Here is a 72089-nt window from a genome sequence, read left to right on the forward strand (position 1 = left end):
GTATGGTAGATCAGTGCCAGCAATCATCCCTCACGCAGGGAAGAGGCTATATGCTTGATGCCTTGTGGTTGCTTTCAGGTTACTGCACATTGTGACCTTCTGTGGGTCACAAAACTGAATGAGCGAGCCACGCAAACTTTGGCAATAGTAAAATATTTCTGGCTGTGCAACAAGTAAAAAAAGAAAAGGAGGAATTGCCGGGCGGTGGTGGCACATGCCTTTAATCCCAGCATTTGGGAGGCAGAGGCAGGCGGATCTCTGTGAGTTCAAGGCCAGCCTGGTCTACAAGAGCTTGTTCCAGGACAGACCCACCCAAAAAAGGGGGAGGGAACAATTTAAAAGGTTTCTGGCCATCCTTACCCACTATTCACTGTGTGACATCACTAAAGCCTTGCTTCTATACTTGCAAGACTTAACACTCTGCCTTGCCCTGCCATGATGCCACATGATGCTGTCTCAAGTGCTCTGAAACACGGTAACTTGGGCTCAAGACTACTATTCTGAAATACAGTGCTTTTACTGCGCATACGGTGGTTTCTGCTTTTCTAGAAACAAAATGGTTTAATTATGAAGAAGACTTTTAAGGTTGTCCTACCACCATTCTTCAGCGTTTAAGCATCAAGTTAGTATGTATTTGGCAAATGTGTTAGAATGCTTGGTTTAAAATTATTTCTTTTATATTTTGAGAATATAATATAATTACATCATTTCTCCCTTCCCTTCCTCCAAAGCCTACTAAATATGCCTTCTTGCTCTCTTTCAAGATAACTTCTTTTTCCCCCACTGTTGATGTATTCCTAAATATGTAAGTATAACCTGCTCAGTGTGCATGTACAACATAACTTGTATGTCCGTATTTTGATGGGTGACCATTTGGTATTGGATAACCAGTTAATGTGTCCTTCTCTGGGTAAGTCTATGGAAGAGGAGTCAGGACGATTTTTAAGAGTCAGAAGAACAAAGAATTTGCTTTGAGACTGTGTCTCTTAGAAATAGCAGAAGCTATGCCCATCAGTGAGCTAAATAAGGTTGACAGCAAGAGATATGATAAACTGGGGAACATTCTGGGGGTTTCAACCCTACACGATAAACCAAGGATTGCAGAGAGCAGACAAAATAATTTTTCCCAGGGAAAACCAAACTGCTTTTAAAATCTAGAAACCGTCTCATCAACTAAAAGTGCAGGTCTGGAGAGAGAAGAGTCAGGGCTAGCATCCCCCTCTATGGAAAGCAGAAGACCCCTGCTTTCCCGTGTCTGCTCACCTTGCTCACACTGAATGTTTCACGCTCCATCCATTTACCTGGGATTTTCCTTCCTATATAGTTTAGTTGGATTGAGATTTTTTTTTAATGTTAAATGAATTTTGGCTCAAGAAATTCTGAATGAATCTTTCTGTCATTTTCCCCTCCCCATTTATGTGAAACACTGTTTCCAGCATTGATAAATCTTCAAATCAAAATATTGATCACATCGGAAAAGTGTGGAAGATGAACTATACCTTGCAATATCAAGTATTCGCCTATTTAATTCTTAAAAAAAAACAAGCATACTCATCTCATTAGTATGAAAACTCATCTTTAATAAATGGTAAATTATATGTATATCGAATGATTTCTTTAAGATTAATTTTGTAATGGTTTGTTATTGGTAAATGTTTGATTGTATACATATTTCATATTTATATATTTCATGTTATTTCATATACATCTATACCTGGAGCTGAATAAAACTTCCTCGGGCAAAAGAGGGAAGTAAGTAGAAAACATTTCAGGAGCTCTGACACCCACAACTAAAAACTTTATTTGGAAAAATTATTTATAGGTTTATGTAATATCATCGCACAAGTAAAACAGGTTTGCTGATTATGAAAACTGTGGCTAAATGTACTTGAAAGAACAGAAAATAAACTTAAGAGTTTCTCTGACTCCTTCATATCTAGACATAGTTTCTAGACATAATATTCACCCTAACTGTACATCATGGAAACTGCAAACTCCCGTTCTGTTCACGTCTGAGGCCAGCTTCTGCAAAGAGCAGGGACATGGCTCAATTGTATAATCTTCACTGAGTTTATGTCGTCGTTCTATTTATGACTTCTTTCTCATTCTATATGGCCCGTGTCTAAAATAAGAAACATCGTATGCACTTGTCCCGTGTGAACTTTGATGATTCGTTGCTTTAATTAAGGAATTTTAAAGCATCGACGGGAGAGTAGCACAGACGATTCCAAGCAAAACATAATTACCGAGGAAGACGAGCCACAAATCTGACACGAGGCCTGCCTTGGAAAGCAATGATTACATCCCGTATCCCCTGGGAAGATGTTCTCTTTCCACTGAAATGGTCAAGAAGCCGGAGCATCCTTTGTTTCCTGGAGGGAGGTATATATTTGAAATCTGGCAAAACCCACCGAATGTCAGTGCATTATACATAGCAGGGGAACAATGAAGAAGAAGAAGAAGATACATGAACACAGGCACATGAATTTGGGGAGCTTACTTGCCTTGAGGGGAGCAATGCGTGGAATAACTGCGAGCACCCTTGGAAATATTGCTCCCGCGCCTCATTATGCCACCTACATTTCCATCCTGTCACATTCGATGATGTTTTCGCAAGCTGGTGATGCTAGGCCTGTCAGCCTGACCGTCTAATTTGGGAGGACTCTCGCCGCACCATTTCCAAAGCTCCCTGCAAGGCCACGGAGGGGTCCTTGGTCAATGTTCTCTCTACCTCCATTTGCTGAGACTATCCTAAGGTTTCCGTGGGAACAGCGCTATGCTCCTGATCAGGGGCATCCGCGCATTCATGATGTCATTCACTATTTAAAAACAACGGCAGTAGCAGCAACACCCAAAGCCCCAAGGTCTGAACGAGAAATCGCCTTTCACTCTGCTGGTAGAAGATTATGTAATTTATAGCGCATGCAGGCTCATGACCCCAGCTGGGATGTGTTGCAATCAGCTAACTCCGTTCTGCTAATGCTGTTGCTTTTCAGTGAGATTCTGACTGCCCATGTTTGAGCCCAGGGTGAGCAGGCCTTCTTAGTTAGAGAAAGTGTGTATTGTTCAGGAAGCAGAGAGTGACTGCCTAGCGCACATCTGCACATCTGGGTGCTTTCCAAGAAAAACACCTGGAACTCTGTGTCTTTCCAGAGAAAAGATTTCTCCCGGGGTCTGCTCACTGGTCCAGGACTGCACAAGGCTTGAATCTTTGGAACTCCTTCCTAGATTTTGCTTCAACCTTGGTTTGAGGGCAAAATCAGTGATAGCCAAGGGATGAAAAAAAAAAAAAGGCATTGAAGCTTCCAACAGGGCAGAAGACTAAAGCATGGTGATTTGTTCATGAAGACACAATCCGGTAGATGTCATAGCCTTACATGATGGGGATCCTTGATGTCCCAGACTACAGAGCGAACGACTTCCATAGAAAGGAAGAGGATGGAGCCTTCTACTTCTCTTGAAAACTGTTTTCTTTCAGAGTTCCCTGCCCTTCATCTTTCCAAACCTTTAGATGGCACAGTTGGACATCTTGTGTGTAGTGGATTTACAGCAGACTGTTTCGTCCACAGGGCTCATTTTCCTACCTCTCAAGCAGGTGTAATGTTTACCGTGCATAGATCTTCCATCTCGCATCTCTGTCGACAGCCTGATGGGATCACAGCAGGACAGTGAAAGAGGAAGATAAGAAATGACACGAGAGCCTCGGAAAAGCCCTCTGGCCACACTTCCAAATTATTCTGGGAAAGGCCCCTTCCTCTTCCTGTAGCTCTCAATGTTCATCCTTGTATTTGCGCCCCACACAAACATTCCGGTGTCTTTGCTGCCCCCCCTCCCCACTGGCTTCTTTTCCTAGACAGACAAGAATAATTATTTCTGTTTTCATTTTCCTCTTCATACGGCCTCTCTGTGAGCATCATTAGGTTTTACTATTACGTTCCAAGGACTATACATTTGATTTAGGTGAGTTTGCTAGGACTAGCAATAACCCTGCTTGATTGAAAAAGAACCTCTCATCCTCTCTCTCTCTCTCTCTCTCTCCCTCTCTCTCTCTCTCTCCCTCTCCCCGGATTTCTCCCTCTAGTTGAGCACAAAGAATCTGCAATCTGCTTTCAGTCATCACTGCTGACACATCAAAGAAATATGGCTTTAATTTTTTTCTAAGAAANAGGTGAGTTTGCTAGGACTAGCAATAACCCTGCTAGTTAAAGACAGAACCTCTCATTCTCTCTCTCTCTCTCTCTCTCTCTCTCTCTCTCTCTCTCTCTCTCTCTCTCTCTCTCTCTCTCTCTCCCTCTCCCCGGATTTCTCCCTCTAGTTGAGCACAAAGAATCTGCAATCTGCTTTCAGTCATCACTGCTGACACATCAAAGAAATATGGCTTTAATTTTTTTCTAAGAAAAAAAATGAATCATGTAGTGTTCGCCGTACAGACAGTACCCTCCTCTGTTAGATGGCTGTGCAGTCTGAAATCCTGGGTCCCGATTTCTATGCCAGCCCGGGTCAAAGCATTGGGATTGTGCAGTGCAGAGCGCCACCACACCAGGACATGACCTCATCCACTCTGAGAAACGGAGTGGGGTTGAGCCGGGTCACTGTTTGCGGGAACACGTTTCCGGCGAGAGCTGAGAAAATCTCAGGAAGGGACAACAGTTTCTCGTTCTGCACAACAGCCGTCTTTTATGAGAACACTTGAGTTGAAAATTCAAAACCAAGGATAAGCTTATTCTGGTCACAGGAAAAGCACTTAATAGAAAACAACTCCATCTTTTCATGAAGAAGCAACAAGACACATCAACCAAATTAAAAAAAAAAAAAAGGTTCATTCATAGTTCATTTTTGTGTCCGGAAGTGAAAATAAATGAATCCAATTCTAATTTTCTTTCTCCCCAAATGAAGAATTTCTGAGGGTGATGGGTTACAAGCAGGACATTTTCAGGTTGTTTCCCATAGCTCTACTGTTTTTCTAATGATGCCTCTGCCACTTTAAGAGCTTTAAAAGCCTTGTGAATCACCTATGTACCTGTCTCCAAAAGCTAATGTGGATCGCTGGCCCTAGAACCAGCACTGAGGATCCAGAATATCTCCCAAACAAAGCCACCCATTCTCCAGCCACTCGGAGGAGCCAGGGCCTTCTGTCACGTTGGGATGAAGCAGAGGAGGGAGCCAGGAAGCAGCGGCAGATGAATCATGAAGAATAGCACTTATGGATTCGGTAATTATGTTCTGCCCACTAAAGGTTCCTGTGAGCATCAATAGGACTCGACTCTTTCAGTTTCTCATGACTCATGCCTGTGATGCATCCCTGCTCGTTCTCCAGCCCACTGTGAAGGAGCTGTATCCCCAAGTGGAGGGAACAATTTCCCTTGCGTGTGTGTGTGTGTGTGTGTGTGTGTGTGTGTGTGTGCAGGTGGGTAAGCCAGCTGCGGGAGTCTGAGTTTGTTTCTGTGACAGCAAGATTCCTACAGGTTTATTTCGGCTGCCAAAGAAACGACTCTGCTGAATATGGATGATACTTCTCTTCAGCTATTGTCCTTGGAGGCATTTACATCAATGCACACTAGCTCGCATTCATCCAGCCCACACAGCACCCAAGCCATACTCTTAAATGAGGTCAGGTAGCTACGCTTTTGGAATCAACTCTGGGCAAAAAGCATTGTGGGTTGTTTGTGCATACTGTTCACGGAGGACGGCAGAGAACACACACACACACACACACACACACACACACAAAAAAAAAAGGAAATGTATATTACTAACCTAAGAAATAGATGAATCAGATGGCTTAATGAGAAAAATAAAATAAAAAGCATGCTAATGCAATCAATTAAAATGGGCAGTGAATACTTGCCACTGTATGAATCGACTATGTGACTTTAGCCACCTAAAGAGTCTCGTGAAAAGAAAAGGATATGAAAGAAGAAACGAAAGTAGCAATGTGAAAAACACTGCAGGTAAACTATTAGGGGCAGAGCCTAGAAGAGAGGCACAAAAAATGAATGCATTTCTAGTCTGATAGGATGGACATGAATTTATTGTATTTAAGGTAAATTGATGTCCCAGGGCTGCATAACCAAAACTGACGTTCTTTAAATCCACACAATGTTCACTTACATTCCACACCTATAACATAGGTTCCGGTTTCAGAAATCAGTAGTCTACACCCTGTCTTAGAGTTTAACAAAGAACTTCAGTGCCATGAGGGCCCAGAGAATGCCTCTGCGATATAGCTGCCTGCAGGACTTGGCTTCTGTTTTCTCCAAGTGTGTTTGAGTAAGAGCTTTTGTGTTTGTGTGTTGGGTTGTGTTTTGTCCTAGGACCACTGCTTTAGGAGTTTTCTGTGGGTCCCGGGCAGAGAAGCTGGTAGGACAGACTCACCCAAAAGCATGAAGCTGAGCCTTGTAGCCTTTGTCAGTTGTTAATAGCGCCAGGGAAATGCCATTCTCTATGCTCCTAAGATGTTTCCCATTTACCTCTAGTTCTTCAATCAACGTTTTCCTTTTGCATCTTTTCATGAGTCAGATTAACAGTGGCTTTTTTCATTTAAAAAATTGTTAATCAATTGCCTTATCAAACAAGCCCCTATAACTTTGACTATATTTTCATGTTCACTGACTTATTTATCAAAGGGAATTGGATAAATAAGTGAGGAATATTTGATGGCCTTTAGCAGCGGCTTATTCTGAGCAGCAGGGGCAGGAACACAAAGCAATATGCTTTAAAGAACTCCTGTCATACAAATACGGCAAAGGGCTGGCTGCTATTTGGATACGTCAGTTAGTGAAGAACCATTTTGTTAATCATAGCTTAACTAAAAAATTAGTGGATTCTTGCTTGTTACAGATAAGACAATATGTAGTCAATGATGGTTGACAGAGTTTGGATCTGGAAGCCACTAAAGACTCTGGCATTAAGACTTTGATCAGGTCCATGGCACTATTAGACATGATGGGTCCCTTAAGAGCTGCGGCATGATTGAAGGTGTTTCAGTAGCTGAAGTCATGGTCTTGTAAGGATTGTGAAATTCAGGTCTTTTCTCTTTCATGTGAACCTGGTCCCGAGGTGGACTTGCTCCCCTACAGACATAATGTTATGGTGTGCTGCCTTAACACAGACCCCAAAGCCTGCAGAGCTGACACACCTCAGACCACAACTACCTGAACTGTGAGGCACGAGTCCTAATTGGACTTAATAGCAAAAGCCCAGAGTCAGATATTAGCGGGTGAAAGCTGAACAATCAGAGAAGCAGAGCAGCCAGTTACTAGAAATTGTGCCTCTATGAATCTCAGTCCCCAAAAGAGGGCCAGTTCCTGTCTCCTCCCACCATATAGTTCTCTTTCTGCCCAGTCATATGGCTTCCTGTCTCTCTATAGAGACCTCTATGGTTAATTAGTGTCCTTTGGCCCCCCATCTGCCCTATAGCTAACTTCATGAATTTTCAAATCCTCAAGTGAAGTAGAAGGCTGGCTCTCGTGGACATACCCCTGTATTTCTCCGCCAACGTGTTCTGAAAGCCTCTCCCCCGACACTGCTGGGACCCGGCTCGGCTTCTCCTGTGGAGAAGTTGAGCGAGTTCATTCTCAACACAGCAGGCTGAGTGACTCCCACAGCATGCAATGACACATCTCATCACCCCTCTCTTCAATGGCTTCCTGTTGCCCTCTAGGTGACGTTAGCGTTGTTAGCCTGGCCTTCAGAGACCCCAGCTACCTCCTCTCCCCAGCTTCCAACCTTCTACAGAGGCGCACCGTCCTCGCCTCCCTAGACTCTTGTCTCTTTGGCCTCTGTCATTTGTTTATCACATGGGACTCAGTTTGTTATTTGCCAAGATTTTCTTTATGCCTTCCAGCTTTTCCAGAATAATTCTGAAGACAAAGCTGTTCTTCCAGGTTTCACAGGACGTCCTCAGTGAGCATTGCCCAGCCTTCCCTAGTACGTAAATGAAGTTCAAATCAGATTTTCAGTCAGGATGGTCTCTTTCTTCTGAGGACTTTTCACAGCTGGAGGTATTATATCATTCTGTGCTCAATGTCTGCCTCTCTCTGCCGGAGCAACAGTCATGAAAACGGGAAGTTCACACCTTTAAGGCAACACACACACACACACACACACACACACACACACACATACACACACACACACACATACAGTCATTCCTTAGTACAGTACCTGGCAAGGCAACTTATTTTTAAATGAAGAACTACTCCTAGCCATCCGTGATTGATTCATGTTTTTGAAAAGACTTCTTTGGCATAATTCTGTATCTCACACTATATTCCCCAGTAAGCTAGAACACATGATCAGGCAGCCATGATGTGAAAGCTTTTAAGTTCATGATCTGAGCTTGTGCTATGTGTGAGTGGAAACAGCCCTGGATGCCACTTACCAAAATAGTCTCTTTCTTTCTCGTGTGGCTTGTCGTCCATAGGAGGAAGGGTGTTTCAACCCTGCTGAGCGTTTGTGCTGCTAGAATCCCAGTTACCAGGGGAACACAGCATCGCTCTTTGTTAACGGTCCTGCCTTGACTCATATTTTCTACCTGGTAAATTAGCATGCCAACCCTTTTACCTTTATAAATAGGGCCCCAGCTGATCTGCGCTGACACCCTCCACGTTTAGAAGATTCCCTCTGATGAAGGAGGTGGCAAGATGGAGAAATGTAGGAAGAGCCCTCGCCAAAAATAATCTTCAGGGAGAGCAAGAAACAGAAGTCTAATCCTGTGCTCATGAGTCAAGTGCTCTTTGAATTCCACAAAGGGTTTTAAATGTGCACACTGACTTGCCAGGCTCCGAAGCTACATTCAGCCTGACCTCATTTCCCGTTCCCACCAGAAGCATCTGCATGTGCATTCGGTATCAGTTCCAAACACGGTTTATACTAGGTATTGATGAAGTTTCTTTGACCATGGACAATAGAAACCAGGGGATTACAGAAGACAAAGGGATGCATCAAACAGATTCTAAGATAGCAAAGACAACTCGAACAGGAAATCGGGAGAAAGGATGGAGAAATCCGTACTCCGATTTCATAGACCTTCAATCTAGAGTTCCGGAATGAAAGCACCTTATTTATGGCAGGTTGTAATTTCTTACGGTGGCTCTGATTGGACCATCTTTTGCTTAAGCGTCTGTGTCAGTGTCTCCATTGAGTTTTAACAACAAGAGCCAGCCAGCATTTGGAAAACAACATAGTGGAAGTTCACCCACCCACCCAGCCTGGAGCTCTACTCAAAGGTTCATTGCAAAGAGAAACCTATTATCAGGGGATACACACCAACACCTTGGATCTGCTATATTCATTGTTCAAATATTTTGATTTTAGAGTAGAATTCTACAATAACAATTTTAACTTGTCCAAATACTGAGATAGCTATAGGAATTTGAGCCATGCACATGAGCCCATATATTTGAGAGCAGATTGTTTATCTTAGACATAGACAGCTTAATATTTCGTTGGTTACCGGCTAGACAGGAGAACGCACATTTTCTACTGCACACGCTGCCTTCATGGCTTTCACTGCTTCTCTGCACGATCACGCACCCTCATTCTCCCCAACACCATTGGACAATGTCTTGATCTAAAGTCCAGGGTGACCCTGAATTTGTTATCTGTCTGCCCTTGGGATCCTGGGTACAGGAACATAGGGACATGTTACTACACACAAGGACAGGAAAGACTTGTTCTGGCTCCATTGGCATCCCCTGGCCCAACACAGCATCACATCCTCCCCGAGTCCTGCCTATTTTTTCTGCCTTCCTTTTGTCCTCTACAAAGCTTCTGCACTAGGGGTCACCCAGTGCAGTTAAAATCAAATCCACAGCGCAGAAGAAAGAGGAGAAGGCAGGGGAGGAACATGCCATCAGCCATGACATTAATATTATATGTTAATCTATTTAATATATAATACATGTCTCTCTAAAGTGCTGAGTGAGTAGTATGTCCTTTATATGGTGCTATATTAAATCGTCAAATTTCCTGTATAGTTTAAAGAACAGGACAACATTTTATAAGTTTGTAATGCATAACAAATCTAAAAGGAACTGCATTTTTAGGCATGGGGTAGACCTCATAAAAAGTTACCCCTCGAGATGAGTTAAAAGTAACAAGCTGAAATTTATTTGGCGAATATAAGAGATAAATATAGACTTCTAGAGCAATAACAAACAAAGCCATGTACCCGATTGTACCATCAGTTACATTTGCCTCTTTTCCTTTGTCTCATACCCCATTACCTGTGTCACTGTCTGCTGTGGCCCTTGATTGGCTGACCCATTCTCAGAGCTAGGTGCTGACTATCCATCCAGGCCCAGAGCCGGTTTTCCCATCTTGCCTGTGCTGCACGGTGACTCTTCTGAAACTAGAGCCTCTGCTTGGTCAACTCTAGTCTTCTCTGCTGATGTCAAGTTCAAGTCCTTTGCTTGTTTGTCATCCTTACCCAGACATGTTTTATGTTTTTTCTCTTAGCGTGACACACAGATCTACCAGTTGGCTTCCTTATTGTCCACCTCTGATTTGAGGTACCCATTCCTGGCTTCATTTGATACTGTTTGTGTTGTTAAACTCCTATTTGCCAAATGAGTTTCAGATTGCTATTCTAAACTCTCCTCAGGGGTTAGCTTTTTTATGAGGTCAACCCCATGCCTAAAAAGATGCAGTTCCTTTTGGATTTGTTATGAATTACAACCTTATAAAATATTATCCTGTTCTTTAATGTATACAGAAAATTTGGCAATTTAATATAACACAGTATAAAGGATATGATATTCAGCATTTTAAACAGATGTATATATAATATGAATGTCACGGCTGATGTTACTTAACACAACACAGATACAAAGAGTAAGACAGATAAGGCCGTCTGCCCTCACTGTGGTTAGCTATGGTTGGAGAAGACAGAGCACATCCTGGGAAAGGTGATAAATGTCAGCAGATGAGGTAAGAGAGAACACCAGACTACAGCAGAATTTGAAAACTAAGAGCTAGGGAAAGCAACCTGATAATTTCTCATGTCCCTCCGCTACCTTCTCCTCTTTCTCTACACACTGTGGATTTGATTTCAAGAGCACTGGGAAGTTTGTCTTTGACTGCTAGTGCAGGAAGTTTACAGAAAACAAAAGGAAGGCAGAGAAGAGGGCAGGACCCGAGGAGAAGGAGATGGTGTGTGAGCCCAGGGGATACCAAAGGAGCTGGAACAATTACTTCCTGTCCTTGAGCAGAACGTTCCCCACTGTGTTCAGAGCCACCATGTACAGATGTGTTGTTTTAGCCTTGAGCAATCCCACAGGTGAAACACACAACAGATGATGCTCCACACACATTGGGTTCGACCGGGCGTCACCTCTGATTGGTCTTTCACCAGTGTCTTTGTAATGGCTCAGCTGACCACTCTTTTCATTAGATATTTCTCCAACATCATGATGGGCGCTCGCACAATTTATTTTTTTTCTTATTATTTCCTGCCAAGGATTTGCAGCGAAGACAAAACAGAGCTACTAAATTGAACCTTGCTGACACTGTTTGCAATTTTCGGATGTGTCCTCAATGTGTCACAGTATTTTAAGAGTTTCTAATAAGAAAACCTCAAGGCAATGAAAGAAAGTTGAACTTTTTTTTTCCCTTCCCACAAGTGTATTTCTTTTTAGCCCAGTGTGAGTGCTTGTATATATCTGGGTACCATGGCGATGTTTCAAATGATTATTTATTCCCCAATGTATAGTTTTTGAGTAGGATGTGCCAATGATGAAAAACCTGCTAAGTCTCAAGGCTGTGCTTGGGTATATAACTCATTTTTCTTTTTATAACTTTAACTTGACTGCTTAAGAACAAGTTTTCACAAGTAACTTTTGAAAAGAAAATAATGAAATAGCTATAAGAAAGTGGCCACAGAAGCCAGCTAAGCAGGGCAAGCGGTGGTGCGTTCTTCACCCACTAGCTGCGGGGGGGGGGGGGGGTCTGGAATGTTCGGGCCAGGGTCGAACTCTCAAAAAATTCATCAAGACAAAGAAAATGAAATAATAAACGTACAAAACAATCAACAATAGGCATGAAACCATTTTTAAAACACTTAGATGCTTTAAATATATTTAAATATGCATTTGACCTTTTATTTAATGAATCACAATAGCTTTATTCTTTATTCAGAGCAATTCAAACAACTTTGTGGTTTTTTTTTTTAAAGGGTATTATTTGGGCTAGATGACTAATGGTCAGAATTTATTTTCTAAACATCAAAGTCAATTTCCAGTGCCAATGTCCAGAAGAATCTGTGTAAGAAATCTTTTGCAGAAAGGTCCACATCTGTAATACCAGTTGAAAAATATGCATTTTGAATCAGATGGATCAGTGACAAAGACAAGAAAAAGAAAGAAAGCTGTGTCCTAAATTATGAATACAGCCCAATCAAATCACAGTTTTGCAGGATTTTCATGGTGGAGAGGGTGTTGAAAACCAGGAAGTTCTGAAGTGAATTTCTGTGACAAGGAACGAAAGGACAATCCAGAAAGTGCCCTGTGCCCTGTGCCCTGTGCCCTGTGCTCTGACTCCCTGCCTAGATGAGACCACTTCTGAAGAAATGGTAGCATTCAGGCTCAGCCCTCCCATGACTAAGGAGGCTACAGCTCTTTGCTATGCCCTCCCGGTTTGTCTTATTTTTTTGCTTTACTCTTGGAGCTACACCACTAATTGAGCTGCAGAAAATCAAATAACATGCTTCTATGAAATTAAATAAATTCTAAGCAATTTACTAACACCCACAATTCACAATTCTACTAGGTCCATGCCATTATGGTAAGTGGGGCACAGGGGAACTTGCTCACACATAAGCACCATGGAGCTACTGAATGATAAAGCTACCAGTTCCTACAGAGTGAAGAAGAAACACTTGCCTGTTGCTTTATTTATGACCATGAGGTAGTGAACACAGCACCATAACAAGGTTTAAAGCTCAAATCGTGTTCTTAAAAAACTGTGGTACATAAAATTCTGATGATCATTTCTTGTTTTAGATCAGTAATCACTTAAGATTCAGAATTAGGTACAGTTTGTTAATTTGGAGAATGTGTGTGTGTGTGCGCGCGCGCGCACGCATGCACATATATGCTTACACACATTTGAATGTGTATAGAGGCTAGAAGTAGATGCTGAGTGTCTTCCTCAATTGCTCTCTTTCACTGAACCTGGAGCTCACTGATTTGGCGTGGCTGTCTGGCCAGCAAGTGCAGGCATCTCCCTTCCCCATTGCTGGGATTATACAAATACATGCCACACCTCGTTTTATACTTATGCCAAGGATCTCATCAGGTCATCGTGCTTGAAGGGTGTCACATCACTCACTGAGCCCCTCCCATGGCCTAGGAACGTAACATCTCAAGTGAAAGACTTTACAGTTATCTTGGTCTTGTTTGCGTTCCCAGTTCCATCAGTACAGGGCTTGGAACACATGATAGGAACTTGAGAATATCTATTGAGTGAATGAATAATATCTTATATGGAATAAATGATTGATTTACAATTAATTTTTTGTCCCAGACATGCTGGAAATTTTTATGAAGGTAAACTGTGTGGCCTGGACTATGTCCTAATGTTCCACGAAATAATCCTAGTTTCAAAGACACACTGACATAAGATAAAGCATTGCGAGAGCTTGTAAACAGCCAGCCTACAGATGACCTTACTGTATTTGTACAAGTGTTATAGCTGCCAAGTTGCAGCATTTCAATCTGAAGCGCCAGAAATACTTAATATAAAATTTTTAAAAATCAAACTTGGACTTTCAACTTTATTTTCTGGCAAACGTTCAGTTCCCTACCTTTGTGCTCAGACACATAAAATGATCGGAGATCGATTTTGTCTACAGACTTAGAAATATCTGTCGAACAAAATATAAATAACACTTTGCTTAGTTTTCATGGATATTTGCTATTTGATTGACTTCTATGTTCCAAATGCCATTCCAACCAAGAAATGCTCAAGCTAGTGAATCTTTATATGCTGCTGATCAGAAAATTATCAGTTTGATCCCAGCACAACCTATTAAATTACTCAGATTACTGTATTTTTTGGTTGCACAGAATAGCATCCGATCCCAGGCAGCTGTAAGGTTATTAACTTTCAAATAATAGGTTTTCTTGCAAACCCTTAAATGCTAATCGACAGGTGCCTATAGCAGTGCACGTCTAATCTCAGCTACAGAGGAGCATATTCAGAGAACCAAGCTTAATACATATATTCAGTGTTGTTACAAAATTCTTTTATTGGTTGTTGGTATTTTCTTCCATAATGTAAATCAGTGTTTGGATCATGTACCCAAGCAATCTGAAAAATCAGTATTGTTTATGCCACTCGGCCAAGCCTCCAGTTCATTTTGGATGATATTGCTCTAAATCAAATTCTCTGTAATAGTTGGCTTACGCTGTCAGATTGATATACCTAGAAAGAGGGACCCTCCATTGGGGAATTAACTTCCATCAGACTGGCCAGTGGGCATGTCTATTGGGGCATTTTCTTAACTGATAATTAACACAGGAAGTTCCAGTCCCCTGTGGGTGGTACCTCTACGCAGGTGGTCTTGGGTTGTGGAAGAATTCCGACCGAGCACTTAGCTGTGGGGTGTAACTAGTGAGGAATGTTCTGGTAAGGCCTCTGCTTCAGTTACTGCTTCAGTTACTGCTCCAGGTTCTTGCACTGAGCACTTGTCCAGACTTCTCTAGAAGAGGGAATCTAAGTTGTCCCCAAATACACCCTTTTATCCCCGAGGTGCTTTGGGGCACGGTGTTTATCACAGTCCCAGGAAGCAATCCACAGCAGCCTCACCATCTGTTCCATCCATGCGTCTCCACATTTCCTTCCCTCTACCAACTCTGCAGATTATAGCAGCCATGTAAGAGCGGACGGCCAAAAGCTTGTGATTATAAAACCCCAGAGAATGTGACTAAACCTTCCCAGATAAATAGCACAAGACAGCTGCTAAAACAATAGCCACAAAACTTAAGGACTAGTTGAAAACACAGTTTTGTCTTGCTCTGTGTGGCCAGGGCATCAGTGGCGATACTGTGCCAGTATGTACAGTGTAACTTGTATGTGTGCTTTCAGGGCCGGTCATTTGGTATTGGATAACAGATTGGTGTGCTCTTCCCTGTGGCTGACTATTTCTCTTCCTCTCAGCATTCCTTTCTTGCCTACAGTTCTTTGTGTAGAGTTGACACCCCGTGAACATTCCTCTCCACTTTGGCATGGCCATTGTTCTTGTTTAGCTCAGTTTTAGGCAGTCACGTTGGGTGAGTCTTTATGGGTGTAGCTTCTGACATTCCTAGGAGATGCTTCTCCCAGCAAACTCTGACCGTCTGGCTCTTACAACTATTTCTATCTCTGCTTCCCCAGTGTTCCTTGAGTCTTAGACACCAGAGTTGTGCTATAAATATATCCATTAGGACTCTACTCCACACCTCTGCATTTTGATTGGCTGTGATTTTCTGTAATGATCTCTGTCTGTTGCAAAAAGAAGTTCACTTGATGAGAAGTGAAGGCTATACATATCTGTGAGCAACGGGGGAAATATTTAGAGTGTAGTTAGGGATTATGCTGGTTTAGTAAATTAGTAGATTCTCTTCCAATAACCATGAGTTCATTAACACTGAAATTAGCTAGGTGTCTAGTCCAGGCATGATTTTCCTATTGTTGAGCAGTTTTTAAGACCAACTAGACAGCTGTTGGTTGCTGTCAAAGCATGCATGCTAGTCCAACACCCTAACTTACTGCCCATGTTGGTCATTGCTGTGGTTCACAGGCATCATAGTTCCAGCTCAGGGTCCTCTGGGCCCTGCATATGAAGTACACGGTGTTTTCAGCAATGGCAACTTACTTTGCACATCTGGGAGGCAGCCACGCCCGGTGTTGGGGGTTTGTTATAAGGTCTTTGTCAGCCCAGTTGAGAAAATTTCATTTAAAGTATATATGTATGTTTATACGCAGACTAATACATATAATAAGTTATTTTTAGAGAGATAGCTAATAGTATGATTTATTATGGCTTTTTCCTTATGTTTACCCTTCTTCATCTGTAGGTATTTTTACCTCCCTAACAAGAGGCCCCTGACATTTCCTTGACTTTTTCCTGCTGTTCCCCTCTCCCTGCTCCCCCACACAGCCCTTAACCACACTTGATGCATCTACCATCTCTGCTTTACAATAGTACTTTCTGCCTGCCTTTATTTCTTCTTGTTTTCTTTCCTGTAACTGGAAATGACTATGTGTTTATTTCTGTTTATGTATATAGCTTGGGAGGAAAAACTAAGCTAAGGAGATGCTAGGGAAAAAAACACCATAAGTTCTATTGAAATGAGAGTTTGTAAGCCTCAGCAGTTGTTTTAAATGAGATGCGTGATCATGAGGCTCACTCAGACACACCGGGTGGGAAGGCAGGAGCGTGCAGGTTTCAGGAGGCTTCTCGCCGCTGCTCTTTGTGGAGTTTGAGGATGTCCGAGCTCACAGAAAATGTCTCTGGCCAGTTCCCCACTGTGTCTGGGTGTGTTCCATGAGCTCAGCTGTGAGGAATGCCACTTGCTCTCAGTGCTCTAGGAGGCAGAACAAGAGCTGCCCACTCCTCCAAAGTTCACTCAGAGCCCACATATTTTCCTCTCTGAATAATGCATGAGCTTGATTCGCCCGTGCGCTGCTAATATAGCACAGAGGAAACTTCCAGCAGCTTCTGCCTTCTTGCCTGATGTCACTGAAAACCCTCGCCCCGTTCAAACAGGAAGCCCAGTCGATCTGATTTTGGCAGAGAAGTGTTATGGAAAGGCGGGTGTGAGAGAAGCCGGGAGGGGTGTGTGTGGGCATGCAAGCCGCACTCAGTTTGAAAATCTCACCTCAGGGGCTCCTGATAGAGAGAAAGGGAAGCCTGTCTCACTGAGCACCATAGTGAGCAATCGTTTTATTAAGGATAACCCTCCTACCTTGTCCCCTTTCATAATTTAGGATCCAAACAGATACCAGCTCTCAAGTCATATTCTTACAAGATAATGTAATAATAATAAATGTATGTTACTCCTGAGACCACAGTAAGAAACATTCTCTCACATTTCTGGAGGTCAAGTCCAAACAAAAGGTAAGGAAAAGGTATGGCAGAGCCATCCTCCTCCGAAAGATTGGGGGCATCTCCTCCTCCTTGCCTGTTTGAGCTGTTTGTGGCTGAATTCTATCTCCGTGTTCATGTGGCTTTCCTTCCTGAATGTCTTTCTGTTTCTTTTTTAATGTCATCAGTTCTTGAATTTATGGCCCTCTTGAGTCCAGCATGACTTCATCTTAACTAATCATACATATTTCTAAATAAGGCCACATTCTAAGACTTCAATGTGACCTAAATTTGGAGAAACATTATTCAAACCAGGACAACGTAAGAGAGTAGGAAATGACCCATAATTTACAGATGTCTAAGCTGGTTTCTAGATCTGAGAAGTATGCTTGATGCCTAAATATTCATGAGGAGAAAGCAGAAGCCTCTAAGGATCACCTTCATTCCCTCAGGTAGAGGACAAGGTTGTGGCTGCAAAGTTGTAGGCATCTGACAGAGGAGGCACCCTTCCGCATCTCCCTCCAGAACCCCTCGCTTCAACATCTTCCACTGACATTTTTCCTCAGAAGCTATATTTCCCAGAGGAGAAACCCCATCATTCACCATAGATTTTTACAGATTTGGTCCATCTTGAAATTTCATAAGGCCACGGTCTTAGGATCTGTAGGTCAGGCAGACAGAGTCAGACATTGGAGAATCATAAAATCTCATGAGTTGGAAGGAAACTGAAGGACAGATTAGGTACTACTACATGAACAAGGCACTTTAAGTTTAGTGGTTAGCTTCTCAACCCCATAAGCAAGAAAGACCCAGAACAAAATCCCAAATATTTGCCTAGTGAATTTCTGCAAGGTAGAGAAGTATAGTATTGGGCTTGAGAGATGGCTCAGTCAGTTAAGAGTTTTTGCTGTCCTTCTGGGGGACCAGGGGATCCCACACACTCTTCTTTTCTCTGTGGGAACAAACAAAAACAAAAAAAAACAAAAAAAAAAAAAAAAAAAAAAAGAGAAAAAGAGAGAGAGAGAGAGAGAGAGAGAGAGAGAGAGAGAGAGAGAGAGAGAGAGAGAGAAACACCATGGTGAAAAAAGAAGAGATCAAGAGATTTCATCCTTTTGTGTTGCAAGAAATCAGACCTAGTTCCTTGCACACGCTAGGCAAGGGCTCTACCACTGTCTTACACCTCGACCCAAACTCACCCATAAAAAATCCATTTCTGAGATAACTAACAAACATATTCTAATGATATAGGAAATTAATCCAAGACGAGGCCCTCTATTTTATAGTTTTACATCTCAACAGCGATGCATTAGGGAGATTGAATTTCCAGCACACAGGCTTTGGAAATACCGTCAAACCATGGCATCGCTGTTGTAAAATCTCGTCTCAAGCTCTCCAAGACGCCCCCAGTGAGCTCTTTTCATAGTCTCAGCTTGTGGGTAGCATCTAAGCTGTGGACTGGCGTTTGCTAGGTTTTGCCCTGCTTGGACTTGATGAGCCATCCGAGGGTGGAAGAATGTGAGGGGGCGGAATGTGATGGCACTGTCTTCTATTGTTCCCTAGCCCACGGTGGTCCTCTTACAGCCCGCAGTGTCCAGAGAAAAGTGGTGACAGCATCCTCTGTGTGACTCATCACAGAGTCACTGCTAAGAGCAAACCTCCCCCAGCGTTCTTTCTGTCTAGAACCTTTGTGGACTTGGCGTGAGCATGATGTTTCTATTAGTTAGGATGTTTTCAGTTGTGACTAATAAAGCATACAGGACAAAGTGGTTTTTAAAACAAGAATTCTATTCCTCTCCACAATAAGAATTCTTGAGTCCAGGCCATTTACAAGGCTGGTTAATTTAATTGCTTAATAAAGTCAAGGGCACAGGTATTATTTTCCTTCATTTTCTAAAGCTGCTATGTCTCCCCTGGGGTCTCAAGATGGATGGAGCCAAATCATGTATAAGATATGCAGACATGGAGACAGGGGTCATGGTTATGTGCACTTCCACGATTCCACAGGCTCAAAATAGTCTTGTGATCAGGTTGTCATGTTCTATGATCAAAATCTTGAGATTCTTAATAAGTTTTCAATGAATCTGTGCTTTGAACGTAAAGTTCAAAGAGACAAAGACAATTTAGCCAAGAGTATGTAGCCTCAACTCACAGGCAGTCCTGCCTAACCTCTTCAAAAACAAACAAACACAAAAGATAGGTTCTAAACTATCTGCTCCCCAGAATGCCAAGCCTCAGGTGTCACCTTTTGCTTCTAGCAAGGGTGAGGACAGAGAGGAAGGGTCAGAGCCACAGCTGAGTGTTCCTACATTCTTGGTTATAGCTTCCAGCTGTGGCTAAAATGCCCATCTCCCAACTAGACTTGGGAACCAAGATGGCAAGTTGAGAATAAGAAGGGTAGATTGTCAGAAAGGAAAACACCCTTGATCTACCACTGGGAGAAAGCTCTTTTCCTTTTAAGCTTTCTCTTGGTTGTACAAATTGCTTACTGACCCTCTGCAGAATTCTTGCTTGGGAAACGGACTTGGCAGCATTGCTTTTCTCTTGTGAGGGATCTTCCAGATACTCATAATGATTCCAATTCAGCAAACCCTGGAGTGAGAGGACACATCAATACCCACACCAGCGACTCCCTGGTGTCAAGACACAGTAGTCCCCTTGGGTCAAGGTAGTCTCTATCCCTTAGTGTAAGGCTGCTTGAAACCTGAGAGCTAAGTCAGGGATCTACAAGCAGGGAAAATGGGGGAGGATGGGGGAGGATGGGGGAGGACTGGAGAGATTGTTTCTAACACGCTGGTCTCTTTTTTCCCCGCTTTATCATTCTCTCATGGTCGACTAAGATACCTCAAGCCCATCCAAGTAACACACATGTATGAAAACAAAGTCTGCAGAGATCCTCAGGAATGATCTAAGCTGATGTACTTCTCTTGGCCTTGTACATTCCAAATGAAAGGCACAGTGAGCGTCAATATCCCAAGACATTAAAGAAACAGAGGTGAGACAGTAGTGTTATTTGAGCCCTAACAAATTAATCAAGCATATGGCTAAATAAATGTTTATAAAATGAATTCAGTGGTGGATAGTGAACTGTTATGCCCTGGAAATTTTTCAGGGCCACTTCTATTCCTCTTAAGACCTCCAGAACAGTCTCAAAATCGACCATGGCCACAGCTACTTATTTAATTTTTTATTTTAAGTTCAACTTTGCTCTGTTAGGGGTATAAAATGAACTAACCTATTAGAAAAGGTGTTATAACCATTACTACTCTCTATGTATTAATTCTTGTTTTTTATCTAGTATTTAGCACCTCATTATACCCCCTCAGTGTTGGTTTCTATAAATTATTTCCTAACTATTAGAAATATATTAAAACCTCCAAGTTTGGGGAACTGGATGACTTGGTCAGCTACCAGGATGAAACCAAATAGAAGCTGGTCTTGTTTTCCTTCTACACAACTGTTCCAGAAGATTATCTTGTCAACCATTGCCTAGCCGTGCAGGTAGACTCCCACAGAAGCGCTAGCACAACCAGCTGAGAATGTGAGGGAGGAAATCCAAGCCTGACTGTGCACTTGGGCTTTGGAGCAAACAGTTGCCAAGTTGGAAAGACTTCAGCAGACTGCATACCAACCGCTTCATATTCCATCCGCTACTTTAGCCTGGTACACATTCATCCATTCCACGGCTGCATGCCCAAATACACTATAGTCTAGAAAATTCCAACCCCATTCCCACTATCCAGAACCCAGAAGATTCTTCCTGCACAGAAGTTTTGCAAATGAAGGCTAGAATCTGAGGTTTACACTCTAAGGACTCTACCAGGATTGACACAGTTCCTGGGAAAAGAGAGCTCAGGTGCAGGAGATACACCATGGCAACCTAAGTGAGCATCCCTAGAGGGAGAGGAGGAAGGCGCCTGACACACGACAGCTTCTGCCTCACCACTTAGAGTCCTCACAGAACAGACAGCTGTTCTGTGATGCTGGAATTACAAGGCTTGCCACATTTTGATAACTTCTTCTGGGGCTCTTGGCTTTCTCCAGTGTTAGAACAATTGTCTGAGCTGCCAGGACTGGGCACAGAGAAAGACCATGCAACGAGAGCAGAGTGGGTGTTGGGCATAACTCAGTACCGGGAAACAAAGACAAGCTAGATCTCAGAGTACACTTGCTGCAGTAAAACCTGTGAGACCATAAAACAATGCATGGAGACACTTGCAAGCTACAAGCTGGTTTGTGCATTTAGATGCCCATTGACTATGTTAGGAGGAAACTCATCTAAAACCCTGGACTAGTGGCATAGATTTGTAAAGGCGCTTTATGAACTAGGCATTGATTTTCTTGCGATTTAGAGCAAACTTCTCATTGTGGATTCAAACTAAAACAAAAAATTTAAGTGGCTTTCTTGTCATTTTCAGTCTCCTGGCTGTCACTACAGTAAAACAAATCACATGCTCATACACAAACACACAAACACACACACATGCACACACAAATATGCACAGGGAACATATCTTCTTGGGCAGACCCAAGTACCTATAGTTGAGTGTGTTTGTTTCAGGGCTCTCAAGTTTAGTCTAGAGCTCTTTTGTTTATTTATGTGCCAACACCATATTCTGTTTGTTACTATGGCTCTTCAGCGTAATTTGAGGTGTGGTATAAAGACACCCTCAGCATTATTATTTTAGGCAGGGAAAAGCAAACTAGCCAAGAGACTGTTTTTATTAAGAATACTTATTAAATTTTACAAAATTTTTTTAAAAAAATAAGAGAGATACAAGCATGGTGTTATTTGAATAGGAATATATTTTGACAGGCTATTTCTCAGAAACATTGTACAACCCAGTCAGTCTTCCAAGACGTAAAATTGTATTATTCATAATTGGCACATAGTTTTGGCAAAGGGCCAGATGGTAAATATTTGGGGGTTTGGGACCATATGGTCTCTTTCAGCACTATTAAGGTTTCTCCACTGCAGTGGGAAAGCAGCCGTAGACAATTTGTAAAGTAGGCACTGGTGGATTCCAATAAACCCTTATTTACAAAGCGCTTAAGCTGGCCGGACTCAGCCTATGAATGCAGAGTTCGGTGCCCTCACTATCAGGGCTCACAGGAGAGTGTGAGAAGGCTGGTCTCAGTGAGTTCTGGGAAGCATTTAGTCTGGAAGACAGACACACCAGGGCTGAAGAAGAACAAAGTCTCTGCACCTATCTTTAGGAACCCAGGATGTTCTAGGCACCTCCCTCAGGAAGCTTCTCCTCTTTCTGTATGGGAGAAACCTTTCCAAAGGCATCCTATTACCATGTTCTTCATACTCCCTTTACTAAAGATAAGGGTACCACTGCGTATGCGCCATTTCCTGCATCCTTACCAATGCCATCTTGAAAAAACCTGAACCTCATTTGACCTAATTATATAAATGGCAAAGAATGTTCACTTTGGGTTTATACCTCAATGTCTGATTAAATACAGTTTTGACCAATGCACTGTATCTATCTTCAGTCCTAGGGACATATGGCGTGGGCTCAGGAGTGTGTGTATGTGTAACAGAAAACAATGCCATCTGTCCAAACAGTAGGCATGGTGCCAGATGCCAGTGTGACTAAGCCAGACACACAAGTGACTAAAGTCAACTCCAGCCTCCGTTTCCTCCCTCCCCCAAGAATCTATAAAAAGACTAAAGAGCTGTTGAACATCAGGGAGTGGGACATGATGTTAAATGCACATTCTCCAGCGACAGAACCAGCAGCTGCCGCAGCCGAGTGTCAGTAACAGTTGTCCACAATGGCCTTGCCCCAGTTCATCCCAGGACTTAGCAGAGGAAGCTTTCCGAACTTCCAGGATGTGGACACTGGGACAGGAAGTGAAACAAAGCGTACATTATAGCTGCATGGACGACAGCTGTGGGGATGAGGAAACTGCCATTGTCAGAGAGACGGAGATGAGAGAACTTAAGCCCATCAGCGGTGATTTCTTCTCCATTTTGGCTCTGATAGAAAGCTGAGGGAAATAAATGAGGTCTCAGAGAATTAGCTTTCAGTGTGTGTTGAGGAACACGAAAAGCTTCTAGAGACCCAAATTTCCTAACTAGTTTTCATGTTTTCACATACAGAAATGAGAGGAATTACTAAAATGGAAAGCATTTTTACATTGCATATTATTAGAGTAACTTTCAAACAGAAGGATGTAGCAGAATAACAAATACCCATAAGTCTAACAAGCAAGACCATTGACTAATAACATACCTGCCATTTTAAAAGAAATAAAATATTTAAAAAATGAAATATGACAGAGTTGAAGTCCCCCTCATTTTCCTTCCTCTTCTTCCAAAGGAAACGCCTTTAATTACTGAATTAGGTATGCCTTTTTCTAGCTCATATTTTAAAATAGTACTACAGAATCTCTCCATATACACACACACATATATATATGATGTCTCCATATATATATATATATACACAAATATATACTATAACTCTTACATGCAGAAGTAATATAGACAGTAAATTTAATATCTAGTTTTCTAGTTTTTGCAAAACTAGTGCTACATTATTTTTGGTATCTCTTGGTCTACATGAGTTAATTTAAATGTACTAATTTTTGGCAGCATTGTTCCTATGGTTGTACAATGTTGCTTTTCAAGTCTCTTTCTGTATCTTTAGGTCAGATGGCATGTTCTTCTATAAATCATGCTGTTTTGGTATTTGTCTTTCCATTGTCTAGCGCTGGTTTTATTTGCTTCACCCCGATGAGACAAGATTTACACGATTTTGTAACTATCTGTCCTTCTATTCAGGGCACACTCTTTATTTTCCCACCGTCCTTCGGAAGCACCAGCTCTTCCGCTTGAGTGTGGCCAAGTGGCCTAGAGCACTTGGTGGTGAGGCTTCAGCTGGGTTGAGGAGGAAGGCTGCTCTGTGGATTCGTCTGTCATCTAAACACGGGAGGGGATCTTGTGTTCTCTTAGACGTCTATGGTTTGGGGTGACCAGACATCAGAAAGAGCTTTCTGACTCAAGACCTATGTGAGATTCTAAGTGAATAAGTCGTTCCAAACTCACGTGCTATCGTCATGTGCTCCTACCTGTGGAACAGCAGAGCAGATCACAGCCAAGATGGATTGCAAACCTGGCCTTCCTCCACACACTAGAGCGCAGCAACAAAGAAAGGTCATAGACTCCAGGCTTGAGAACCATACTGAGCTGACCTACAGTCGGCACTCCTTATCACATAAGGCTGTTTGGATCTCTTTCCTAAAATCCATGAAGCACTTGCATCGTAAACCTCATACATTATTAAGAGTTTGTTTTCCTAAAAAAAAAAAAAATACTTGGCAAAGTAATATTGGAATTAAACCAATGCAGCTTTCTGCACTTTAAAATGGCACAGATCCAGCCTGAGATCAGGGAAAAAAAATAACTGCCCTCAGTATTTTAATTAACCACAGTAACAACCAATCAATTATTTTAGGAGAAATTTTATGGACAACCCACTGCTGAAGAGTTCTGCTAATCGAAACAGCCCAGTAACGGTAACAAATGACAAGGAACGTGGTAGGTCAGAGGCTCTGCTCTGGGTCTGCATTGTCTGTGGCCTTTGCTCATCCATTTCCCAATGCGGCTTCTTCAAGCTCTCAGAACTGTGGCTCTCAACAGAGGCTTCCAGAGGGCTGTGGTTGCTCAATGTCAGTCAAGACTGGAAACACAAAGCATCTCCAAGCTCATTCATGTGGCAGAGCCTAGAATCACCTCAACTCTTCCATCCACAGAACCCCTACTCAGAACTCTATCCGTCATTATGCAGCATTTAAGGTGAAGGGGGGAGATCCCAGTGGGTTATTGGAGGGTAACCTGCTGTAAATACTCACAACAACAGTTACGGGTGGCAACTCATGATCTTGTCATTCTCATGACCTTGCCAATACTGATCTTTCTTCTGACCAAGGAAGGAGTACTCCTGCTAAATAGTGAAAAACAAGAAGACAAATTGGCCTGCGTGCTACTTCAGATAAGATTTTGTTGCTAAGTCTATTCAGAAATATTTGATTTTAGAGTTCGGGAAATTTCCAAACTGCAGATCGTGTACTGAGCTCCCATCAGTGGGTGCTTCTGAGAGTTCTACTGTGTCGGGAGGAGCGAAAGGGTAAGCAGACATATCTCGGGGTACTGGGCTGCTAATAGAGCTGTTTCTACACATCATTTCACTCCCAAAGCACTTATGTGAGTCTTGTATTTGATTTTTTTTTTTTTTTGGCTGACGATGCCTTGGCTCAGAATAGTTGAGAGGGTCACAAAGAGTTCCACCATCAGGAGATCGCAGAGTCAGAACCGCTGGCCTCCTCTGGGTTCCCTGGGAGATCTGATTCCAGGTCTCTTTACACGTTAGCCCCGTCTGCTGTGGAAACGTAAGCTCTACCAAATCTTAGCAGGGTTGTTTCCTTGCCTGTGACTTGGGGACAATGCCCTGTTCTCTCCATTTAAAAGAACTTCAATGGGAAACAGACTGTATTATGCCATGTAAACAAAAGATATTGTTACTATGCTACACCTGCATCCGTTTGCTTCACACCCACATGGGCTTAGACGGTGCAGAGGACGTTCTGGTCCTCTATATTGTGAGCTCATCAGACTTTCTAGTAAGGTGACCAACTAGAGGGATCCTGTCCCTTCCTACTGAACTTCCTCATCTATAAACTGCTCCTGGTTTTTTGTTTTGTTTGTTTTTTTAATTTTTTTTCAGCTGACTTCTGATCACACTGCATTCTTAGATAAAACAAAATTTAAGGGACATTTCCCTCCAAGCACATTGGGATAAAAATCAATGAACATCTCTCTCTCTCTCTCTCTGCCTTTAGACTTCAGAATATACAATTCAGCTGGGAAAAGTACATCACATCCCATATTGTATCATACTTCTATGAGATACAGAAGCATATTTAGATGGGAAGTTATCTTTCCTTACATTATAGCCTTTTAAGGATTTTACCAAGAGTCAGTGATGCCAAAACCGTTTTCACTGGAAAACTCTTGAGAACTGTGCCTAGAAACATGTACCAAAGAGCACTACTGTGCTAGCAATTTAGTTAAAATGCATGCCACCCCCAGGTTACCACCGGTATACTTTATATTAAAACCAGTATATAGCCTCCAAGGACAAAAAGAACATAGCTCTGACTCTCAACACAGCACGACAAAGAGATGGCAGAACATGTGTACTTACTCCATATTAATTCCTTACATACATATCAAATGAAATACACACATGTATGACCAGATTTCGTGTCTAATACATGTGTGAGAGGGTAGTAGTGGATAATGAAAAGCAAATACAACCTAGATCCCAACTTCCAACAGAAGACAAATATGAAAATAAGTTGGTCTGTGGTGTATAAGAACATGATCACAGTTTTTCTTTGAAGGCCATGTTTCTTCAGTCAGCAATCGGTCTCTCGGCATCAACAGCTCCTGATACCACTTTACAGTTATTAACTAATTAGATAATATACTTGATTCATATTTACCGATTAATAATTTTTAGCTTTAAAGAGATTGGTCTGAGAAATAACCAAATTGCCCTTTAGATTGTAGTTAATTATACCAGGGTGATTTCTACATAGGACAGGTTAAATATACATTTTTTAAAAATTCAGCCTGCATTAATTGCACATACATAGTAAAAACTGGGAAGATATAAATGAGCAGACACACATATAATTTCAGTGTTGTTTTTGTTTATTTCTCATTTCTTTCCTAGCACCCTCACTTTCTAAGGCAGGTCTTTTTGTCTTTAGTCGTTGTCGCTTCTGGAAATTTCTGCATGGAGATAAACAGAAAGTCAGCCAATGCTCGGTGCTGTGGTTGGTTATTTTCCAATGGTCTTTGCAGAAGAACTGGATTTGTTGTGCTTTTTTGGTGGTGCCTAGAGTAGGGATCAGCCTCTAAGATCCTCCTGGCCAAGGACACCATTTAATATAAGAGAAAGCAAACTGGCAAAAACGGAAGGTTAGCTGGTTTCATGGCTGGGGCAAGGCATGTGCTGCCAATAAAGATGCAATCTCTAAAAGTGGGAGTGGGGATCTGGGGAGGGCTTAGTGGGTAGAGCCCTGGCTGCTCCTCCAGAGGTCTCTGGTTTAGCTCCTGGCACCCACGAGATGGCCTAAAACCATCTGTAACTCTAGTTCCCGGGGATCTGATTCCTCCTCTTGTTTCTTCGGGCACTGCATATGTGTGGTACATGGATACACACACAGGCAAAGCACCCATCCATAAATAAATAAATCATTAAAAAGAAAAGCCTGGAGGGAACTCAAGCCAGCAGAAACGTATTAAGCTGACAAACTCAAACTACATTAGAGATTTTGAAAACCTCCACGGTCTTCACCCTGGCTATCCAATGACTCACTGGCAGAGAGCGTGATGGGTTTTAAGACACTTGCCCTGGCAGTGTTCTCCCCTGGATTGCTATGTGCGCATACTGAGCCCTTGTAACTAACGTTCTTTATTTGGGCTTGGAGATTTCAAAATAGTAGTGTCCCTCCAGTGTGAGTGCTAAGTTTTGAATTAATGTGCAGACATTTCCTTTCGTGCTGTCCTTTGTAAGGTATTTTGGGACAATGTTTGAGATTAAATTTGGGTTCTGAAAATAAATGATTGGAACTTATCTGCGGGTTTCAGGGAGACCTGGGTAATTTCAACTTGGCTGTGATAGATGGCTGAAATGAAGGGTACACATTGGATGGGGGGAGGGGGCCAGAGGGAGAGGAATTATCCAAAGCATTAGGGAGTAGTCTAGGCTCCTTTTTTCCCCCCAGTAGAACTGTGTTTAATACAGAGACACAGTTGTCACTATTAATTTCTCTTTATGAGGCATTCCAGAGATACTGTACTGTAAAAATAATAACCAACATTGTTATTCTCAGGTATGTGAGCTGTAAAGCTGACATTTTAGCCCTCTGGCCATTTCTCAAGACATTACCTAATACATTACCTCATAACGATGACTAGAGAGGAACATTTTCAAAAGCACAGTCATAAAAAAGCTTTGATAAAGCCACCCCAGGTCTTGTGGCCAAACTTAGATGCTAAAACCACCAAAAATGAGTTAGGGATGGTGGCTGTCTCGGTTTGATCTCAGTGGGAGCATTTTTTTTTTTCCTTTCAAGAGTCTATTCTACAATGGGACAGAAAGGCTGGCTCTTAGCCTGTGAGTATCCATGACATGCAAGACTCTGTCTTCCTCTTCACACTTATGCTGGGGAAGAGTACAAATCAATACCAGTTTGCCTGTAAGAGTTCCTATCCCTTAGGAGGCACAGAGTTGGGACCCCCAGCACAGGAAGCAGTGACTTAATGCGACACCACTGTGACCAATGCATTGCTTGCAATTCTGCCAGAACCTGATAGAAAGCCTTAGGAGGGGCTAAGCGCCTGTGGCCAGCCGTGACTAGTTGTGGTCTCCTTTTCCGCTCTTACTCAGAGAGTCAAAACTCTGTCTTCCTCCTTCCCAAGGTTCCGCAGCAGCACCTCAGGTTGACTCAGTTTTCTGCTTCCTACTGCATATGTTACACATCTGTCCCTGCCATTTTCTATCCAGGTTTCTAGAAACATCATCCAAGATGGTAGGTTTTGACTCCGGTTGCGCAGTAGAATCACTTAAGGGGTTTTAAAAAGAGCGCTGGCAGACACATCTCACTGTCTGGCGCTTTTAATTCAAATAGCCCCAGCTTTGGTGTGTTCGAGCAAAGTACTCCCCAGCTAATTCTGATATGTGTGTAAGGTTAACAGCCCTGACATAGGAAGTTACAGCTTTTCTTAACAAATAATAAGTCACTAGTAATGTTCCCGAGTTGGGGAGTGTTTGAGAAAGATAAAGCTGGTGACATTTTGCAGAACGCAAGGTAAAAGAGAGAGGCCGCATGCAGGCTTAGCCCCCAGGGCTCCTCTTCCATCCATATTCAAAGGCTGATCATTCACGGTAGATGGAGGGTCATGGGAGGTCTAACGACTCCATTCACAATCACTGTTTAAACCCTATTCAATATTGCGTTTAAATGCCGTTTTAAATTGTCGTCGGTGGTAAATCGCAAAACTCACAGGCACTGGCAGGGAGGAGTGTCTATAACGGGCACTTATTTATAAACACAGTGAATTCTGATTAGCTCCCCCGCAGAATGAAGAGACCCGGAGACCACAAGACCTGTCTTCCGTGTTTGTTTTGCAGGTTGGAGATAGGAGAATATGGAGAGCGATTCCCATCACTCGCAGAGGACCAAGGGCTGCGAGAGTCACGGGAATCACAGCCTGCGAGGTTGCTTTGACAGGGAGCGGGGAAACTGGGGACCTGAAGGCACAGTGATGGCTTTCCACTGAAAAGCAGTCACACTGTAACTTGCTCTCTTCCATGCCAGGGGAGAAGTGAAGGAGGAAGACAGGATTCCAATTTGGCAAACAGATGCTAGGACTATGTAAGAATTCACTGAATCACTAACTTGTTCTCTGAAAAGGATTCTTAGCAACGTTGAAATTCAGTAACATGAAGTAATATAAAAGATGAAACGAGTGTCCACAATTTTATGCACTAAGCACGTCTATTTGAATCCCCAAACAGTCTCATCACCCCAAATGTATTCCCCCACCCTTCTTATACGCCCCATTGTGCTAAATGCAATAAACTGCATAAAGGAGAATAAAGCCTGACATGGTCTTGAGAGGCAAATATTTGATAGGTGGCTCAATCACTCATTGTATGACTGACAGATAAAGCAAATCATTGTCAAATTCTGGTTTCAAAATACCAACCCAAGAAGGGCAAATTTCTGCCTTCTGGTTACCAATTGCCTGGAAGTGAAAACCTTCAAGAGGTAGCATTAGAGATGGGCGTGAAGCGAGTTACACACTCTTAGCAGCAAGAACATCATGAGAGACGGGAAGACGGTAGGGAGAGAAAGAACACTAGAGGTGCTGTGTGCCTCCTCCAAGGAAGAATGGGTACGAAGTTAAAACGTTCAGCCTGTAGCAGAATGTCACAGAGAATGATGACTCGGCGTGGAATTCGGATCGTATTTGGCAAGCAATGTGCAGCTCCCGGATGTTTTTTTAAACAGTAAAGAACGTGAAAAGTGCACCATCTGATAGGTTGCATGGGAAGGAGGGACATTACCCTTTATGGCTATTTTAGCAATGCAGAGTCGACTGTCAAGTCAGAGTAGACACTTGAGAAAACTCCCAAGAAAGGTTCGCAGAAGGCAAGCTGGTGTGGCACGAAAGGGAGCCGGGCTTTAGGTACTTCACCTCTCCGCCTTCCACATCATTGTTGCTTCCTCCCAAAGTCACAGCTGAAGTATCAGGCCGGTGACATTAGTACTAACAGAGGCACGTTTGTAGATCCTAGCCTGGGATTTAGACCTCAACCTCCCGTGGCAGGTCCTCAAGGGGCTCTAATGCAGTCATGATGTCTCCTGCCAAGGCTCCGCCTGATGTCACAATTCTGGTAATAATGGTGACTCTTAAATTTAAGTAATCACAGCCCATTACCCTCTCTAACAGAAGAGGTGTGTTCAAAGAATTCTCTAGAACACAAAGCATAGAGATTTTTTTCTGTGATTTATATGATCTTCATTCAGTAAAATGCACAGATTGCCTACTGTGTGCTGGCTATGTGTCCTACTCATTCCTGAAGGTTTCCCTGTGTGGCGTGAGCATCAATTCGGTTTCATGATTTCTTTACCCTGTTGAAGACAGGGGCATCACACCTGGGCTTCCACTTCTGCCTCTCAAGCCCACGTGGCCCTGGCATACCATGCCCTTCATCTCAGTCACCAGCTTTCTCTGTCACTGACTTAGTCTAGACACACATTCCCACAGACAAAGCCTGTGTTGCTGTTCATTACTGCAAACACCTGCCTTAAAACAAACTTTCTGTTGTTCTTGGGGTTAAAATGTAGTATCGTTCACTAAAATGGGCACTGTCATTCAGGTTCAAAATTTTCCTTCTCAGTTGTTCACGGGAGGAAACTTCTAGTACAAAACAAAGGTGTGCCATCTTTTCTTTTGGTACCATACCAAATACCCAGTGTTACCTTACACCTTCTCAGGATGGCTTTCATGTGGGAAGTCTGCAGAGCGGTCTCATATGGATGAAAGACAAACCGTCATTTCAGCCTTCAGGATGCAATGACATCCGGTGAGCAACGTCACCTGGCCGTTTTCACACCAGTCTGTAAGGAGAGGTAGCCCTGGCCGCATCCTTCTCAAGAATCCTTCCTTAGGATGACATGTCCTCCATGCCCTTCCAAACTGAATATACATACTTGGATTGGATTGATGAGAACCAACAGGAACTCAGCTCCGGCAGACAGAGTCAGAGTGTGCGCACACAAGTGCATAGAGCCGTAATTCCCCTATGTGACTTCTCAGGCCAGGGAGGAGAGAGGAGGAAGAGGTGTGTACTACTGTGAAAGGCAAGCCCTTTGCTGCAGCTCCCTCAAGTTGCCAGAGCTTTAAATCAATTTTCAATACCTCCCTGAATGCCCATTGGGTGCTTCCCTTCTGTATGACACATGCTGGAATAAGCTAGAGAGGGTTGCTTTTATTAGGGCTATATTCTTATAACAGCTTTTTAAAGAGTCCATTAAGGCTGCTGCTTGGTTTTATTAAAGAATTTTCTCTTTGTGGGGGATGGAAAGGATGACGAGGAACTTGTTGATCTTTTTCTCTGTTAGCGAAGGGTCTATGGGAATCCTTGCAATTCAATTGCAAATGCATGGAGAGAACCAGAGTCATATTGGTGTAGGAGAACCTTCTGTATTTGTGTTGCTTTCATTGGTTATTAAAAAAACTGCTTTGGCCTAGTTGATAGGGTGGAACTCAGATAGGCGGGGAAGACAGATCAGAAATCTGGGAGGAAGAATGCAGAGACAAGCAGACACCATGGTTCTTCTGCCCTAGACGGATGCTGGTTAGACTCGTGCTAGTAAGCCACAGTCAAGTGGCGATACACATTAATGGAGATGGGTTAAACCAATATGTGAGAGTTAGCCAATAAGGGGCTGGAGATAATGGGCCAGTCAGGAAAACAAGCAGCCTTCTAGGCAGTTGGACCTTGGAGTCCAGCCTGCACCATTACATGAGCTAGCCTAAGGAAAACACATTTGGGCTTGGGGTCATAGCTCAGTGTATGGAACTTGCCTAGAGTGGGTAAAGTCTCCTGCTTCAAGAGAAAAATAAAAGAAAAGAAAGAGAGAAGGGGGAGAAGAAGAGGGAAAAATGATCTTTTTTTCTTTCTTTCGTAAATTTCTTTTTAGTGCAGGAGATTAATCTAGAATGCCAAACACACTAGCCAATCTTTCACCCCCTAAGCTAGAACCCCGGCATTCTTTTTATTCTAAGACAGAATCCGACTCTACTGGGCTGGTGTCTGGGCTGGCAGTAAACTTACTCTATAGCCTAAGCTGGCTAAGTTAACGATCCTCTTTCTTCAGGCTCCTTAGTAGCTGGAAGTTCGGACTAACCTGCGCCTCTAATTTGGTATCCAACAAGTTGATGTTTCCCGGGACAGTCCCAGAGAAGCACTTGAGTCAAATGTCTTCCTTGTATGTGATGAAGAATGAGAGCAGTTCCAACACTGGTGATTGTTAGGTTCACAGGCAACTCCTCTCAATCTCCTGCGTCCTGGGCCCAAAACTCCACCATGCTCCCCGTAGTTCACGCATGTGCGTCCTGCCCTTTTCCAGTTCTCTTTGTTTTTAGGAAGGCATTTCTGGTTTATATTCTCCACTTTAAGTACTAGATGGTGGGCGGAAAGGTGGTGCTGACAAACCTGAACAGTTAGTTGTCTGTGCTTAAATCTGCTCTACTTCCTGGACACGTAGCACTGACCTAGGTGCTGGCAGACTGGCTGTAGATGACCTTCTTTATGTCCAGACTTGCGAGGTTTTAACCTGGGACAGACGGCTGGGGTGCCTGTCTAATAAATCAACGAGGACCCAGCCTCCAGGTTTTCCCTGTATCCTCAGGCCCGGCCTGTTACAGGCCCCTTCTGGCTGGTACACACCATGCCCCCTACCCTGAACTCTTCCCACCCCCTACCCCCTACCCCCAACCCCCAGGAGCTGGGCTGCTCTTTCCTGTCTAATCCAACCGTTTTGGTTTCTCGCTCTCTTTGTACCTTTAGGCCTCCTGGCTGCTGCACCTGCTTCCCTTCTTGTTTCTGCTCTCCCCACGTGGCTCAGCTCACGATCAAGTACACTCTGGACTTTCCCAGAGGTCCCTGCCTCTACTTATGCTCTCACACATATTAATAATAAACCTTCTTCTCCACCTTATATAGGGACAGTCATGTTTCCTTTCTTTTCTTTTATTCCCTTTTTTCCATTAAGACTCTAGTTTTAAAACCATATACCATTCCATATTTGCTAAGGTAATTATCAACACTTCTCCCAGAGGCACACTTTCAGGAGTGTGGTAGAGATTTCTTTCCACTGGGGTTTATCTGAGCAATGTATGTAAGGTGGCTTTTGTTTGTTTTGTTTTGATTTCCTGTTTTACGGAAATACACGCATTTCTATCAATGTTACTGGGGAAGTCGTGGGTGGGCTCAGTAGTCACGATGTCATTGGGGGAAATGGAAGTTTCCTTTGCATCCTACGTCTCAACAATAAAAGAATTTTAAACGAACTCAAAAGGAAGCATGGGGACAATGTTGTTAGAGCCAGGGGGAGAAGCTACAGGGCAGCAGGCCGAAGGAGAGGGATGGAAGAGGAAAAAGGCTGAGCTTTTTGCAATGAAGATCAAGAAATGGTTGGCAAAGGGAAGGAGAGGTACCTCTCTGAGTAGCTCAAGAAAGTAAGACTCCAAAATGCTATGGGATGGAAGCTGTGGGAATGGCTGCATTGAGGGGGGCTTTGGAGACAGATAAACACATTATTTCCTTACAGGACTTTTAGTCCTAACATTTGCTTTGCTTAGTCAGTCCTCCAATAAATCCAATTTTCTAAGGGGGAAGGGAACAGTAAGTCAGCTCCATTGACTATTGAAGGGAGTACACAATGTTGGCCGTGGCTTAGGATGTCTCTCCACTCAAGTCTACTATTTTGACCTGGAAGGAGAAACTTTCCCTTAAGGGGTCTTAATAAAGGCCAAATAGCTCCACCTTTTCATATGGTAATTTAAAGATGGACTCCTTTCAAAGGTTCAGGATGGAAACAAGAGGTCAGGTCCAAAGTTTATAAAAGAAGGGTCCATCCTCAATGGCCTTTAAACAAACCCGCCTGGCTATCTTAATATTATATTCATTGTATTGAACCAATCCTTTTTCAGATTGAATTATCTGCTTTGTTCTTTCTTGTTAGGTTCAAAGTGGGTTCCCAGCAGGACATTGGTAATGTCCTGCTCAGAAGGACTCTGACCTGCCTGGTAAACAGAAGCCTAACCTCTGAATTCCTGGCTATTGCATAAGGTGGGGTCTGTTTACCAAGAAAATCGCTACTTCCCTTACCTGTCCCCAGGTGTAAACTATCTTCCTCAAAGGCCAACTCTTAACTCACAAGGATTTTCCTGCTGCCTACTGTTCTCTGCCCCCTTAGAGACAGCCTGGCAGTTTAATTCCCCAAAGGAACTACCTATAGTTCTAGTTCAATGGTTTCCTTGTGCCTTGCTCACACTTCCTACTGTCTACACATAAGCCCTGGGAACTCACTTGCATTTGTGATGATGCCCCTGTTGTTATTGTTCTAAACAATGTAACTCTGTTTCTGGGAAATGGAGATTCTCTCTTGCAGATTCTTAGTCTGGTTAATAAAAGAATTTAAAACTGGGCTCTGGAGGAAGATTGAGGAAAATTCTTACTGTAATTTAAAAGGAGAAAGTATGGCAGGCAAGCTGTAAATCTTGGGAGCTGTGCAAAAGAGAAGAGGGAGGGGAAAAGGCAAGTCTCGTGGAAGCAGCTGCATGGTGTGGATAGTTTCATAGGAGGAATGAGGACGCCTTGACCATCAGTACTTCAGCATTCTTGAGGGGTCATTCTTGGCCAGGTAATTGACAGGCCCAACTGGATTAACTCTTTAAGAGAAGAAGGAATCTAATTGGGTTCAGTTGGAGACTCTGTTGCTCTCTGTCTTTGCCTGTCTCTCTTCTTTCTCTTTCTCCAAACCCTGCCTACTCAGAGAGTTTCCAAACAAAACCCAGTTCTGCATTCTTGGTAGCCAATAAAGTGCCCTACCCTGAAGTTGTCAGTCTCCCAAGTCCAGACCTAAGCGTTCAACTTTTGACCATACTTGGGCACTAACCCAGTTTAAGGTGGACACATCATCATGGCTCACCTACAGTCTATAAAGCTCTCTTGCCCTGGTTCTGCAGGGGACTCAGTTGCTTTGTTCAATATCCCTGTTGATATGCTTTTTCAATTGTGTTTCTTGATCTGACTTATGATGTGTGAAGGCGGAGGGGGTTACAGAAAACCTATTACTAATCTTTTGAGTTGATCAGAGTGTCATGTCTCTCTATCCAGGGCTAGCGGTAGATTCCATTAGAGAGAGAGAGAGAGAGAGAGAGAGAGAGAGAGAGAGAGAGAATGCCAGGAAGAGGAGAAGTTTTTCCTTAATGGGCCTCAGCAGAGCTCTGATATCCATCCCTAGTGTGCTTCAAGACTATGGCAACCGTTCTAAATATGCTCCTATAGGACAGTAGCCTATATCCATGTGTGCGTTTGTGCAAACAGTATTTCATCTAAGTTGATGAGCAATTAACACATACTAACAGTATTTGTCAAGTACTAGCTAGACATATTCTTTAATGAGAGATCATTGCTCGTGGTTTGTCTTTATAAAACTTTAGTCGCTCTTTACTTATTAATCACCAGTTGGGGAAAACCTGTGCATTTTTAGTAAGCTGTCAAAGTTGTCAAGTTGGCACACAAACTTGAATTGTAAATCCTGAACCCTGCAGGCCCAAGTGCAGGGACTGTAGGACAGACACGCTTAGGTTCAAACCCTGGTCACTGCCCTTCACCAGCTCTCAGCCTGATGCCTGTATTTACAAAATTAGAGCAAAACGCATTGCTCGGGACTGTAGTTACGAAACATCTGTATTTGAAAAGTTTCTGGAACGTAAAAAAACATACCACAAATATGGTGGTCCTTTTTAGTTTATTATTGATTTTCTTGAGAATGTTTGCTGTCTGCCTTCCTCAGGTGCTCTCGTTCACAAGATTAATTATTCCTCTCAAATTTCATAAGGCACATTTGGCTTTCCTGGAAAAATAGGTATGTCCATCTGGAAAGTAAGTTTAACAAAATAAAACAATCTCTCTGGAATGACTAATAGCCCCTTGGGAGAAGCAAAGAACTTGGCTGACTGGGGATTTTTACGTAGGTCAAAGAAATTTTGTCTGGGTCTAAAACATCAGTACCCTGCCCCTTTATTAAAAAAAATGCCAGAAGAATATAATAATCCATTTAGAAGCTATATTTCCAAAAGTCTGTCTCTGACCTCTATCATAGTCAAGCCCACTGTAACCAGTTTGTACCCTGGGTGACCAACCTGGTTCTGAGATGTGACAGGCAACAAGACACTTCCATTGACTAACTCGATCTTCAAAAGTTTTCCTAAGATATATCTAAGCCAGTTTCAGAGAGTTTGCTTCATTGTGAAGAAACAGATCTAATCTCAAAAACAACATCATTCTTGCCTCTTTAATTGGAAATAAAGCAAAAATAAAGCATAAATTGGGTATAACTGTTCCCTATTTAAGTCAATTCACAATGAAGCAAGACTTTACAGATCTCAGCCCTCTTAGGAGTCTGTTTGGGACACACAGCTTCATATGAGGTTTGGTATGATCACAGTGACCAGAACCAAATTGAAAATAAGAATTTCTATTAAAAAATTAAACAAGCAAAAAAATATTCTCACTTATAGTGGAAATATGTACAGTTATAATAGTTCATCTTTTGAATTAAATACACACACACATTTATTGCAGCCTACAATGAAATCCAAAGCATGTTAACAGAAAATTAAAAGACACATGAAACAGTAAGTCTAGCTAATTATCAAAAGATATTTTGCATAATTAAAATAATTTTAAAGCACTCTTTCATTGTATTTTATGCATTAGTCTCTTATCGAGGATTATTTTAGCCATCGTCATTCATTCAAAATCAATTCCTTTCCTGTTGATGTAGCCCAGGCTAGCCTAGGGCTTGTGCTTCTCATGCTACAGCCCCCTGAGCACAGTGACCACAGGCGGGGGACCCACCCAGCTTTTTAATTTTCTTTTTATCTCCCCTAATGCTTCTAAGTACTTTCAATTATTTCATCAACAATTTAATGTCAAGTCGTCCTGAAATCATTTGACAGTTTTTCGTCAACTGTAGCCCATTTGTCTTCAAATGATTAACTACAATAAGATTTCCAGTGAAAGGTAGCATTCTTTCAATCAACAGAACTCTTATTTTTGACTTAAAATATTCTGTGTTTTCCATGACGTAATGAGTAGATGCCCATCGTTAGAATACAGGCAAAGGAGCTGTTGAAGGAGAGTAAGGTAGACTAAACCAGAGGTGAAGGAGAGTTTCATTCTGCAGGCCCCAGCAAAGCACAGCTGTGTCTGGGATCAACTTGGACACTTACTTCGCCTTTTCTCCAGGAGGTGGTGCCTGTCAGCCACTCCCAGCTGTTTTTAAGGCAGGCCTAGCTCCCCACTCCTTCTGGATCCTGATTCTTTGAGAGTCTTCCTCACTAAATGAGGTGAAGAAGAAGCATGTTTTTATATCCCCAAGAACTCTCACAAACCAGTCACACAAAGGTTTGGCCTGAAAGAATGGTTGGGTATACACAGCCATAAGCACTATAAGAGAATCATGAAATCAGAAAAATTTGCACAAGACTTTGACAGTCATCTGTCCTATGAGTTCTAAAGAGCCTGGAAGGTAAGTAGATTATTTTTAAGAAGACAGGAGACCCTTGGACATTGTGGCAGATTTCATGCGTGCATTTATCTTGGGAAGTGTATCTAATTTTCATTAGTCTCTCAAACATACTATATCTCCAAGTAACTATGACTACAGTCACTTTCTAGAGGATGAGGCCGAGTTATAGCATTGTTAAGGAATGTTCCTGTCCCTTCCTGATGCTCAACAGAACAGTTAGAGAGAAGCCTATTCTCCTGAGAGACGTTAACCACACAGAATTCAAACAGGATTTTTCTATTTTTAAGAAATAAAAGTATTGATCAGGTATTGTGCGAAGATTGTTTCAAAGTGGTTGTTTGGTTAAGTATTCCAAGCTCTCAGCATTATGATAATCATTTAGAAAATACTCATTTGACCAAATGTTTCTGACCTCACTGATTATGTTGGCATTCTCCAGACACAGCCTAAATAGCAGCACGCTCCCATCATCCAGATTCTGTAAATATTCTGGCATCTCCCCCACTGCCAATAAAATGATTAGACACAAGTATGCAGCCTAAAAGGGAGAAGAACAAGAAACATGTGTGGTGTTCTCCATATGAAACTACAGCTATTAAGAGGCTGATTGGTATCTGTGCCCTAAGCGTGCCCTCAGCAGTCAACCATGGACTCAGCAAAGGGAGGAGGAGGACCGGGGGGTGATTCAAGGAAAAGAATAATCACATTCTTTTCTTCTGAAACCCAAACAACCCAAGATTAAGCCAGTAAGAAAGTATATATAGAGAAGATAAAAACCAAATCTGTGTTCCCTGTGACGGGAAAGGGTTCCTGAAGATTCTGAGAAAGCTTACAAAGACACCTCACAAAGCAGTTGAATAATGAACGAGATAGCATCAACAGCCTAGATCCAAAGTGAACTTGAGCACCATAGGCTAGTAGCACATTATCCTAAGAGGGTCCACACCCTGCCCCTACTTTTGTGTGAGCCTCCCCTTTTCCCACCCAACGAGGGTCAGAAGTTAGTCTTGCAGAGGAAAGCAGTAGACTAAAAACTGACTTCCCCACGGTGGCTATCTGTAGGTGGAACCCAGGCATATGGGCTTTCACGCTGTCCAGGTTTCCTGCAATGAGGGACTCCAGTAGTCAGGGAGGTGTCTGGAATAAGACAGTTCTGTGTGGTAGGCAGATGGTGGGAAGTTTGAAGGTGATGATGTTGGAGCACAGAAGAGCACAGAAAACCTACCAAGGCTGAGACAGTAAGGCTTGACAATGGCCATTTGAAAGATGAGTTCCCAACTACAGCACCGCCGAGGAAGAAAATAGAGCCACAGTCATTAAGACTCCATGAAACGCTTACATTAGCCAAAGGAAAACAACAATAACCAAACAGTGTCTTCACAGTCTGCCCGGTAGCATTTCTGGTTCCAAGTTTACGTTTCATAAGATGGGTGTGTACACTGAGACACTTAGCACGAAAAGAGGTACTCAACCTAGTGAAGACACATCGTACTGAAGGTGATAAAAGCTGAGGCTGGAAGAGGGGGACAGCCAAGAAGACAAGACTGGATAGACAAGCCCTTAAAGATCACATAAAGGTCAACTTCAAGTTTTAGTGCTTGGTAACATGAGGAAGTGAACTGGCTTAGTGATCCCTTCCATATTTGGAGTGACTGGTGTCTACATTAGTCAATCTGAAAACAATCTAGCCTTATTCTTTCTCTGTGAAGGGCTGAAACACTCACCAGGTGAGCCTTCACATCACATTGAGCAACAGTCTCAATGCTTCCTCACAGGGGCAATGTGTGTATAGACTGTTCCCTTTCTCTCAGATCCCCGATGGCTTTGCTTCAGTGACCTACTTGCTAGAGAAGGCATTGAATTAGTAGCTGCCACATAAAATCTATACATGTTAACTCTCAAAGATGGCTGGGTAGGAATACCTTTCTTATGAGTAAATATATTGATTTGTTGTTCAGCAAAAGAGGTCTCCAATTTTCTGTGGTTTGCTATTTTATAAGCATACATACAAAACACACACACATATATATGCATATTTCTTTGTAGTATATATGTATATATATAAGGGTATAGATATATATCCTTCTTATGAGACATTTATACTAATTGTTGGATGGGTTCTAATTGCTTGCCACTTTACCATTGCTCTACACAGTGCTACTGAATGCTAAGCAGTAGATATGATTTAGTCCCTGCTTGCAGGCAATAGCAGAATTGATGGAGGTGGGTCTTGTATCTTATCTGTTGCTTTCATTGGTTAACTAATAAAGAAAACTGCTTGGCCTGATAGGACAGAAAATTAGGTAGGCGGAGTAGACAGAATAGAATGCTGGGAGAAAGAAGCTGAGTCAGGCAGTCTCCATGATTCTCCCACTCCAGACAGACGCAGGTTAAGATCTTTCCTGGTAAGCCAGCTTGTGGTACTACACAGAATATTAGAAATGGGTTAGATCAATATGTAAGAGCTAGCCAATAAGAGGCTGGAATTAATGGGCCAAGAAGTGTTTGAAAGAATACAGTTTCAGTGTAATTATTTCGGGTATAAAGCTAGCCATGTGGGCGGCCAGGTGCCAGGAACATAGCCTGCTGCTCCTATTACAACACAGAATAGCTTAGCTTATATTCCACTCAGGTTTGCTTATATGTGAAGATGCTATCTTGTCAGCATTTGGGTGTTTCTGCCAAATCACAAAGCAATTTCACTGCTTGACTATTGAGTTAGCAAGGGCATGTCCATCAGGTGCTCTTTCTCTTGCAAGCTTCCCATGGAAGGTATCTTAAAAACATTAAAAACAAAGAAGAAAAGAAAGGAAAAAAGTTGTTTGTTTTTTTATAAGTATGGATATTTTGCTTACATGTATATCTTTGTATACTTACATATTTGTATATGTTCATGCTATGCCAAGATAGGCAAGAAAAGAGAGTCAGATCCTCTTGAACTGGAGTCATAGACAGTTGTGAGCTACAATGTGGATACTAGGAATCAAACCCAGGTCCTTTGGAAGAGTAGTCAGTGCTCTAAACAGTTAAGGCCATCTTTCATGCCCCCAAATGGAACTTTTTAAAATTTCTTTTTAAATATGTCAATATATAGTTTGCGTTTGGAGTAATGGTATTTCAAAATGTGGCCTGAGAATAGCTAACCCTGCCCTGTATTCCTCAGTAAACCAAAGTGACAATTATTAGAAAATGGTCCCCATCTTCTGCGAGTGTGCCAGCCTTGTCTTGATTTCTCTTTTAATACTGTAATAAAACATCATGACTAAAGCAACTTACAAATGAAAGCATTTAATTGTGCTTGTGATTTCAGAGGGTTTGAGTCCATGATGGCAGAGCAAAGGCATAGTGGAAGGAGAGCCAGCGGCTCCCATCTTGATTGGCAGGTTGACAGACAGGGAATGTCTCAAGTCTTTGGAGACCTCAAAGCCTACTTCCAGTGACACACCTCCTCCAACAAAACAGTTCCACTTCCCGAGGACCAAGGTTTCAAACATGACCCCTTGGGGGACGTTCTCATTCACACCATCATAACCCTCTAGTATTTCCAGATGATCCTCTTGAGTCTGAAACTCAAATTTTGGTCACTCCCCCCAGTAACATCTTGCTCAACCCCATAGGCTCCAAGAGTCTCTAATCATCTCTTCCCCCAAAGCTTCTACCTTTACAGAGCCATTCTGGCACACATGAGAAAGCCAAGGTCAAGTTCCTGTATTCAGGTACTTGATGAAGGGGCTGTAATTCTGGGCTCATTTTGTTTTGTTTTGGAGGAAATTTGATCTCTGCACCTATAGTTGCTCTTGCCAGACATTAGCATTTCTTGAAAATGCTCCTGACAGGATATTGTAGCTTTGAAAACGGAGCAGAAAATTTCATACATTGGCAGTTTGAGGTTTTTATTTTCCTGTTGTAAAAAAAAAATCCCTCCTTCTAGATACTACACCGTGTTACCCTAAGTGCTGAACAGAGACAAAGTCTGACCATTGGAGACAGCAAGTGCTGATGTAATGCCATCCTACATCTTGGGGCCTTGACTAAGCCCAAGTGATGAGTTTCTTTCGGCCCTGAAAGCAGTAAAAGGAGTCATAATCTTAGGGATCTATTAATGAGACTCAATTAAGTAATGATGTAAGGAGTTTAGGGCAGTGTTTGGCACCCAGCACATACTCAACAAAGGGCATCTCTTAGGACTATCAGTTGTCACCCATGATAAATGCCTGCTATTCGTGGAAGGTGTGATACACTCCCTCTCGCGCAGGGAGCAGCTTCATCTGTCCTGGCCCCCTTGGGCAAGAGACTCTTAACCACAATTGGCAGGTGGGGTCCTCTCATCCAAGATATCTATCTATAATAATGGTTGGCATGCTTCTTAAGTGAGGACTCCGTGAAGATAACAAGTTATTAGGTGCAGATGACAGGGCCCACCCAGTGGAATGAAAATAACCGAGAGGTCACTATACAGTTAACTCCAACACGTTCAAGATACAAGCACGCGGGCATTCTTCTTGTCTCTTCTCATTAAAGAAATCACAGAACCCATTCTCCTTTTCCTGTGGCAATCGTTTTATGATCCATTCCGTTTTCCTTACGTTTTTAATTGTTTCACGGTTTTGCATAGTATATGACAAAATCTCATTAAGAACATTCACAGGGCCATCAAGATGGCTCAGTGGGTAAAGGCACTTGCTGCCTAGGCTGAGCTAGATCCATATGGTATGTAGAAGGACAACTGATTCCAGAAAGATGGCTTCTGACCTCCATACATAATCCATGAAATAATTTTAAAAGAAAATTTATTTAGCACATAATTATTCCAAAATAATTAAAAGTTAACATTTTAAAGTCCAAAGAATTTTATAAAAGAAAAAAAAGTTTCCCATCAGACTTTTTCATTATTCATTATTATCTCTCTTCTCAGACACACACACACACATTTAAATAGCTTGGTGTGTGATTTTACATATTCTCTATTCATATCAATGTATGTAAGTATGTATGTATGTGTATATATATATATTAAATGTATATGTTGATATGCATGCTTTCAAAAAATAAATTAAAATTAAAAATAATCTCATACTGAGCATGCTGTCCAATGGTTTCCTTTTTCTATTAGAAGATCTTGGGTATCTTTCACATTTAGATCTTCCTAATTGTTTTTTTAAAGTGTGTATATGCTGGCTTATGTGTCAGTGTATAGTGCATGCAGTGCCCATGCTGGCCAATAGAGAGCATCAGAGCTCCTGACACTGAAGAAACGTGCTCATGAGTCAACATGTGGGTGCTAGGAATTGAACTTGGGTCTTCTGTGGGATTGTCAGTGTTCTTAACTGCTGAACCAATTTCTTCAGCCCAATACTAAACAGTGTACAAGTTAGACTGACCCATAAACCTAGCAAGTACATATAAATTTCTATTATCTCTGTCCAGTATTATTAATAATTTTGAAACCTTTGCTTAGAAGTCCTAAAGTAATATATCAGATTCCTTTATTAATGAGACAATCTGTGAAATTTTGATATTTTGTTGGCTTGTGTTTACTTTCAATTGACCAGCATTCTTATGTTCTTTATCCAACTTCCTCAGAGAAAATAAGTCATTGACCTTCAAGAACATTTTGTTTATTAAGTTAAAACATTACTAATTTATATGACAGGTATGTTTTTCTATTGATATTGTTTTACTTTGTTGATTGCAGTTTCTATTGAACATAAATATTTGAATAAATTACTTGTGAAACTGATCCATATCTTCAGTTACTACTTATAGTTTTCTGACTTTGCTGAGATCTGTCATATTTAGTACAAGAATATTAGGAATTTTTTTGCCTTTAAAATATTCAACTCAGTCTGTTTATAACTTGTTAAAAATAAAAAATATTCATTAAAATTTATTCAAATAGCTGCACAATTGATCAAACAATATTGACTATATACTGTATCTCTCTTTAATGGTTGGAAAATCCTTTTAAGAACTTAAGGATTAAAATCTTCATGTATCAATAAAAATATGCATCTGGATGCTTTATTGTACCCATGGAAATTCTTGTACCATTATTCTAATCATTTCTCTTTTGAAATATTTTAATGTTTTTGATGCTACTTGGTAGATTTTGCTTTCTAAGATTGTCTTCAGTTTCTTTTAAATAAAATTTAAAAATAGTTTTTGTGAAAATTATTGAAAATATTTTATTGAGTTTGTGAAAACTTGCACATTATTTTAGATGAATTTACATCTATATAATGCTGAGTGCAATTTTTTTTAAAAGAATAAGTATGTGCTTTTCAGTTTACTTTACCTTCATGTGATTCAGTAAGATAAAAGTCTTACCTGTGGGTAGATCTTGTCCATTTCCTGATGACTTGTGAGTACTTTACTGTTCCACTATGCTTGAAAATGGGTGTTCGCAGTTAATCTTATCATTTGGGTTTGCAATAGTTTTAGATTATTATGCTGAAGTTTTAAACCATGACCCTGAGGAAATTCTCATCTTGTTCCTCTCATGTTTCCCCTTGCTTCTGTCTTATACAAACTCATCTGCTTCTGAAATGCATATGGACATACAGGTGTGTTCCATACAGATCTTTCACTGTGTCTGCATATTTGAGAGTTTTCATAGCAAGACGAAGAAAAACAAACAAACAAACAAAACATAGTTTCTGGTTCTATCAGTCCACACCTTGAATGTTTCCCTGTACCCATTGATGGTTGTATCGGTTCATAAGGTATTGTTTATCAAAGATTTCATTTGCCCAAGCACTTATTAATGCTGTAGCCTCTGTTATTAGATGCATTTTCTTATTTTGTGTAATCCTCTCTACCTCACTTTCTTTTCCTCAGAGAAGGGCTTAAGGGACTAAATGATCAGCGTTTATTTTAATTGCTGTATTAAAAGTTTTAGAAAGTAATCCATGTTTCTCTGAAATACTTTCGATTTGTTTCATAATTATATTATTTTCTGCTCTCATTTGTAAGCCCACACGACACAAGCTCCCCACATGGGGAGGACACCAAAGCCAGTCTTTAATTACTGCCTTGACATTTCACGCTATTTTCGATAACAACAAAATCTGTGAGGGTCTAGAGATAATTAAAAGTGTATCATTAGTGTTACCAGTTTATTGGTCAAATAAGTAATTATTTAAAATCTTCAAGATTATTAAAACTAACATCTGTTGGGACAATTTGGCAAAAGCCTCAAGTCCTGATGATTCTCCACTCATGTGCAGCTAATTTTATTACTTCTTTGCATCATTGCTCAAATAGAATGAAAAGGTTAGCGCTGGTTGGGGTTTTGATATGAGAGAATGTCCACACGTGCCTTGTTTAGGAGCTGACATTGGGTATTTTGTGCTAGCTGTTGGCAGCAGAGCAGGCTCTTGGCTTGTATACAGTTTGCAAACAGACCTACCTGACAGACTGCTTAAGGAAGCACATGCTTACGTGGACACGTGCTGCCATGTGACCCATCACTAGAAATGACTTCAGGGTTGGGAAAGACCCTCAGTTATCAGAGTGCCTACCCGGCATGCATGAGACCTCGCTTGTGATTCCAGCAGTGTTAAACTGGACAGGGTAGCATTCCTCTAAGCCCAGCATTCAGAATACACAGGTAGGAGAATAAGGAGTTCAAGGGCATCCTTGACTACACGAGTTCAAAGACACTCTTGGGTCCATGAAATCTTGTCTCAAAAATAAAATTATATACATAGCAAGATTATTTCAATAGGACAACTTTCTTGTTTATCTTTGTTGGTGTGTTTCTAAGTCATTTTTAAAACTCATAATGGGAATGTCTTTCCCAGGAGATAACAAGGCATATAAGGGACAAAAATAACTTCTTCCTTTTTCTTTTGTTCCTCTACTAGTCACTGCTTCTTACAGGGAGTTTACAGGTGACTGTGTTACCGACAACCCTTTTGGAATTTCCTTATTGCTTCCCCTAACTTAGCCCTTGTCAAGAAGATACCAGAACAGAATTCTAATAACGCCTCCCTTTTGTTTGCAAACTTCTCTGGGGATTTAAGAATATAGCAAGGAACATCTTTGGCTCCGGCAGTTGGTTCACCTCAATTCTGCTTATGAGAGAAAGGACTTGTGTTCTACATGTGGTACTGGCCTCACACATTAGAATAATGTCTAGCACAACGTAGATGCTCAGTGTTTATTAGCTAAGTAAAGGAGTGGCAGAGATCTCAAGGAAAGGACTTCGGAAGTATCAATAAACACTGTCAAATATGGGGTTCAATCTGCCCCCATTGCTATGTGCTCTCTTATAAACTGACCTGAGCCCTCTTGTGCTATTGGATGGTGAGATACACTGTTGTTCAGAAGAGAAGCCGGGACCCTGTCTTAACCCTGTAGATGAGAAAAGCAGGGTCCATGTCATTTTCAAAGTCATGTACTAGCTTCCTACTGCACACTTGGCCAAACTGAAGAAGACTCTGAGGTTAGAGCAGCAGCCTGGGAGACCTTTAGACCGGAGTCACTTGAAAAGAACACTCTCCAACCTGCAGGCTGTGCAGTGTGCACCAGGTTGCTCTGCTTTTGTGAGCTGTCATCCATACTGGGGTGGGTATGGGTAATGCAGCTGTCTGTAAGCCATTTCTACTCCTGTAAGTAACCCCTCATCCATACTCCTGTAAGTAACCCTCAATAAAATTCCTTGTCTCACCAAGTCAGATTTTGGTCGGTCATGGTTTCCCAGTCTGGGGTGAGTAGACGTGTGTGTTGCATTGCTCCAGGAAAAGTTTTTATCACATATCAGCTGGCCAGGAAGGTCCACATACTGGTGTAGGCACCATAGGTGAAGTAACTCTATGGGAGATGTTCAGTGCTCACTGATGACGCTAGCGTTTTGCTGACCTTCTTGACTTTGCTAGTGCAGAGTACAGGTATCTTCAGACAATAGTCTCCTGTGTCTTCGCAATCTTGCTACTGGCCAGCCAGTCTTAGCAAGGAATGCTATTTGTTCTCTTCATCCAGACACTTTAGAGTATTTCTTTTTGTTGGACCATCTTCAGTCAAGTCATGGAATAATCAAGCCGTCATCGTTCTTTATAAGGAGAAATCCCATCACGACCGTTAGGAAAGTGCCACACACGGGATTGCCAACAGTTCCAAGGGTAACCTGCTAGATTTGCTGGAAGGAGCACGAGCAAAAACTGGTTTTTTTTTTTTTGTGTGTGTGTGTGCGTGTGCATGTATGCATTGTTAGATGAACACAGGGAGGGCCTCCCACATGCTAGACAAGTCTCCTTAAACAGACCTATAGTCCCAAACATTACCATATTCTTTTCTATATTCCTTTTTTTAAAAACCTACAATGAGTTGATTTCAAAATAGCGTTGATCTTTCTCATAGTTTTCTTTATCTTATCATAGTTAAAGTAGAATTTTGAAACAAATACTTAACCATGATAGGCTACTTGGGAGATACATTGGGAGAGGCAGGGTCAGTTATGGAAGACTGATGATTACAGAGTTGTGGATGCCCTTGTCTTCCTTGGTGAAATGGCATTGTTTTGTCTTGTTTGTTTTGCTGTGTTTTGTTTCCCAGTGATTATGTGCCTCGCTCCCAGGGAAGTATTGTAATTGATCTTTGCCAGATAATGTGATCTTTGTCCAGGGAAGGATAGAAGATTCAGTTTAGACCAAGGGAAAGGAAGAGCAGGTTTTAGCAGGCTTTGGGGGAGCGTTCCCCTTCCTGATAAACAGAGAGAGCTTTATTAAGGCAGGCCCGTGTGTTCTCTTTCTTCCTGTTTGGAACATTATCCCAAGAGAATGTGGTGCTTGGAGCCCGCTGTGAGAGTGACAGGGTAACCGTAATTAGAAACCTTGAACTGAGTCTTCAGTTAGAGGAACATACTCCGGTACTGAGCCACACAGCTCCAGACATCTATGAGCATAAAATGCTTTATTATTCAAACAGCATGTGCTGTAGGTTCTGTTTCCTCTCTAAGTATATCTGGTCCAGATGTAGGTAACAAGGAAATGCTTGCTCATCTCTCAAACGATCTAATAAAATATTTCCTGTATTTCCTTTCAGTCATTTCACTATAGTACGAGCAAATATACCTAATATGTTTCATAAGCCTAAGAGCATACTGATGAAAACTTTTATATTCTGCTTTATGTAAATCATTACACTGAATCTTAGAATGTCATTGAATAATCTCTAAAAGCATGATATATGTGCCATGATTAATTTGCATAAGGGGAGACTTAATATTTGGAGCAGGATTTTTGTTGCCTCGAAGCTGGCCTACTGCTTTCAGAGCAAAGAAGAGGCAAAACTTGCTAAGAGGGCAACTTACTAAGGAAAATAAAAATCCACCCTTTCGTCAGAAGACAGGATTACTTGGAATGCAAGACATCACATTCTCAGAAGGTCTGTGATGTCTGTAAATATTGTTGTGGGTAACTTTAAGAAGAAGGACTGGAGCATAAAGTTTTGAGACTAGGCAATGGTTTCAAAAGTCATTTCCTCAGAAGGGAAATCAGTGCAGAACCCCCCTCCCCACCTCACCCACCACACCCCCTTTTCGAGTCATTTCAGCTGTGTTTACAGAGGACAAAGTGCTGGTTAGCAGCTGGGATCCTGCGGGGCCAATGAATTCTTTACCTTTGCCGTGGTTTTTACCTACTCAATAGCCCTTGAAATGTCTTAAAACCAAGGAAAACCCTCTGCTGTGTTTCCCCATCTACCCAGCAGTGCAGAGAAAGCCAGAGAGGAAAGCCATCCACTTCATGAGATGTGCGTGTTTGGGCATCACAAGTTTGGCCAATCTGTCTTTGACCGTGGCATCAAAAAGTATACCCTGCTGCCTTCTCCATGGTAAAAGTGTGTCTTGTTTGCATATTTATCCATGCTTACAGAGAGATGGTAATTCTTGGGTGGTTTCATCTACTGGGCTCAACTATGCTAACGTATTAATCCACACAATAATTCTAAGGAGGCACATCTTAGATAATCCTCATGTTATACACTAAGAAATGGAGACACAGCTGGTAAGAAATAAAAGTAAGCTTCTAGTTCTAGAACTCATATTCTTGACCATCAGAACACAAATCACCAAACATTCTTAGTTTGGTATGCTCTTAGTGATTCATAAATAGTTCTTCACACTTTCAAGGCCAAAGACTTTCATTTATTAAGTTTTTAAAACCAGAGAGGTTAGTTATTTGGTAGAACAATTAGCCATTTAAAAAATAATAGACATATTGTATTAAGCATGGTTTTCTAGAGGAACAGTACAAATATAATATTGTGTGTGTGCCTGTGTATGTATATACACACACATACAAACACATATATGCATACACACATACAACACATGTGTATACACACACACAGTATTGACTTCCTTACACGATATGGCCTGGGAGTTCAACAATGACTATTGTTGTACACTGGAAAAGCTTAGAAGTTGGTACCTTCCAAGCAAAACCAGTGCAGTTATGAAAAAAGTTCTAGTGCAGTTCACTAGCTCTGGACTTACAAGTCAGTTCTGGAACCTTTAGTAGGTAGAGCCTGTTGGAAAGAAGTTAGGCCACTGAAGCAAACCCTTAAAGACAATGCTGGACAGTGACCATATAATCTTTCTTTCTCTTTTTTCTCTATTTCTCTTCCTCCTCCTTGTCTTCTTCCTTGACCTCTTCCTCCTCTCTTAGCCAACACAAATTGGGTAAGCATTTGTGATGCACTTCTCACCAAAATACATTGTATATGCTACCACACGTCAAAATAAAGGGAACATATTGCCAGAAACTGAAACCTCAGATATCGTGAGCCAAAATAAAAATTTTTCTCCCGACAAGGTAGTGTCCTAGTTTACTTTCTGCTGCTGTGATGAGATCCGAACCAACTCAGAGGAAGAAAGGGCTTATTTTATCTTTGGGCTCTCAAGTCACAGACCATCACTGAGGAAACTTGGAGCAGAAATACAAGGTGGGAACCTTGGAGAAGGAACTGAAACAGAGACTGTGGGGGAGTGCTGCTAACTGATTTGTTCTTCATGGCTTGCTCATCTTGCTTTCTCACACAACACAGGACCACATGCCTAGAGGTGGCACCACCCAGAGTGGACTGGGTCCTCTCACATCTATCATTTATCATGGGAATACCCCATAGACTCGCCTACTGCCAATCTTATGAAGGCATTTTCTCAGTTGACATTCCCTTCCCAGATGACTATAGCCTGTGTCAAGTTGCTTATGAGATTGAAAATGGGTAGTAGAGGATGCATATTTTAGTTCATTCATAAGTAGTCACAAATTCATGAATGGCTCAGAATGACCTGGTCAGCACCAAGTAACACATCCTGGACTCAGGTTGTGTACACAATCTGTGTTCCCTAATTCTTTTTTATTATCATGTGTCACTTATTTTCATAATAGTAGATGCCAAAAATTCAGTTTTATAATAATAATAATCTTTCTGTCAGTAAAAAAATATGTAGCATGATCTAGTGCTTCCATTTCAATCACTTCCTCCAGTTCTCACAGTGCTGATGTCTGTCAGCTAATTCCATGTTCCTCTCTAAGATCTAAATGCTCCGCAGAGCTAACACAAGCTCTCTGCATCCCTTCAGGGGCACTCCAGCCCAGTGTGGGGGCTCAAGCTATGGGCAGGATCACCTGTGGGCTTCAGAACCCAGGAGAAAACGGAGCTGTGACTGTCTCGTCCTGATGAAAGATTCTATTCAAGTTGTCAGATAAGTTACAGTGTAAAGCTTTGTTTGTTACTGCGTGGCTAGACTAGAACCCACAGCACGGCGTACGTGAGACAGGAATTCTATCCCTGAACTATGTTCCCGGCTCTCCAAAATTTGCATGGAATCGTGGGATTTGTTTACTTGGCTTAGCACTCACATGAGCAAAGTGATGGAAATCAGAGAGGGTGAAAAGGCCTTATCCATTTTGGGTTTCCATAGATGAGAAACATGGACTTGGGCTGTTCGGTTTCTAAAATCCTTTCTAAATTTTTTAAAATTAATTAATTTATTTACTTATTCTTCTCTCATATGGTACATCCCAACTGAAGGTCTCCCTCCTTTCTCTCCCCCCTACCCCACCCTCTCTCCACTAGATTCACACCTCCTCCATTTCCCGTCAGAGAAGAACAGGTCTAACAGGGATATCAACCAAACATGGTATAACAAGTTGCAATAGGATTAGATACATACCCGCATATCAGGACTGAAAAAGGCAACCTAGTAGAAGGAAAAAGGTCCCCCCAAAGAGGCAAAAGAGTCAGAGAAAGCCCTTGCTCCCACTGTTAGGAGTCCCACAAGAACAACAAGTTACACAGCTATAACATGCATGCAGAAGACCTAGCACAGGCCCATGCAGGATCCCTGGTTGTCACTCCTGTCTCTGCGAGCCCCTTTGAGCCCTCGTTAATTGATCAGTACATTTCAACACTCAGATCTTCTCACATGCCGGTATAACACTGCTTTTCCTCTAATGTGTAAAATGAGGACTGTAGAGTCTGCCATCCTAAACTGCAGAAGGCGTAAGCAGCTTTCACTTGGAAAGCATCTCTTTGTCCCCACTGTGAAGGGGGTGAGCAAAGACTCCTAATCTAGAAGTATGAACTAACATTAGGACCACCAGCAGGCTGTGATAACGGCTGTAAGAATTCTAAGGCAAAGAGTTGTAAAGGATTCTTGGCTTACAGTTTGTAATTCTTCCCATCCACAGTAATTTTAAAACTGGATCCATTATCAAGCACTCATCGCCCTAGCTCTGTTCAGCTCATTTCCTGTTCGTGATGATGAAGGTGGACATGTTTTTTAATCTTTCAAATTTGTGTATCCTTCACAGTTTATTGTTTGACAGTCTCCTACATGGATACAGCGTGTTTTGACTGAATCCACCCCCACTTTCTTCCCAACACCAGTCCAGCCCTTTTCCCTCTCCACTTTGTGTGCTCGTTTTTAAACTCACAGTCCACTTACTTTTGCCGGTATGTGCATGCGCAGAGGGGCATCCGCTGGAGCATGGCCAGCTTACCTGAAACCACCTCGAAGGAAAACTGATTCTCGCCCCCGTACCAGCCATTAGTTGACAATAGTTCAGCAGTTAGGGCTGGGTTTTCATGAGTCCCTCCCCGAACACACTAGGGTGTGGGATGGCTTGACCCCATGCAGTTCTTGTGCCTCTTGTTCCTGTATGCGACTTCCCTGTGCCATCTGGAAAACCGTTTCCCGGCAGTCCCCACTCTCCCTGGCTCTTTCAGTCTTTGGCCTGCTTTGTGATGGCCTCTGAGTCTTGTAGGAAGCAGGGTGAAATACAGACGTCCCAGCTATGACTGAACGTTCACCAGTCTCTTAATCTCTGCACGTTGATCCAGCTGTGACTCTCTCTGCTAGTCACTATCTACACAAAAGATTTCTGTGACGAGGGCTGAGTGCTGAACTGGTTGCTAGCGGTTCACGTTGTTGAAATAATAGGAGCGGCAGGCCCGGCCGCCCGCATGGCTAGGTTATGCCCCGAAATAATTACACGGAAACTGTATTCTTTCAAACACTGTCTGGCCCGGCTAGGTCCAGTTTCTTATTCTGTCTCCGTTCTAGGAATAGTTTTGACGGTAAACAGAAGGGTGTCAGAATATTACAAACTCACCGTGATAGCTCACGTCAAGTTCAAGCCCACTAAAAGCTAGATTCCTCGTTATCCGCCTAAACCCTGAAAATGAAAAGGGTGACTTCGCTTGTCGACTGTGGAGATTCCCTTGCAAAGAGCACACAACTCAGAGAGTAACTTTGGGGAAGGTGTTTTCATCCGGTTCAGTGAGTTATTGAAAAGAGAGTTGGAGATGTCGTTCATTGTATCACAGTCTCCTCTTTACCATAGCAAAATTTCCTGGCTGGGTGTAAAGAGATGCTTTTCCCAGGTAAAATGTTTCTTCCTAAACGGTTTCTCCCTTTGTCGATGGCTCTTTGTTCAAAAGCCAACTGCTTCCCATTTCACATGCTAATTAGGACTTATTCATTATATTTTTTTCCTTCATTATTCACTTGGTTTCGTGTACTTTGTTCATTAAGTTTAAAGTCACCAAATTGTGGGTAAATTCAAAGGAGTGGAGGATGCGGTTTGGATGACACATTGTAAGAAACATGCCCAGGGAGCTTTGTACTAAAAGCCGTCTACCAAGTCCTGAATAGGGCTTACAGAAAACCAGGATGAGACCAATGCCCGGGGACAGTGACAGCAGCAGCGGGCTTTCCACCTCCCAGCTCTGAGGTGATAAAGGAAAGCAGTCTTGACTGAGATCCAGAAAGAGCAGTTATGTATAAAGGGCCATCTGGCAGCAGCTGCGGCTCTCAGCTGTGGCTCTGCCAATGAAGAGACCTCCCAGCGAGGAAAACAGATGTAACCAACACCCCAGTTCTGTTCTCTTCCTACCTTCTCATCCTGCGTAATGGCAAACCAAACAGGAAGACAGAGGAAAGGGGAGGCGATGCTTGAGAGCAGCCACTATCTAGGCAGCAGACTAGGGTAGTGAGGATTTCTGGGTGTAGGAACCGGAACTCACCAGCAAGCTCAGCAATGCTTAGAGCCACAATTCAGGTGTTCAGTGTCTGCCAAAGACCCAAAGGTTAAAGGTTGGATCCTCAGAGTGGTGTTGTGACATCTTTCCCCGGAGAAGGTGGTGGAACATTGGGAAGATGCCCTCAGGGTTTGCGGGGCACAGGGCGGGGACTGCTTCCTGTTCCTCTCTTTTGCTCACTCAGCCTGTTGACAGGGGCTTTGCCCGGCTCCGTGCTCCTCCGCCACCAGAAACTCTAAAACAATGGGCCAACCAGTCACAGAATGGAAGCTCACAGAATGGAAGCTCGGAAGCGAGGCAAAGCCGAATAACATGATCAGTAATAGTAATAAGTGATCCACGAAAAAGAATCTGTAGGTTGGAGGGATACAATATGGCATTGACTGCCCCTGAAGTCTACTTCACAGAGAGTATTCAAGATTTTCAGTCATCTAATACTATAAACTCTAACACATAAAAATGCAGCCCTGAGTGCATACCATTTCACAAGATGAAATAAAATTTGCACCATATTTTTGTCATCACACATGAGCTAAAAATAGAAATCATCTACATATTTTGTCCCTCTCATACTGTGCACAAATTAAGTTGAAATTTTGATGTGAAATACAACTTGGATATCAGCACCGTATTTTCTACTTGGTTTGTGTGGAATTTTGGGTGGACTTTTGTTCATTTGTAAAGCAAACAAACCAGAGGGAAATTTTAATAAGAGTGTTGATCAAGGAGTCAAAGGCCAATAGAAATAGGAAGCATTCTGTAAGTACTAAAATTGTTGTCCTTATCTGAGGGCCACTTCTTTGTAATGAGGCTTAAAAAAAAAGAAGGGAAAAAGGAAGGGAGGGAAGGAGAGAGAAAAGAAAAAAAGAAAAAAGTCTTCATGTTCTAAATGCTATCTTCCAAATTTTTAAAAGGAGTCTCCTAATGTTTTGCCCGCTAAATCTCACTAATCTGAGAGCGTTTTATCTGAGTCTCTTTGTTTCTGTAATAACTATGTTTCATTTTACATGGCTGGGTAACAGGTGCATCATGTTCTGCATCAGCATCCACGGTGTATAGATACGAATTAGTGATAGGTTTGGTCCACTCCTAAGTGCACACTCAACAAGAAAGAGCGGAAAGGAAAGGAGAGCTGGAAGAAAAAGAATGTTTCTTACTTAGAGGAATCTAAATGACCAGCATGAACTGGTTGTCTTCAGCATGGCACGGCAGTCTCTCATGACGCTGAACTATTTCCCAGCCTCAATTGTTGTAGCCGGTTTCTCTCTATGTACATTTTCAATGGATTTTGCCACTTTGACTGGCTTGTATTCTCTGGCTTATTTCGATTTAAAGATTTATCAGTGAGTTAAATAATGCGCTTTGCTCAATTTGAGAAAGAAAAGTACTGTTGTTCTCTCATTCAATCGGTTTGCAAATTAAATCAGATTTTTAATGCTGTTTAATAGCAGCTAAGTCTACTGAGCATTGACTTTAATTAATTTTCTTTCTCTGGCTCTGCAAAGCAATCAACAACTAAACCAACTCCAGTTGCCTTTGGGGTGTTGGCTGAGTGAAAAACAATTTCTTTCGTGGCAGACCTCAAATTTGGGTTCCTGTAATAGCGTAAGCCCATTCCTTGTTCTTGGGAGTGATGAATCTGTGTAGATGTCCTTTGTGGCCACCAAGCTTTCCGTCATGAATGCATCAAGTGACTGAAACTCTTGACCTTCAGCTGAGGCACTCGAGAAACTTGTCACTCCTATCTCCTAACTAAACAGCACTTTTAATTTTCTAATGGGCTCCAACTCCTTCCCGGGAAGGTTCAGTTTCTGAGAGGGGCTTACACGGCTTTCCGATAAAGTAACAGCTTTGTTGGACATGCCACTGGATACTGGCACATTAGCCTTCAGCCAGATTGTTTTACAACCCAGAAGAAGCGTGTATGGGAATAAACGAAGGAGGTGACTCCAAGGGTCATGGGAATTATTTTGGCAAAAAAAAAAGCAGCGCGAGATATGTCTAAGGAAAATATTTAGTCCTGTGATTTGGAACTAGGACGTCATTTAGCACTTTAGGAAACACGTGTTCCCCAAAGCAAGCAGAGTTGGCCAATCGTGTTGATGTGTCTGGGCTTCCTGTCTCTTCATTGTTGTCGCTGATGCCCACTAGGCTCCCAGGAGATGAGAGAGCCACGAAAGCACCAGGAAAACTGGAGTGTAGCCTGCTGTGTTCTCACTGTGGCATCAGCAGGCATCCTTCAGTCAAGGTCTTTGCTTCTTCAACAATGTGGTGACAATAAGCAAAAGGGAGTTGCTATGGACAGTCCATGACTTTGGACAGTACAAAGTGAGCGTGAACGCCTACTGCTGCCTGGTTTTGAATAATCTGCAAGGAAAAGCCTAGCAGCTGGTGGCATACAAAGTCCCGGCTGCACACAGTGGGTGCTGCAGACACACCGGAGCTGTCACTGTTTCTTTCTTCACTCTTTCTCACACTGTCCTCTCAGAAATAGACGAAAGTAAATCACATCTTAAGTGACACCCACAGGGAAGAGTCCCTGCTTCTTCCAATGACCAGCACGGAACTCTTACATCTTTCCTATTGAGTTTTCACCAATGTCTTATTTTCTGCCTGTCGAAGAGGACAGATCGCTGCTTCCTGGACGCTATCAATGCTGAATGGGTGGGGGTAGGTGGACAAATGACAAGAAAGAAAAGCCACCAGCTTGTGTTAGATCCTGGTTGGGGTTAGTTCCAACCATCAGAGTGAGCCTGGGCAAGGCTCTGGGGATTTAGCTCCTGGATCTTACCGGTTTCACCTCTATCCTGTTGTGATTCCTATGAGCACCAGTAAATTCCTTCCTAGAGCAAATTCTAGTGGGCGGCCCCTGGTCTGGTGCCTGGCAGACCACAGGGATGCCAGGCAACTTCGTTCCATCTCCCACTACCCCATGCATTCTCATCTCTCCTTGTTTAGTGTTAAGAAGAATACTGATATTAAAGAACATTTTCTGTGATAGCAACTTTGATGTGAGCTCTTTACCAAGAAACACCATACATGGTTTATCCAGGGACCAGAACGGACAAAGAAAATTGAGAATAGTGCCAGTGATACTTTCCTTCTCCTACTCATTGGGTGGAGAGTGTCTCTCTCTGGGATAGGTGGAGGTGCCTGTGTTGTTAAAATCTAGTTCCTAACTGCACTGTGGCAGATGCTGGGTCTCTGTTCAAAATGATTTTTTATATTCTTCTGGGAGAAACAAAACACGCAAACAAGAAAAGTGGTTCGATTTTAGAATTTATCTGAACCTGGTGCTGACCCACTCAGACTAGGGCACCATGTTACTTCATGCTTCCTGCACTGACTGTTTCCACCATCAAAGAAACTCAGCTTTCTTAATGTTATAGTGTGTGTGCGCGCATGCGCATGCACGCGTGTGTCTGCATGTGTGTATGTTTGCACGTGTATGTGTCTGTATGTGTGTATGTGGTGTATGTGCATGTGTGTGCATATGCGTGTGTGTGTGCATGTGTATGCATGTGTGTGTGCACCCATGTGTGTGTATGTGTTGAAGACAAAGTAGGAATGGCCTTTCCTTTTATTGAGTTGAATCATTTTCAGCAATTTGAGACACCAAACTATTTCTCCAGTGAGGTTTTGCTGACTGGTCTAAATTGTATTATTCATCTCTTGCACCTTAAAGGTGACTGTCCCTGGAAGAGGAAACATAAAACCTGGCTGGATAACATCTCCAGTACAAAGAACAGCCTGAGCTAGGCTTTAACAAGACACACAAAGCAGTGAAGGTATACTTGCAAGAAGAATTGGGAGGGAGTGTTTAGAACTCCCAAAAATGATTTCGAAGATACTAATCCCTTACCAATGCCCAGAGCCCCTCCTAAAAGTCTGAGGTACAGCCTGGGCATGCAGAGTCATAAAAGCACCATGGGAAAGTCTGTGAAGGCAGATTAAAGTGTAGATTCTACAGTGGCAAGCCAGTTGCTTCTAAAATACAAACATCCATGCATGTCTCCCAGACTAGAGAAAACCAGGAGAGACTGGGGATAAGCTCCTAAAACACAAACATTCATGTCTCCCTCGTTAGAGAATCCAATGTCTCTGCTCTAGACAACGCCAGAGAGACTGAAGCCAAGATGGGGAAATTGTCCTCCTTACAGTGTCCCAAGGGAAGGAGCTAGAAGTTTCCACTGTCCTTATAAAACACACATAGAAGTATGCAGACCTTTTAAAGGGATACTAGCCCACTCAAGTATATGGCTCTTGCTGGTCTTGCTCTCCTGTTCCATTCTCTCTGCCTTGCTAGAAACCCTTCGATTACACTCCTAAAGCTAGCCACCAAGGTCTATTCCTTTATTTGGCTACTTCCTCCCAAGGCTGACTACAAAGTCCAGCAGTCAGAAGCCCCCTTTGGCTCACCTAATTAACAAGTCCAATTAAAATTAAACACCTCATCGTAACATGGGATTTCCCCCTTCACCTTTATAAACTGCCATTTGTCTATGTGCCATGTCTGTCTTCCTTCTGTCCAGTGGCAGTCAATTGTCCCTCCGTGACAAATATCCCTTGCCTCTTTCCCTTCTCCCCTCGCCCTTCTCCCTTGACCCCTATCTCCTTTACCACGGCATCCTCGCCCTTTCTAACCCAGACCTCCCCTTTCGCTCCTCTTAAGAATTACACCTGCAAGGATATTTGCTGCTTTTTGGCCGGAGTCAGAAAGCAGCCACTTTAGTTTTTTCTTCCCCACTTAATAAGGAATCTCTATGTGAAACAGGTGTTTGAGTGTGGTTTATGCATAATCTGGGGTCTGGGAGGAAGCCCCCACTTTTCGGGGGATCTCCGTCGCCCATAGCTATGTATGTGGTGGTTCTACTGACTACAGCGACACTTTCTCCTTTGGTCTCATTTTTCCCCCCATCTTTAACAATGTGCTTTCTCCTGTTAGTAAAAGACAGCTGACCAAGTTTTAGTCATCATGGTACAAGAGCAAAGCAGCATCCTTTAAAGCACAGCAGTTTGCTTCCATGGCAAACTTTTAACCAAGTGAATCTCAGCTGCGGGTGTTCGTGTTCTCATCAATCATCAGTATTTGACAATTATCTCCAGTTATTTTCCTTGGAACAATGCACTTGGGTTAAATGTGGGACAGTGGAGCTCGCTGGGACTCTAGTGAGCCAAGGCCCGGGATGCTGCTCAACATCCCAAAGTGCACAAGGCAACCCCATGACTACTGAAGATCATTCCAAGAGGCCAGCAGTGATGATGCTGAGGACCTCTGCCAAGCTTAGGGACAAACCATTTGTGTGCTCAAAATGGCCAAAACTGAAAGAAGGAAAGCGTACCCTATACTCTGAGAGGCCAGATACTTATTTGAAAATCAATATTTTATCATTAGGAATTGTGGAATGGACATGTATAAGTTCAGTTTGTTGTTGTACCACAGTGTTCTATACATTCTAACCTTCAACTTAAGCCAAAGAGGTTTGAAAACTGAAGTTCCTTCACTCATCCCCGATCTGTTGTTTTATAACCAGGGTGTGAATCTTATACCCAGCACCAGAGGCTCAGGTTTTTATTTTTGTTGTTGTTGTTGCTGTTTTTTTGTTTTGTTTTTTAAAGCAAAACTATAAATTTTCACAAATATAAACACAATTCTTTTTTGTCCATGCTGGGGTTGAACCTGGAGTCTTAGAACGCTAAACAACCACTGAGCTACTTCCCCAGCTCTGGGTATTTTGAGACAAGGTATTACTATGTAGCACAGTTTGGTCTTGAACTTGTGACTCTGCCTCAGACTCCTCTGAGTGTCTGGATTAGCCCACACTCCCCATATCCAGCTGGAAACAGAATTTCAGTGAGTTTCTTCTTGTATTGTTCCTAGACATTTTAAAGACTTAATTTCCAACAAATGTTTAAGAAGGAACCGCTAGACACTGACTGCTCCATAGTGGGCTGCAGTGGGAGTCTTCTGTTTAGAATGTGAACTCTGCACCCCCCCCCACACACACTATTCCCAGTCCAATCCTTCGCCCAGGCCTTTTCCAGTGTTTAATGCCTTGTAGATGAAGACAGCATAACATAATGCTGTAGTCTAGGAGCTGACAATACAGCTTTCTTTGATGAGTGAGGAAAGAATGTTCCGGAAACTTAGCTTCTAGTCCAAGAACATTTTCAGAGGTGAATATGCCCCTGAACGAGCTCTTTGCCATCTCTCTCGGCTACTAATTATGTCTAAATGAAGAAATCAAAAGGGGAGACGTCATAAATCATCCAATATTTGTGTCATGAAACTGACTCCAAGAGCTCTGTGCAGAAAGACGGAGTGGAGAGGAGGGTAGCTGAACCTAGGAGCTTCGGATGAGAGCTTGCATGGGGGTGCTACACTTCCGGATTGATTCTTACACCTTGTCTACTTGTCCATGAGCATGGTGGATATACGAATGTCCTAAGAGGGCAAGCCTCCGTGAAGACAGAGCTTTCTTAAACAGTGTTAAAAATAGAACACCCAAAGCCTTTTTCAGCTCCATTGCAGCTAAATTCCAGTTTAATTCTAAGAGAGTAACAGTTCATAGATAATGAATGAAGTTGTCTGAACTCTGGAAGAAAAATCAATGCGGTCCTGTCTGTGAAGCAATTCTTCTTAATGCCCGTGTCTTTTTATAATGACACTATATATAATTCAGAAAGTTTTTCTATTTTTTAATATCAAGACAAAATGTAATATCTACCCTGGGTTTATTATCGGGTTTAAAAAATAGAAGGTAACTCAAGAGGCATGTAGAACCTTCCTGTGAAAAGGTGCATGGTGAGGACTTTGTCTTTCATTCGCTCTTCCATCTGGCCAGTGTTTGTCCTCAGCAGCCTTCCGTAGGGCAGTCTCACAAAATATTTCTGACTACAAAGAGATTCTGTGTCCTGATGGAGAGGTCAGGGTCTTGGTATCTTGTTGACTGTAAACAGCAACAGTCTGGAACTCCACCTGCATGTCTTTCTTCAGAACTACAGTTTCCTTTGAAACCATCGCAATGGAAAAACCCTGCAATGGAGGCTGCCACTAAAATGTGCAAGAGATGGAGGGTGCTTGATCTATACTTGCCCTTCCTTTTTTTGTTTTCTGAAAGAAAAAATAAAACAAAATTCCACTGGGTCAACACTTAATTACCTTTATAACTAGAAACACTGAACCATTGTAACTGCTTAAAAACACTCAATATAAAATTATCTGTGTGCAGATATTGGGCATAATTGAGATGTAAATTAGCATAATGATAGATTCATTCTGTCGCTGTCACAGCACATGGGTAATATGTTTTAAAGTTTTACTTTCCAAAGTACTAACCAACTTGTTTTCTTTACAAAGAATAATTAATTCTTTGAGAATTTCATACAATGTGTTTTCGTCATATTCACCACCGGTCCCTAACTCCTCTCAGACACACCCTCTTACTCCTTATCCCTTCGGCTTCATGTTCTCGCGTTTATAAAATGTTCTCGCGTTTATAAAATGACTCAGCAACCTCAATTTGCACTGCCCATGTACTCCCAGGTGTGTGGGCCATCCAGTGGAGTATGGTCAACCTACCATGGGCCACAGCCCTTAGAATAAACAACTTCCCCTCCCCCAGAAGCCATCACTTGTTCACAACTACTCCATTAAGTATGGGGGCTCACGAACCTTTCCTATCTATGGTGGAATAACAGAGGCTGGCTTGATCTTGTGTGGGTCTTGTGTAGGCAAGACCGCAGCTGCTAAGTTCATGAGTATAGATAGCATCCTGACATACCCTGAAGACACTGCTTCATTCCGGTCCTCCCCAGCCTCTGGCTCTTACAATCTTTTTATACCTCCTTTAACTCCCAGATCCCTGCATTTGGGGAAATATATATCTTCATCTATAGTTATTATACCCGTCTCAGTTGTGCCTGAGCACTCCATTGACTCGTATTCTCTGCACTCTGACTGGTTGTGAGTTGCTGTGTTACCGACCATCCATTAGCCAAAGAAACTTCTTTAACGATGACCTACTTGTTTTGTTATCTCCCAAGTTTCAAGTTCTAAAACTAGTTAACAAACCACAATGCACAGAAATCATTTAATAGGTACATAAAAATAGACTTCAGTTTCAAGTTAAAGAATTTGTGAAAGTTGGCAAATTTTACAATCCTCCAGGCATATCCAAATATTTTGAAAAGTGAGTTCCTCAAAGTTGCGATAGCAGCAGGTATTTGGAGCTAGAAATATCTTTGAGATTATACGTTCTGCTGCTTTCAAAAGATGGATTCTTCTAGAAAATGTCACACATTTTCATTTCAACATTACTTGGTAGCAGTCACAGCAGGTGAGGAAAGTCTAAGGAAAGCACTGGAGAAAGATGGCTGATGCCCAAAACTCCTCCATTGAACTTCACTTTCCGAGCCAATTTATGAAGACGGAAACACATCACCTGGGGCAGATTTCTTTCATTCAGAGGAACTGTACTTCTGAGAGGATGCTTTTCGGCACACATCAATAACCAGGTGTAGACACCTGCCAGGGATGCAGATTCCGCTTCGCATAATAGGTCCAATTTTGCTGGCTAGTTTTGTAAACAGAGGGTGATTACCCCCTTCAACAGAGATCAGATGAAATCAAACAGCAGAAACGCTGGCGGTTACCTCCACGGTGACATGCGGGGAGTCCCCTTCAGGGTTGATTAACTTTACATAGGAATCTAAAATCATTATGACTGCACATGCTAGAGAGTGAAACGCTCCCATCAGGCAGTGATTATCACCAGTATCAAGAAGAGAGTTTCAGCGAGGCAATCAGAATTCACCAATTATGCGGCGTATCTGCAAGAAATGATGTTCGTGCAAAAACGAGTAACAGGGAAAAGACTTTTAAAGCAAGCAGATGGGCTCATTTGGACTCATGACAGTGGACTTACATGAACTGTATGCAGACGTTCAAACATTAGACCCACGGAAACAGCCAACTTGTAAAGTCACATCCTCTGTATACACTCCTCAGTCACAGGCCTGGAAAAGAAAGCAGAGCAATTCCCATTCAAACGGACTTGATTCCTCCTGTAATTTGGCTGTCCCAAGCATTCGTTTACAATTTGCATATCGATTAGGTGTAAGACAAATACTTGGCGTACCTGCTTTGGAACTGCATTCATAGTCTGTGGAGTTTTATTTGGCAGTTTCACTGGGACCAACTAACATATATGGCTCTGGACTCTCATGAGTCTTTCCTGTAAGGAATATGGTGGGTTGATCCTCTATCAGAGTGGAGTAGGAGGGCCCCTCAGAATGAGGGCATCTTGCAGCAGCATCTCCAAGAGACAGAAGTCTGTGGAGAAAATAGTGCTCTTTTGCTTCTCCCTTCTTCGCTCTTTGCGAGTTAATGCAACGACTTGGATGTAACCATTACTGTTGCAGCACCTCCACTGGACCCGACTTCTCAAGCCTTCCAGTGTGAACTGATAGTTCTAGAGGAATCCTCCTGGCCTTAGTTCTAGAATGGAGTGTTTGAGGCTCTAGCCTCCTGGACAGGGCAGCTCACAGATTCTCTGCCTCTCTGGTATACAGATAGCCATTGTTAGACTACTCAGCCCACACCATGTAAACCAATCTGATAGGTTTCCTTGGTAACCTGTGCTCATTCTGTCTGTTCCATTCCTGGAATTTGCCCTAAATCAGGGTTCATCTTCAGGATTTATCCGACAGGTCACAAATTTTAAAACCGTACAAATTCTTGTCTGTTCACAAATGAATTCAAGCAAGAGAAGTATCTCCAAAAAGGAGCTTTTGTTTGTACATAATACATATTTTCACATCTTAAAAGGGGGAAATGCTTAAAGAAGGCAGAATTAAACATCTTGTCTATATAACACAACTACTGAGTTTCAACAGAGGTGTTTCTGTAATGTTCTGGTAATAGATAAAGCACACCCCAACTTCAGGTGACATTGGTATTTTTCTTATGGTTGCAAAAGTTGGCCTTGAAGGTTTTCTGTTCTCACTATTCTTTTCATGCTTGTCAATATCACCTAGTTCAGAAGGCACAAGAGGGCTTCAGTTGACTGTTGCATTGGAGAAGTTAGGTTCTCTCCTAAGTGGTCTTTCTTTGTCGAGACAGCTGGACCAGCATCCTTGCATGGGCAACTTTTACAGTGTTCCAAAACAACAACATCAAAGATTTCAGCATCTTAAATCTAAATTCAGAACCAGTGTTGTTCCAAACTAATTCTGTTGAGCCAAATGGCTGCACAGACTGGTTAGTGCCATGGTTCTGTCTTGTCTGTGGTTTTAACTTGCGTGGATGTGGCTGTCTACAGGCAGGCAAGCATATTCTGAAAACAGCAAGTATAAAATTGCAGAATAAGTAATCTGAATTTTAACTTGTACTCTGTTCTAAGGAACATAACGAAATATGAGATTACCCTGCTCTGTCCTGCCAAGGGTGTGAGTTTTTTCTTCCCAGAGCATCCCTGCAGCATGTCCCATGCATTCGTTCCTCTCCTAAGTAGTTGTCTTGGCTTTCAGACCAATATTTTGGTGTTGTGTTCAAGTGACCTCAAACTTCTAGCAAAACGATACTGGCAATGTGGGTGCTGTGTCTATGTGAAACAAGTGAACAACATTTTTAACCCAATAAGAAAGAAAAGAAAGCACATGCTGAGATTGTATGGCTTAAGGTAAGAACATAAACCTTCCATCTCTGACATTATCAAGAAGGAAAAAGGAAATCCAGTTTTCCTGCCCATTAGTTCATAGTGCAAGGTTGGTGGGAAGGGCATTATATCTGTGGGGGAGACATTTCCACGGGAGGCAATGAGCAGTCCCTTTTGACATTGAACTGGTGTGAGAAATTCAGCAAGAGGTCTCCCCAAAGAAGTAGCTCCAAGATATTTACATTATACAAGGAGCTATACCTTCCGTACAGCATTGCCAAGGTAAGTCTGTCTTTGAACCGTAGTCCCACAAGTAAGCAAACTGCTTACTCTCTTTGAGCCTTAGTTTTCCCACCTGTAATGTAGAGAATAAAAGTAAAATCAGCTTGCAGCATTTTTGAAGGGTGTAATCAGGTGACATTCACCACAGCTGGATAGCATTTTAAAAAGCATCGTTTACATAGAGTGTGGTCTCCAGACACACACTTGCTAAAATGGACTCTGCTTCTGAAGGCTCATGCATGAAACCTAGCAAGCATGAAGGAACTACCATAGCATCTTGGGCAATGTTTTTTCTCATGAGGTCGCAGTTTTAACAAGCCGGGGCAGCATTCCACATGAGCCCAGTCCCTCACCATTTGCAGCAAATGGACTCATTCCACGCCTCCTACAAACATTTGGCCCGATGAACAGCCTATCAGAGAGCGCCGTGGTCCTGCCTATTAGAGACTTCATCATCAGTGAAAACTTGGAGCTTGCCCAGGAAAATTACTAGGTACTCTCTAAAAAAATTAACTTGATTTGTAACCTAATAAATTTCACAAAGCAATAAAAACCTCGAGGAAGCCTCTTTTTCTGCTCCTAGGAAGAATCTGCAGAGTTTGATGTGTTTCCAATTGAGAGCTGTTAAGTTGAGCTAAAGCGGGTGCTCGCAGTTTACGAGGGTGCCATTTGGTAACCCGAAGGTGGCAGATGTAAAGGCCCAAAGTGGAGGATGGTGGTGGGGCCAGCACTGGGGGCCTCCAGCTGCTTTCCTGATGGGCTCTTCATCAAAGTCTCTCATATAAGGAACGTGACTCTGTGCAAGTGGCTATAGGTCTTTGAATAAATATTCCATTAGTCATCATGGCTCTGAAAACCTAAAGCTGTGAGGGACACATTGGAATCTCTGTGATTTATGATAATGCTCTGAAGGAAACTTGATCGCTTCAGCCCGGCCATACGCAGCCAGGTGGAATGTGCAAATGAACTGAACTAGCAAACCCCACAGATTTTGTTTCTTGATTAAAAAAAAAAAAGTCTTAAGTCAGATCAGTTAACAGGCGATTTGAAACGGGGATTTAGCAGGGCAGCTGTTTCAGATGAAGTCCCTTCCAGATCCTCCCCTCGCCCTTCCCCCTTCCATATTTTTCTTGTAAGGCTTCAGAGCAGTTTATCTTCAGAATGTTTCTTGATGCTGCACATCGGTGATTAAAAACCCAGCCTCCTGGTGTCGTCTGGTGTGGGTCTGTGTTACTTTTCCGTTCTCCTGCAGCATAGGTGGTATGCCTTAGCCATACTGGGATGCCCATACAGTCTTATGCCCGTACATGATAATTTCCATATGAAAGACATAAGAGCATTTATCTCAGAAGCTCTATTTCATGCACAAGTTTAAATTTTTGTATCTTATCTGATGATTATGTATCAAGAGAGAAATTTATTGCCTTCCTAAACTGCACACGTCATGAATGAGATGGCCAAATCAGTTCAAATTCAAGTCTCTAGACTAACAGCTTAATGTTAGCATAATAAGTACACGATAAATATTTATTCAAGGAGTGGATGGACCATTGTGGTCGTTGTCTGCATCACTGGGCATTGCAGATGAATGAACAGAGCACTTAGAGACTTCAGAATCTACAATTCACTGGGGCCTGTCTTTTCCAGAAACCACGATTGTATGACCCTAGAGTAAAACAAACAGACCCAAAGGGAAGAGAGTAGTTGGTAGGCAAAGACCAAGTCATCCGGCCAGTCCATCCCCACTTTCCCACGGCGATGGGAACTACGAGGGCGTCAGCCTCCTTGCCTTCAACGTTCTCTTCCCGTGGCACAGATCCACACTCCCTTCTCCAAAAACACTTGGGCAAAAGTTCAAAATATCTTCGAGCTTGCGATGGAAATACAGTGTCTGTTCTAAGTATTGTTCATGTGTAGGCCCAAGGCAGCAGTCGCAGAACACGGATTACTGCAGCCGAATGAACATTCTTTCTTCCTTCGCAGACTCAGTCTGTGAGTAACCTCACCTCAGACTCCAGCAGGCCCTGTGACCCAATGAGCTCTGGAGCCAAATTTACAAAAACATTTGCAAGTTCGGAATTTTCAGTTTTAGGATTGTGGGCAACTGATTATAATCTTGAATCCCAGTGAGAGGCCAATCGTGTGTAAACACACAGGAGATGTTCTGGGTGACTTTTAACCTTTTGAAAAGCAAACCAACCCACATCATTGTGTCTGTCTTGTGGAAACGGAAATGAGATTCAGGCCCTCTTTTCTAGACACAGAAAGCATCTCTAAAGGAATGCATTTCTCCACTAAGTCTCAGGGACAAATCTTACTTCTCTGGAGGAAAGTCACTACTCTGGGACTTCTAAGCCCATTTGACTGGACTCCTTAAGTAACAAGTATTTACAGGAAAATCTACTTTTTATTTTGATTGCAGGACACGTACCAATTTTGCAAAACCTTTTCTTTACCTCATTCCCAAGTAAACAAGAGTCTAACTAATGTATACTTTGCTGTTGTTGTTGTTTGTCCCAGTAGTGTAAGAAGTCCCTAAAAACAGTTACAATGCAAAGGATCAGTGGAAAATCAGGACAAACGGTGGAGGTCTTGGGGCATCTTATAGCCTAGTTTTGCAGCATCAGGGGGAGGCGTGGTGGGAGTGGGTGGATGGGTGACTGGGATGATTCCTTATGTTCTTACCCCCTTGAAATCTTACCTTCTTGAAATCTCTGTGTCATCGTCAAAGGTTTTCGGAAACTCTATTTTATAAACCGGAACCCCTTTCCTGCTAGTTTGATCTTGCGTGTAAACAGCAACCATTTTGAAAGGAATGCTATTTAAGAGCCCCTTGAGAAAATGCAGAGAAAACTGAACATCGTACCAGCAGGTGAGTGCTCTAGCACTTTTGCTCAGCCGAAACTGCTAGAAAATGGGTATTTCTTTGATACGATCTCCACCAACCCAAATGTCTCAGCCTAGACCACACATACAAGGTAGATCACACACACCAAAACAATGTTCAGTTTTAGGTAGAAGATGGCACTGAAAACTCAGGGTTTCCCAAAGGATTGAGGCTGTGACTGCAAAGCGTGTGGAATCATGATGGTCATAAGAAGCCAGCAGCAGAGGGAGGACAAAGCACAACCCGATGGATCCAGGCCGGCGGGAGATGTTATATGGGGAAGGAAGACAGGGCACCTGATCACTTACACATCTTCAGTTTAGGTGTATGACTGATTTTCAGCTTCTACCCTTCCAGGAACCAGCAGCCAAGGGGATAGTTCATCCTCCCATTTTAGCCTCTGGGCCTATTCTGGGATTGCATTGCATACAGGGATGCGCACTGTGCCCACCATTGAGGCTTCGGTTAAATCTCACATCTTCAAGTGAATCTTCCCTGATCTCATGGACTACATGCTATCTCTGCCGGTCTTTGAAATGAGCCCTCCAACTTTTCTTTTCTTTTCTCTCTCTCTCTCTCTCTCTCTCTCTCTCTCTCTCTCTCTCTCTCTCTTTCTTTATTAAAGATTTCTGTCTCTTCCCTCCAGCCGCCTCCCCTTTCCCTCCCCCTCCCCCAACCAACTTTTCATTGTATGGTTTTGGATGGGACTGTGTGCCCCTGAGTTCTTTTAGGCCTGGGACTCACAGCCTGCTTTTTCCCTCTGCAATTTTCCCACATTCCCAGTACTCAGCAGAGCTCCTGGGGCACAGGAGTATCCAGTGACTGTTTCTATAAATGAGGCCAATGTGGCTTTTGGCATCTCTCTCTTTACTTATGGAAGAGTCATGCATGTGTTGAGTGAGTCTCTCACTTTCTACCTCCCGAGTCTGTCCTGTTTTCTCAGGAGTGAAAAGATCATGGAGCCAACCTCTCTGAGCTTTTAAGTTAAGATGCCAACACAGGTAGTCTCTGGACTTGTCCAACAAATCCAATATCTACTAATTTATTTCAGTGTCTGTCATAAATAAATAAATAAATAAATAAATAAATAAATAACTAGCTTCCTCATTCCTGGTATCCTCAAAGGTAAGATAATGAAAACCAAGTTTGCCTAAAGATCCTGTGTAGCATGGCTACGTAGTATCTTTAATGCCATGCTCCCACACCCACCTCTAATCTAAGCTATACAGCAGGGAAAGGCATCTAGTTTTCCAAAGACACCTCTATATGAGTAAGAGCCTTTTAATAACTAATAGGAAGTCCTAAAATTTTCATGTGAAGTGGGAAAGAGTTCCATGAGAATAATAATTATATTATTATTGAAGCCACCTGTGCCATGGCCTTGCCAGTTTCCCTCATTAACTAACTGCTCAGGGCAAGGCAGCCCCGACTGACAAAATACAAACGAAGACACCAAAGCACAGTCGTGGGCAGTGGAATGGGAAGTCAGCTTCACGCCTTTTCAGATTCCAGAAAAATCCTGAAGTAAGAGAATCCATTATTGTAAAGGGACAGGAAGGAGGGAGATGAAAACAGTTATTCTTTGTTGTTTAGAATGGTGGTGTATTTCTCCTGGAGTAAGGGGAGCCTGGGAGACAAGGCATTTCTGAACGGACATTTTCCTCACTGCCTATTCAACCAACCATGATTCAATGCTCTCTCTCTCTCCCCTTCCCTACCTCCCTCTCTTATCTATCTCCCATATCTCTCATTTATCACTCATCTGTCTCATCTATCTCTCTCATTTCTCTCTCTCTCTCTCTCTGTGTGTGGGGGGGGAGTGCATACATGCAAGCATGCTTTCAGAAGAGGGGAATGGTACTTCAAACAAATAATCTTGCAGCTGCCAACAGCTGTTCCTGGTTTCTTTTAATAATCCGTGACAAAAATATTGAGTGTACGGTAATGCAAACAGCCAAACAATGAAATGAAAACAGGCAAGGGCAATCCCTTGTTCTAACTCACTCCGCTTTATTTGACTGCAGCATGGGTTGAGATGCTGAAATAGCTGGTGGTGTCAATGTTTTGTGTCATGGGTTTTTTTTTTTAAATCCATTCTTAAGCTCAATAACGGCATGTCAGTTGAGTTGTAAAGGAAATCTTTCTGCCTTGTTAATTGATTCGTATTTCTTTTTCTCTTTCTGTCATTCTTTCATTATTTAGAACTCGGGACCCCATCAAATGAGGACATCATTCTTAATGGGGGCAGTAGACTTTGTCCTAGGTTGGGGACTGTCCTGGATGGTGAGATAACCGGGATGTCCCCAGGTGCCCTCCCTGTCCTGCTGACCATCTCTTGCTCAGATTCTTTCTTGCCTCGGGGACTTTGTACATGCTGTCGTTCATCTCGAGGACAAGACTAGGTAGGAGGTAGCACATGGAGGAAAATGCTAGCCATAGCACGCATGCTTGGAAATCTGAGAGGAGATTTGTCTACTTAAGAGACTCATATTTCATTTTCTCTGTTTACTTCCTGGTCTGTCCAAATAAATTGCCAGACTTGAAGAGAGTACACTATGAACAAGCTTTCTCACAGTTCTGTAGGTCAGGGTTCTGAGTTCATGCTGCCATAGCTTCCTTAGGGGGCTCTGGGGAAAAGACAGTCCTGTCTACTTCCAGCTGTTGGCTCTTGTGGCAACATCTCTCCAATCTTTGCCTCTGAGGCGGCAATGGCTTCTCCTGGTCTTCTTCTTATATAAGGACACTGGCCAGAAAACTGAGGATCATCTCTACAACAGGAGTAACTGTTTCATCTCAAAACTGTTAGGTTAAGGTGCCAAGATGCTTGTCCCAAAGTATTAGTGGCTATTATTTCTGTTTTCCTCAAAGTTATTTGCAAATTATTGGTCAGTAAATTCTTATGTTTATTTTAGCATTCTTTCTGGTTATTCCACCACTATATTTTGGCAAGCAATACATACTTATATGTGTATATACATATATGTACACATATATACACACGTGTATATGGTATACAAATATATACATATATTACATATATAATTTTGAGCATTAACTTTGGACTATATTTATATGTATGTGTGCATATCTCTGTGTGTGTGCCACAGGAGGGTGCTGGAGTCCCTGGAGCTGAAGTTACAGGTGTTGTGAGCTTCCTGCTCTGGGAGCTGGGAGCTAGTCCCTGAGTCTACAGCACACAAGGACTCTTGCCTGTAGATCCATCTCTGCAGGTCCTATTCGCCTACTTTCATGTTCTTTGTTTCATAATTAGGCAAACTAAAAAAAACTGAATGTTGTAGACTTCTCAAAGAAATAGCTAGTGAGTGGATTTAGCTAGTAATTTTGCCAATCATTATTTCTACTTTATTAGATTTGCTTCAGATTTTTCCAGTGTTTTCATTTAGATGTTTAGTCCATCTGTTTGTATTATTTCTTGTTCATTAATATTTTAGTGTTGTTTTGATTTCTCTAAGAGTTTCTCTAACCAATTTTATTGTTCAAAACTATATTTGTTGTTTTTAAAACAAACACCTCTGACTTCTCAGTACCATGAAAATTTTGTTTCTCAATTTGTGTATTAACTTTAGGACTAACACATAGTTATCTGAGGGTTTTATCTCTATCATTATCATGTCGTGAATTTATCATATTTTCTCTCTGCCTGAGTTTAATAACTGTTCCATGGCTTCATGAAAACTATTCTTTTTTTATTAGTTCAAAATCAAATAAAACTAGATTGGTACTGTTTATTAAGATGTTAAGGTCTCTTCTGTCCTCAGTTGTTTTATAAACTAGGCCAAGTTTAAAATAATAAATAGACGTCTTTGGCATTTCTTTTTTGTTTCTTGTATAGGCTTTATAGGCATTGCTGCTGAACTAATTGCTGTATGACAATCACAAATGATGCCTGTGACTGCAAAGTTCATCCTTTCTCCATCTAAATCACTTACAATTCTGTCACTGCGTTCCTCATTCAATTCATTCTTTCTAAAGCTGAGATTATGACCCCACTTTTCTTCTCTTTATGAGTGTGTCTTCCATTGTTTTGAGAATTCCATACATTCACAGAATGTGTTTTGATTGAATCAAACTCCCAGTCCTTTTCTTCCCTCCTACCCCCTCAAACCTTCATGTGCTCTACCATTTAAGTATTAAATGGCATAAACTTAATACTTGCAACCTGTGTGAGCAAGGTGTAGGGTTATCCACTGGTGCACATGGAACTTCTAAAGGGCCTCATCCCTGAAGAAAACTGACTCCCTCACCCAGGAGACAGCAACTGCAGGAAGTCTTCAGCTGGGGTGGACTCCATGAGCTTCTCCTCCATCCAAGATGGGATTTTTGACTGGCTTGATCTTGTACAAATGTTACTCTTGATTTACTATATTTGCTTGTGTTTTCTTGTATCTGTTTTCCATATTTTGAGTTTAGACTTTTCTGAGTTTTGTGTCAAGTATTTATTGTGCAATAAATCCATACAATTAAGTTTATCTTTATAATTTGTATCTCTTTAAGATACAAAAGTCAGCTATTCATTAGCATACACAGATCTGCTCTTAGGTGAATGTAACATTTGATATCTTCATCTCTGCCTTTGTTGTTATCTGCATGACTTCATAAAGCCTACATTTTATTCCTTTGTGTTTCTTGCTTCTTATATGTGAAACTATTTTCACGTTTGATGTGGGATTCCCCTCTGTATGCTGTGAACACTATTGGT

This window comes from Alexandromys fortis, unplaced genomic scaffold (genome assembly GCF_014885135.2).
Source record: "Alexandromys fortis isolate MF-2015 unplaced genomic scaffold, M_Fortis_MF-2015_v1.1 scaffold_33, whole genome shotgun sequence".
In the NCBI taxonomy this organism is placed as follows: Eukaryota; Metazoa; Chordata; class Mammalia; order Rodentia; family Cricetidae; genus Alexandromys; species Alexandromys fortis.